This window comes from Furipterus horrens, unplaced genomic scaffold (genome assembly GCF_987537825.1).
Source record: "Furipterus horrens unplaced genomic scaffold, mFurHor1.1.pri manual_scaffold_4, whole genome shotgun sequence".
In the NCBI taxonomy this organism is placed as follows: Eukaryota; Metazoa; Chordata; class Mammalia; order Chiroptera; family Furipteridae; genus Furipterus; species Furipterus horrens.
This window is the reverse complement of record NW_028327174.1, coordinates 191,653,715-191,725,803: the sequence shown is the minus strand read 5'-3', so window position 1 is coordinate 191,725,803 and position 72,089 is coordinate 191,653,715.

Genomic DNA, 72,089 nt, shown 5'->3' with positions numbered 1-72,089 from the left:
GGAATCTCAAAACAAAACTAAACAAAAACGAACTCATAAAACTTATCAATATAGATTGGTGGTTGCCAGAGGTAGGAGTTGGGTGCCAAATGGGTAAAGGTGGTCAAAAGGTACAAACTTCCAGTTATAAAATAAATAAATCCTGTGATGTTATATACAGCATGGGGACTAAAGTTAACAATACTGTATTGTATATTTGAAAGTTGCTAAGTGAGCTCTTAAAAGTTCTCATCATAAGAAAAAAATTGTACCTCTGTATGGTGATGGGTGTTAACTAGACTTACTGTGGTGGTCATTTCACAATATATACATGTATCTAGTCACATTGTACACCCAGAGCTAATATAATGTTATATGTCCATTATATTTTAATAAAAAAGTGACAGTCTTGAAGAAGAAATAGTTAAAATCTAAATTAAGAGAAAATTAGAGACAGCTTGTAGTTCTATCATCCAACTGTGGCAGGAAAGAATGATAAAAATTTCTCCTTGAGGTATTGTTAGGTTTGAGGCAAGGAAGCAAAGTCAATAGAAAGAGGTTACCAAAGAATATGCCAAGGAACACATTAGTTCAAGTGCAAATCAATAGGTGTTTGATTACAGTAGTTGTAGATCAACTGCTAACTCTTGTTACTTAATGACTTGGGAATAAATGACTTCAATAAGTTAAAATCAAATTTGAAAGTATTCTGTAACTATTTTAATGTAATGAGTTTTCTTTGTAATTTTATACGTTGATTTCATGCATTTAAAAGAGTTATTCTGAGGAGTTGTTCTGGTTAGCTACTGCTGGGTAACAAATTACATGGAGATGTACTAAGTTATAATAACCATTTTATTTTCTCGTGATTTTTGTGATTCGAGAATTTAAGAAGGGTCCAGATATGCTGTTGTCATATGTGATCTCTCATGAGGTTTCAGTTCATTGTTATCTGGGGTTGCAGTCATCAGGCCTGGCTGCAACTTGGGTCTACATCCGAGATGGCTGGGAGGTCAGATGCAGCTGTTGACCCACTGACCTCACCTTATATTGATAACATGGGCTTTTCACATCATAGTGGCAAGCACTAAGAGCAAGCATCTGAAGAAAGAGTCTTCAAAAAGAGAGTGTTTCAAGAGATTAAGACAGAAGAAACAACTTCCTCTGACTCTCTTTACATGTCATGCAGCATTACATATAAATAACAAAATTTGAGGGAAGGCAAACTATTTCCCTAGCTTTGTTGAAAGAAGTGTCCAACACTGTGGCCATCTTTAACCTGCTGCAGGGCTCCATAGGGTACAATAGAAGGCCAATGCTGTTCATGGCATTGAAAGCATTAAGAACACCAGCTCTAGAATACACGCTTAAGTTAAGTGTGTATTCAATAAAAGACGAGGGTTCCTAAATATACTAACATTAGAGGGTATCCAAGATCGCTGGTGGCCAGCTACTGAGCTATTATGTATAAATTTTCCAAGTCGTATCACTCCATTGTCTGTTGGAAAGAAGAAAAAGAAAGAAAGAAAAATATTTTCTTTAACCTTGATGGGTCAAAAATGACAGAACTGAGCTTTGCCCCCAAACCAGAAGAGCAAGCAAACAGTTTCATAATTGTGAAAGCATCTTGCTTATGGGGAGGTAACTTTTGTCTTTGACTGTTAAATGTAATTAAAAGAGATGGGAAAGAAACTTGAAGAGGCCCTGTATCTCCCCTCAAACATGCTGCAGTGATGGATCAAAGAGATGAGAACTGACACCTTCCATCTCTCGGACATCCAGAGTAGAAATACAGTCAATAAGACAACATGTTCATTGATGTGCAAGGTGTCTTCTCGTATCAGAGGGGAAAAGATGAAATCTGACAGCACTCCTCTCACTAATTCCTCACCTCTTTCCCCCACTGGCTGCAGGTTAAAGAAGCCTTTGGGTAAGTAAGACTTGCCGTTTGTACTTTTAGGATGTTTGGGTGGGATTTTTCTCTAGGTCTTTAAGCCAAGGGCTTTCACATATTCATTCATAGCCTCTAGGTGAAAGATAGCTAGGGAAGTTATTAGTACATGAAAGAAGCAGAACTCCTTTGGTTAAGAGACTTGCAGGCATAAGAATCTGATATATCTTAACTGTTTCATTTAGGGGATGTCTCCTTAATGGATCAGTCTACTGGGGGTTGGGAGAACACATGGTTTGGGATTTTACATGTGCTCTGGAGATACTGAGCCTTTTAGGTTCTCAATTATAACTGCAAGCCCCCTAAAGGCAAAGATAATTCTGCTTCCCTGATATCTATCAATGTCTAGTAGCTAGCAGGCCTTAAATGAATGATTAATAAATGAATACATGATGGTTGAATGAAATGATACAGAACTCTAAAAATCCCTACCTAGACTCCTAAAGAATAAAATACGAGCTACTTAGCTTGTTGATAATGCCCTAGATTATCTGGCCTCCTGACTAGTTGTCCAATCCCATCTTATATTACTGGTCCCTCCCCCCTTGCTCACCAAAGTAAGAAATGGTAAAGAAACACGTCTATCTTAGCATCTCTATGCATGCTGCTCCAGCTCCCGGGAGGCAGATATGATCATTCGCGTTCAGTGGTCAGAGAAATTTCTCTGGGAGAAAGCAGTACTTGAGCAGAAATCCCAAAGGACAAGACAGAGCCAGCCACATGCAGATCTAGAAGTGGGGGTAGGAAGTGGAGTCCAGATTGAGAGGAAAGCAAGAATAAGGCCCTGAAGCAGGAGTGAGCTTGAGTTATAATAAACAAACAAACAAACAAACAAACAGACAAACCACAGAAAGACAGCTGGTGTGGCTGAAGGACAGTGAATGAAGAGGCAGAGCAATAAAGACAAGGTTGGAGGTGAGAGCATTTGGCAGGAGCCAGGTCACCTTGAACTTTGAAGTCTGTTAGGTTGTACTCTAAGAGGAATACGAAGTCTGACTGCATTAGCAGGGGTGGGCACTATTTAATTTGTCTTTGCATGAAGACAAGTGTGGGTGTAGGAAGTCTAACTAGAAGGTGATTTCACCAGTATACATGAATCAGGGGTTCAGATTAGGGTGCTGTCACTGAAACAGGAAAGAAGTGGAGAGATTTAGTACATATTATGGAATCAGAGCCAACGAGATTATCTGATGAGATGGAAGAATAAAATCTAAATGATCAATTAATGAGATAAGTATTTACATTTAGTAGTAAGCAAATAAACAGAAAATATAAATAAAACAACACTAAAATGGCATTTTTTCTCCTGTTAAATTGCCATGTTGTTTTTAAAAAATGGTAAAATCCTAAAATTGCATGAGTTTTAAAAACCAACTTAATTTTCCAGGAATCGAGGATCAGTTAAATAAATTATAGGGCATACATATGTTTAAATGCTCCATGGCCATTAAAAATGATGTTGTGGAAGAACATTTAATGACATGGAAAATGTTCACAGAAAGTTTTATCTGTTCAACAACCAGCTGTCAGGGGCGATGCTTCTTGTTAAATACCAAATGGATTTGTAGTGAAGGGAAATCTGTAAAATTTGCTGCAGAATTTTCCTTAGGGAGGGGACTTTTTTCTTTTAAAGAAATATGCCTGGCAAATTCTTGGGGTGAAAGCGAGGCCCTAAAGTCATGTACCTTCAAAATGAAAGGGTAACACAAAAGATGACTAAACTCTTCTGTAGTAGAAATTGAAATGTTCAAAAGACAAATCCTTGGGCCACTGGCCTTTGGTTGGGGAGTTTGGAAAAAGGCTGCTGTCTAATTTTCGGTCTGCAGGAAGAATCGGAATCCCAAATGCAGAATGGCAAGGCAAGCCATAAACTTAATCAGGATATTCTCACACTCCTGAGAACAAAGCTCTTCCCTTTCTCATATTCACCCTCCTTAGGAAGTTGCAGAAAACCTGGCAAGGATTTTAGATTTCCATGGTATATGACATGGTAATATGGTGTTTTGAACAAATTTTTTGAAAGGCAAAGGCATCTCAACTCAGTCATTAAAAAAATAGAATCCCTGATTATAAAATTTAACTACAGTATTCTCTCACTTATCATGGGTATTACATTCTAGATCCCCCTGTGATAGGTGAAAATTCGCGAAGTAGGAACCTTACGTTTATTTTAGCATTTATATATATATATTTTAAGGCTTTATAAACCATTCTCACCCACTTATAAACCATTCCCAGTCCCTTATTAACCTTTCCCACTCCCTTATTAACCTTTTCCATACTTTTATAAACACTACTTATGTTCTTAAACATATTCTACACTCTTAAACCTATGTAACTTTAACAACATATGTATACAGTACCGCAAAATCCTGCGATACAGCACAAAATTCATGATAAATCATTAAATATAATATTTTTAAAAATCCTGCAATACAGTGAGGCCACGATAAGTGAACGGTGATATAGAGAGGGACGACTGTATATTATAAGGATAGACTTAGAATGCAGCTAACAACAGAAGGAAGGGTCTTTAAAGAACACGTAATCCAATCTTATGGCTAGTGAAGGAGAAACTAAGGTTCACATAAAGATATAATGCAAAAAGACATTCGCAGACATGTGTCCACAGGTTAACTTTACAGGTGAACAGTATAAAAGTTGGCCCTAAATTCAAATTAAAGTTGATTTCAAAGTGAAATGCAATGTCTTCCCCTCAGTGTTCAGTCTCGTCCTTATTAACTAACACACCATAGAAAACTTATTATTCACTCCCCATGTGTAGATGATTTTTTTCAGAATTATAGAAAGAGCCCTGGACTTTGTTTTGAATGTGTTGTTTTCCTTCTCTGCATGGCCTGCGGTTCCGGGCAGCCCTGAAACGGAAAGCCCGTGGCTCAGTGAATATTTCATTTTGGAGATACCATCATGTGCCATCTCTGGGAGATTAATATCACTGCTGGCTGTCATTTCTAGTTAGCGTGCTTGGGGGAGGCAGTGCAGGGTGAGGAAACACGCTGGCAGCCAAAAGTGTGGTTCCGTCACTTCTGAGTCTGGTGAAGTTGGGCAAAAGTCTTCAAAATCACAGGCCTTTGTTTCTTCATCTGAAAATGGGGACAATACACTTGTTCAACTTGTGAGTATTTGGTAAGCAATTAAAGAGTAAAAAATTATTTTGAACTTTAACTACTTATTCATATATATGAAAAAAAAATGTTCATAAGCCTAAAAGGCTCTGTCCTTTAAACTATCTGTCTTTGTCATGAAAATTTCTCTCACACATTCCTGTTGCTGGTCACTGCAATGCTAACTCCCTTTATTCTGCATCTTTCAATATAACGTCTATTTCTCCTGCCTTCCTCCACTGGGCCTATCATATTCTGCTCACCCCTATTAATCCTTGAAGTGGGAAGTTATTGTTTGCCTCTGATTTCCTAAACCACATTATTGGACTGTCTTCATGAAATTACCATTTTCCAACAAGTGTCATAGTAATGTGTTGTAACTATAGCTGTGCTGAGTTTCACATGCAGCATCTCATTTAATCCTTATCCATCTTAGAAGGCAGATGTCACAAGCTTTATGTCTCTTGCAAAACTAGTCCTATGAATATGAGGTATGTGTACAATGCATTTTTATATCTTCAACATGACCAAAATGGAACTCAATAAATATATTATTACTAGAATTATTATCACTGTTGTTACTAGTCCTTATTTATAACTAATCATTAATATATAATTATATTATTGATAATTACTATTTAGTAGGTTCTTGTAACATTAACATATTGACTTATGCTAAACAATTTTATGCATTATCTCAATTAGACTTGATTACCCCCTTTTTTTACATGAGGAATCTGGGACTCAAAGGGGACAGCTACTTTTATAAAGTCATTAGTGATCAAATCAGGATTTAGATCCAAGTCTGTCTGACTTCAAAATCAGAGTTTTCAATTGTCACTCTTCACTGACTCCTTTGAGAGGATCTGGGTAGACTCTTGGACCATTGTTGTCTAATGGAATGATCTTGGTCCAAATTTATACATCAGGGAGTCTTATTAAGGCATCCTATGCTGCACTATGCTGTCTGCCTTGTGACACCTCCAAATCACGTTTGCTCTTTGCACTCCACGAGGTGATTCCCAAACCACTATCATCTGCCATATGTCCTCTCTGAAGATTTATTATTAGGGAAGAAATGCAAAAAGCAAATGTATCACTTCTGCTATAGAGAAGTTCACAGATCAAAATTTGTATTCATCTGCCAAGCCCCATTTCTGGTGCTATTTCAAATACACTAAAAATAATGCAACTCATAAGTATCATGGTTGTTCCAGAAAAATGGTATCTCTTCTGATCATTGGCTTTGAAGAGAATGGTCAGTGCAGAAGAACACACTCCAATGAAGGCTGAAGCTTTCTGGTTCTAATGTTGATTTAGAATAAAAGTGCTACTCAGTGTCAGCCTGGCTGACACATTCTCATGGCCATTAAACACTTCAGGGAGAAAAAAGAATGTGCTATACCCTTCAAAGGAGCCCAGGAACCCTGGTGAGGAAAACAGCTTTCATTGCTGCAAAAACCAGAAAAATGTTTCACCAGGAACACAGGAAAAAGAAAACCAGGACAGATGTATTAAATTGTCTGGGAGAAATGATTTTCTGAGCCTCATATTAGCATATGTGGTAGAAAATTAAACTAATTTAGAACAGTGATTGTTTTTTCATCTATAAGGAGCTGTTAAATATGTTGATCAAAATTCTGCATTTTGCATAGATAAGAGTGATAACTTTTTGGTAGAACCCAACAAGAGACAGAAGAATCATAGGCTTGTTCACTCAATCATTAATTCATTGACTTACTGAATTATTCATTCGTGTGTTCCTTCATTGTACCACTTATTTCTAAAAAGAATTGGGGTAACTTGCAATAGAAACCTACACTTAATTAAATCATATTTAAACAAATACAAGAGCCAGTAAATGCATTTTGTGGGCCCAGAAATTTTGTGCAAATCTTGCCAAGTTCTTGACCAAGAGCCAGGAAGGAAATGGAACTGGCATACTACAATCAACTGGGAAGTAATTTTCTAAAGATGCATTCCCCTCTGTCAGGAAAAGAACATTCCTTTGCTGAGAATTATAACAATATCACTGGAGAAGAGAATAACTTAGAAAATCCAGAATAATTCCAACATGTCCCCATGAAGAACAGTGGACTAAGGAGAGGTACTGAAATGAAACATAATGCCTTTGAGCTTCCGAGGGGAAACAGTATGAAAGAGAAATCCCATATGACATATAATAATGGGCATTGAATTTATTTAATAATTCTGCTTTGAACTTAGGAAGAAATTGATTACCCAAGCATTTATCTAAGCATTTAAAAGATATAATTAGTAGCACAGAATCCTAGAGAGAAGATACCTTTTAAAAAAAATTGTTTCAAGTTTTATTTATTTATTTATTTTGCTTTCATTATTTCCCCCACTAAAAATTTTTGTTTGTTTGTTTTTCTATTACAGTTGTCCCACTTTTTCCCCTCTTGCTTCCTCACACCCTGCCCACCCCTTCTCCCACAGTCAGTCCCCACCCAGTTGTACATGTCCATGGGTCATTTATACATGTTCTGACCTATAAAAAACCAGAGCAGAAAGTACAACCAGCATTTATATAACCATCACCCAGATTTGATCATTAATATCTTGTCCTACTTAATTTTTCTACTTTTTAATTAAATGTTCAAGTATAATAAATATATGTCGTGTTGGCAGCCGTCCGTCTCGAGAGACGATGGTGTAGCTTCTTAAGAGTCTATCTGCACCGCCGAGAATGGCTGTGCAGTCCGACTCGGGAGTGACATGGTATCTGTCTCCTCCCGTGTTGAATCGACATCTTGCGATGAAGCTACAAAGCCTGGGCAGGGTGATATGGAGGGTCTGCTGTTGCCCATGCAGCAGACCCCCCTCTCTTCGCAGCTGAAGGGTCCAAGGGAAAGACGGAGTCAATACAGCTTGGCTTCAGGTGCGCCGCAGGAGTTGCCGGTGTTGACTACAACGTCAAACCGCCTTAGGGACTCCGGCTCCGGATTTTCTGTCGGGGTTTACTCCCTTAGCCTTTCCCCTGAAGAGGTATGCCGCAAGGCAGCGGAGGTTTTTTGGAGTCAGAGTTTTCCTTCTCTGATATAATAAATATAACATTGTGCTATTTTAACATAAAATTTTAGAATACATTTCTTTGAAAAGAACATTTTTGTACAAAAACTGAACACCATTATCATATCCAATAATTTTTAAAAAATCCTAATTATTATCAACTATAATGCCTATATTCAGATTCATTGTTCCCCCAAAATGATATAGCTGGTATATTCAAATGTATCCAGAACCACATTGAGTATCATACCTGAGTCTGAATTCATAATATTTGGTTTACTGAAATAGCAGGTTTTTGAGAAACAGGACTGATTCTCCTGGGTGGAAATCTCCTAACCTGATAAACATGGCAGGGATTATTAGACCTCTTTTAAAAGAAGTTGTCAAAAAGGCTTCTGTGAAATATAATCTCGGCTCTTTCTTTTTTCTTAAAATGCATAAGTAAGGCAATTTTTGTCAGTTTTACAATGGGTGGAAATTCTACATAAAATGAACAAATGATTCAATGAGTTTTGACAAAAATATCCTCCCTTCTTACAACCACCCCAAAAGTTCTCTGTATTCCTTTTCAGTCATTCTCCACCTGATACCTGACACACAAACTGATTTAATCACTGTAGAAAAGTTTGCCTCTTCTTTAACTTCATACCACATATGAATCACACAGCATGCATTTTTTGTATCAGACTATTTTTTAATTCAACATAATGCTTTTGAGATTTCCCCCTTTTCTGTGAAGCATCAGTAGTTTGATCTCTTTTACTGCTGTGTACTATATATTTCATTGTCTGAATATATCACTATTTATGATTCTTGTTGATAGGCATCTGGGTTGTTCTGAGTCTTTTGCTCTTATAAATGAAGCTTCTATGAATATTCTTATATAGTTCTGTAGATGTATATTTTCATATACCTTTGTTAAGAGCCAAGAAATGAAACCACTAGCTAAGTGTATGTTTAAGTTTATAATGAACTGAAAAATTATTTTCTCAAGTGGTTGAAATCATTGTACAGTCTACCTATGATGCATTAGAAGTCCAGTAATTGCACATTGCTGTCCACATTTTGTTGTTCCAGTCATTTTGATTATATCCACTTAAGTGGGTGTATAGCACTATCTCAGTGGTGTGGTTGAACATGCTTTTCACTTACGTTTTTAAAGGATAAAGTCCTGGGCCCATTGAATTTGGTTACTTCTATTTTATTATATTATTGAGCTAAAGGAGTTCTTTATATATTCTAAATTTAACTACTTTAAACATTTTTCTCACCATTTGTAGCTTGTACTTTCAGTTTTAAAAATGTTTTGACACTAAAGGGTTTTTAATTTAATAAAATTTAATCTGTATTTTTAAATAATTAATGTTTTTGATATTCATGACATATTCAATATTTGCCAACCCAAGAATGTGAAGATACGCTCCTTTTATAGCTTTCATTTTTATATTTATGTTTCTGACATCTCTAAATTTTTGAGTGTGGTATGAGGTAGGAGTAAAGGTTCATTTCTTTCCAAATTGTTCCAGTATCATTTTTTTAAAGAAACCATGTTTTCTTATTGAAATACCTAAGTGACTCTGATACACTGTCTTTCAAAAAAAATCAATTTACCATGCATGTGCAGATTTTTGTCCGAATTCTTTTCTCTATCAATTTATCTTTTTCTAATAAAATAGCATCTTTATTCTTTAAATTTATACTAAATTATAAAATCAGTCATAATAAAACCTCCAAATCTGTTCTTTAAGATTCTGTTGGCTATTTTAGGATGTCTTTCTAAATGTTAAAATAATCTTGTAAATTTCTATAATAAACAGCTACTAAAAATGTGACTGACACAGCATTGAATCTACAGATCCTCTTAAGGAGAATGTATGCTTAAAACCATTAAACCATTAAATTTTGGGTCCTAGTATATCTCTTCATTTATTAGGTTGTTCATAATTTCTCTCTGCAATGTGTTTTGATTTTCAGTGTAGAAGTCTTCCACAGTTTTCAATACATTTATTTCCAATTATTTTATATTTTGATGTTAATTATAAGTAACATTTTAAAGTTTACTTCCAAAATTGTTGCTAGAATTTAAAAATACATTTATTTATATATTAAACTTGTATCCTATAAAATTCCCTAACTCGTATATTATTTCTCATAGCTTATTCATAAATTCCCTAAATTTTTCTATGTTAATATTATATCCTCAGTGAACAAAATAGTTTTGTAATTTAATGCTTTTAAATAGTATTTAAAAGTATAAATATCTTTTAAATGGTTGCATTAGCTGTATCCTACAATTTTTTATATATTGCATTTTTGTCAATATTTGGCTGAAAATAATTTCTTTTTGCTTTGCAATGAGTTGCCTACTATGAAAATATTTGCAAATTTTCTAGATATCTTATTGTTTTTTACTTATGATTTAATTCTATTATGGTCAAGAAAGTCTGTATTGCTTCAGTCATCAAAAATTAACAGATTTTTGTTTTTGATGGTTTGATATGGAGTTTATCAAAGAGACTATTTCCAAGGTACTTGAGAAAAATGCGTGTCCTGCAGTTACCAATAGATTTAGTTTCAATGTTAATCATTGTCAGATTTATTCAAAATGTTCTTCAAATCACCCCTAGTTTTTACTGAACTGGTTAATTTTCCTATTAATAACTGAAAGAAAAGTATTTAAATCTTCAACTATAAGTAAGTTGTAGAGTATTTCCCATATTCTTCAATTAAAATTAAGTTTTAGTGTATTTTTTCATATTTCTGTCAAATTTTTTCATTATGTACTTTGAATATCTGTTCATAACTGCATACGTATTTAAGATTTACAATTTAGGATTAATTAACACCTCACATTCTGAAGTGGCCTGCGTACTCTATCTCTAGAAAATCTTTTTGTCTTAAATTTTATTTTGTTCTGATAAGAATATAGCCACATCAGCTTCTATGTGCGTATTTTTAAATCATTTCAATGAATTGACTTTCAACCTATCTGTGTCATAAGTTAAATGTGTCTTGTTAACAGCATAGCACCATCTGCATTCTTACATTTGCTGCCTTTTTTGGGGGAATATTTAGATCTTTTATTATATTTAATATAAGATTAAATCACAGTGTTTAAATCTACTATCTTTCTGTTTATATTCTATTTTACCCTGTTTTTGTTTTTCCATATTCCTATAGACCCTATAATTTTTAAATGTACTGTCCAATGAGGAAAAGTACACTCAACATTGCTGTGCAGCCATGATCACCATCCATTTCTATTTATCTATCTATCATCTATCTATCTATCGTCTATCGAGAGTTGACCCTTGAACAACCGCAGAGGTTTGGGGCACAGACCCACTGGGCACTGAAATATCCACATGTAACTTAAGCCACCCCTCTGATGTGCAGATCCCCAACTGCAAATCAAAAACACAGTTGACTCTTGAACAACATGCATTTGAACTGCCCAGGTCCTCTTATACACATAGCTTTATATCAAAATAACTTCTATTGATTTATCTTAATATTGTAATATGATTTTTCAATCTTAGCCATTTAACTTGAACTAATAATACATTTTACACATAATAGCCTTATAAAAGTATACTTTCATTTGTGACTTCTATTTGTTATTATTGCCATACGTTATCTTCACTTTATTCAACTGAGTTTAAAAGAAATTAAAGAACACTTTTATCTTGACTTATATACTTATTATTTCTAGTGCTCTTCATTTTAGATCCAATTTACCATATTGCACGATATGCCTTAAATTAAGAATTTCAGCATTTCATGTAGTGTATCTGCTACAAGAATGCTTTTATTGTTTATCTGAAAATGTCCTTATTTTGTCTTCATTTTGACACAGTTTTTTATGTTTTGTTTTTTCTCTCAGACTTTTTAAGACATCATTCTATTATCTTTTAGCCTCCTTTTTGTATGGAAATACCAGCCTTCATTGTTACTATTGTTCTCTTGCATATAATGCCTTACTTTTCCCTGGCTTTTAAGATCTCTCTTTCTTCCATTTTTTCTTTCTTTCCTCTCTCTCGCTCTTTCTTATCTTCCTTCCTTCCTTCCTTCCTTCCTTCCTTCCTTCCTTCCTTCCTTCCTTCCTTCCTTCCTTCCTTTTTTCTTTCTTCCTTTCTTTCTTCTTCTTTCTTTTCTTACTCCTTCCTTCCTTCTTTCTGATGTAAATACTCTGTATTACCTAAATCACAGTACACATTAGGATCTGCTCTTGTAATTTTTAGTATCCTTTCTTTTTCTATATTCTTATACTAAAATATTATTTTACTTACTATATATCTAAAATATTTTAATATTTATGTGATATACATTTTTTCTAATTTTTCTTTTAAGGAATAAAAGAATTAGTATTGCATAATTAATCTCCCAGGTGAGTTTAAAAATACCTTTTAAGAAGTTTTTTTAAAAGATTTTATTTATTTATTTTTAGAGAGAAGGATGGGAGAGAGAAAAAGAGGGAGAGAAGCACCATGTGTGAGAGAGACATTGATCACACTCTCCCAACCTGAAACTGGCCCACAGCCCAGGCATGTGCCCTGACCAGGAATTGGAGTGATAATCCTCTGGTTTGCAGGCAGCACTCAACTGCCGAGCTACACCAGCTAGGGCTAAAAATAATTTTATTAAGGTCTTCTCAAATTTCCTTTAGAATTGATAGTAGAAATGTCTGTTCTTAAAATTAAAGAAAGACTTCACAGCTTTAAAACAGTTACGATTTAAGAAAAAATATATATATATAGTTTTTCCTTAGCTACTAGTATTATTTTAGAATTTCTTCTTCTTTTCTGGTTATTTAATTTCTATATTTTTCAATGCTTATAATTATCAATATTATCCTTTCTTCAGTTAATATTTCTCTTTATTACTTTCACATATGACAGTGACTGATTTTATCTATTAATTTTAATTTCTTTGCTTTATTAGTTGGTGAAGATTTGTTAATAAATTAATGGATGAATCTAAATTAAGTAATAAAAGAATCATCTAGAAATCTATTTAAGAAATTGAATGATAATCTATCCAAATACCAACAGTGTGTTTTGGCACCTCTCAGGACAACAATTTCTGGTTGGCATGACTTTTTTAATGGAATACATTCACATCATTAACCCTATTCAATCTTTGATTTCATTCCAGAGGTAAGAAATCTGGGACGCAGAGAGGTGACAGAACTTACCCAGGTCCCACAGTGACAGAAAGACTAAACTTGGATTCATATCAAGGTTTCTTAACTCCAGGCTCAGTCCCTCTTTTAACACACTCCACTGTTTCTCATCAGATGTCTGCCTCCTTTGAAGATGCATCCCAGCATTAAACAATTAGAAATTGTAATAATGCATTTGAGTTCTCTTTGAGATTATGCCAATGATTTTTTTCAGAGGTGGGGCAAAAACAGTCCTGAAAGTGCTGGCTGAGTTGATATTCATCCTCTAGAGAAAGCAAAGGAAGGACCTGGGATTATAGTGTGATGGATTATGACAGACCCACATAAACAGGTGGAGATGAGATGCATCTCATGTGTCCAGGTGTATTGAAGGACCTGTCACTCACACTTTGATTTATAAGGTAGAGGTAAGTTAATTCAAGTTAATATGCAGAAATGTTCCTAAAAACAACCTGTCAAGAGTGTAGAGGGACATATCAAGAGAGAGAAATGAGAAGAGAAAAGAAATACTAAAAAAGAACTGAGAAATTAGCCAAGGGAACAGAACAATTCTCTATTATAATCAGAAGAAAAGTGACTAGAATTACCCTTTCACTAGCAATTCATCTTAGAGTTAATAATTTTCTGTATTTAAGAATATGAACTATAAAATGACCAATAACAGAGTTCAGAGCCCAGTTAAACTAGTTAGCATTTCTAAGTATTATTTTATTTTAAGATAAGTATAAAAATAATATCTGTTAGACATTCTTTAAGAAAGTGAAATGATATATGGTCTCTATGCAAACTGTCTATAATAATTAAAGATTCAATGAAACTATAAATAAGATATAGTGTTCTTAAAATTAAATAAAGAAAAAACATGGCAACAAAGGATAATGACTTAAAGTATATGAGGACTTGATTCATTCACTCAACAAATATTCTTTGGTTACCTATTCTGTGCTATTCACTTTGAGGATATTCTAGAAAAAAATTTAATATTTGACACAAGTAACTAATAATCTTAAAAGTATAACAGTTGAAGTAAAGTTGAAAGAAGTGGAAATTAAGCCTAGGTACAAGACGTCTCAAAGGGAGCAAGTGGCAGGCTTTAGATAATTTAAGAAAGGACAGTGCTGTGTTCTAATGTCCCACAGGCATAGAAGCCTAAATTTATATATTTTTGAGTTAGAGCTGTTCAAAAATGAAAAAAAAATAATACTATTGTATGCTATAATTTACTACATACCAAGATCTCTGCTAGACTAGAGTTGGTATTATCTCATTAGATTCTCAAAATAACCCTGTAAGATAGGTATCATTTTTCTCACTAAAATGGACAATGGAACTGAGATGCAGAGATGCTACGGAGCTTACTCAATGACTCAAAGCTAATTGTAAATGAGCCAGTATTCATACTTATCTAGACCAGAGATCAAGCTCTTAATTTCTAATTTGCTCATTCTCACTTGGGAAGGTGAGCATTATGTCACTTAGGTTTTCAGGTATGGTTTTGAAAGACCTCTTGACCACCTGGGAAGATATGAATGACTGATATTGAGTTAAGGAAAATAAACGTTAAGGCACCTTTCAAACTTAAAATCATAAGATGCTATGCCTAAAGTATATAACTTACTATCATTTAATTGCTCTGTGGTCTTAGGAAAGTAACTTTATCTTCCACAGACTGACCATTTATCTGTAAAATGGGAAGACTATTTGTAACGGACTCTAGGAATGTTTCAATAATTGGGACAATAACTATTAAGTATTGATGTGTATTTATATCATAAGCTTGTGTTGGAGGGATCCTTGGTTCACCGTGAATGCCATGTGTTTGCACACCATGGATGCTCAGTAAATATTAGTGTTTGTCACTTTTTTATTATTAGGAAATTCATACCATAAGAATAGGAAAGTATAAAGTAAATCTATTAAAATGTATAGAAAAAGGTTGACAGGAAGAAACCCAAAGCAATGTTTCCATCTCTTTCAATAAGCCAGTCAGAGAAAGACAAATACCATATGGTCTCACTTATAGCTGGAATCTAACAAAATAAACTAATGAACAAAATAGAAACAGAGGCCTGGAAAAAGAAAAAAAAAAGATTCACGGACACAGACAACAGCATGATAGCTGGGAGGAGGGGCATAAGGGGACTGAATGGTAATGGGAAAAATACAATAAAGATTTTAAATTAAAATAAAGAAATAATGAAAGAACAGAGGCATGGATACATGAAACAGACTAACAGCTGGGGTGGGGGTGGAATGGGGAGAGGGCTGAAGGAAAGTAGGAGAAGGGATTGGCCAAAGAACAGACAACACTGTGGTGATGGCCAGAGGGAAGGAGGTGGGGACTGGGTGGAGGTGGGCAAAGCAAGGAAAATGGGGACATCTGTAATAATGTTAATGAGGAAAATTAAAAAAAAAAGTTTCCATACAGAAAAATAATTGGGTTTTAACGCATATCATAAATTGGAGAAAAACATCTTATTAGGATGATTAATCATTTCAGGATTAAAAACAGGACCCTAACATAAGAGAAAAACTAATGAAGTTGATGTTATAAATTAATCAATTATGTTATTTGGGAAGAATACAGTAAATGACTGTTTTGCTCAGAAGTATATGGTTGTTTGATTTAAAAAAAATATGGCACACTAAAATTTAGTTTGGAAAATGTGATCTTTTCAAAAGGTGGCCAATGAATAATTAGATGTCTAAAAAGAAATAAATGAATCTTGACCACTACTTTATATAATGTATAAAAATTAATTTGAGATATGTCATAGACCTAAATGTGAAAGGTATAAGCTCCTAGAAGATGTAAAATGTATATATGTATATATGGGTATATATATATATACATATATATATGTATATATATATATATTTAAATCAATAGAGTAGATAAAAATATCACAAACAGGACTCAAAAAGCACCGATTATAAAATGAAAAAAGGCCCTTCTCAAGATTAAAATCTCTGCTTCTCAATATCATTGAGAAAGTAAAAAAAAAAAAAAAAAAATCACAGACCAGAAGCAAATACATATTCCTGAAAAAAGATTTATATCTGGGTTATACAACAAACTTCTTCTATTCAAAAATAAAACTACAAATCTAATTTAAAAAATAAACAAATGACTCAAATAAGCACTACACAAAAGAAATTACATGAAAGGCAATAAACATGAGAAGGCACTTATGATTGTGAGCTCTCAGGAAAATGCAAATTAAATCATAATGAGATGCTTCTTTACAATCAGAAAGATACCTCTTATCAAGTGTAATTACTACTTTGAAAAAGATGGGCAATATGAACTGTGGGCTAGGATGATGAGGAATAACTGGAATCCTCTTATATTGGGAGAGTAAAATGGTAAAACCACTTTGGAAAACTAAATGTTTTTTAAAGTTAAACAAAAATGTCTACCTTATACCTAAGGACCCCCACTCTTTGGTATATACACTATCAAAATGAGTGCAGATGTACAAACAACATTGTGCAAAAACATTTGTAGATTTAGTCATAATAGACAAACTCTCCAAATAACCAAAATCCTCTTGAAAGCACAATAGATAAATGAAGTGTGATATACTGATGTAAAGAAATATTATAGAGCAATAAAACACATTGTTGATAGTAGAGATAAAACCCAAAAATATGTTGACTGAAAGCAGACAAAGGAATATAGCACATAATGTAGATTTCATATGCCTTAAAAGAAAAATAAATCAAATTGAAGACAGAACTCATTTATAAACCTAGAGGTAAAAATATTGGCTGCATCCTACGGTAGGCAGAATAATGACCCCCCCAATGGTATTCAGATACCAATCCCAGAACCTTTGAATAGGTCAGGTAATATCACAAATGGGAATTAAAGTTGCAGGTGAAATTAGGTTGCTAATCAACTGACCCTAAAGATAGGGAAATTACCATGGATTATTGAGGTGGGTCCAAGGTAATCACAAGAGTTTTTATAAGTGGAAGAGGGAGGCAGAAGAGAGTCAGAAAAGGAGATGTGACAGTGGATACAGTGTCAGTGAGATCAGATGTCACTGGCTTTAAGGATGGAAGAAGAAGGTCATGCCCAAGGAACATGGCAGCCTCAAGAATATGGGAAAAACAAGGAAACCACATCTCCACTAAGTCCTCCAGAAAGAAAAGACATTCTGCCAACACCTTGATCTTCATCTGGTGAAACCAGTGTGAAATTTCTGACAATAAAGTAATAAATTTGAATTCCTCAGTCACTAAGTTTGATTTAATTTGTTATAGCAGCACTAAAACACCCAAGCAACTAGACAGGGTCTCAGGGAAACTTGCTGGGTTATTGCAAATGCCATTCTGATCTATGAGGGTTGTATAGGTAGACATCAATGCAAAGAATCCTTAAGCTCTACAAGTACAATGAGTAAGTTTTATTCCTGTACTGTATACCTGTCAACCCTCAATTAAAAAAAAAAAATCAGTCATCAATCAGGCAATTTTTATTCAAACTAACATTAACTTACGTTGTCAGACATTTAGGGGAATGGTCATTTTAATTCATTACCGAATAGATTGTGAATTTGTTTTGTCATATAGCGGGCAGTTGTGTAGTAAAGTTGAAGATGCATTTCTGCCTAGCAGTTCTATTTTTAGGTGTCATTGCTGAGAGAAGTTATTTTGTTTTCCTCAGAAAGACATATAAGCAAGAGTGTTCACTGCAACATGGTTTGTAAAGGTGAAATAAAATAAGGAAAATAAATTAAAGACTTAGCAAGAGGGAAATGAGTTAGTAGATTTTGGTATTTTCAAATGAATAAAACCGATCTGCATGTGTCATGAGAAAAAGGGAACGCAGCACATAATGTTGAATGAAAAAGTGAGCATTTTCCAGTTTGATATACATGATATATCATGCAGTGTTATATGTATATATAATATATGAGCAAAGCATATTATGCATTGTTTTACATACATGATATAGAAGCATGTACGAGAATAAAACATGCACATTCAAGATAAGATTGAACTCTGAAGAAGAAAAGAAGATGGAGAAAGGTAACTTAAAAAGAACCTCAAGTGAAAGTAGTATATTTTAAAAAACATATTCTTAAATATTTTTTTATTTTTATTGTTTATGCTGTTACAGTTGCTGCTTTTTCTCCCCCCCCCCACCACAAAGCCCTACCCTCTCCCCACACCAATCCAATTCCCATATTGCTGTCCATGTCGGTGGGTTGTGCATAAATGTTCTCTGGTTAATCCCTTCTTTTATCCCATCACCCCTCCTTTCAGACAGCTGTCAGTCTGTTTTATGTGCCGAAGCTTCTACTACTATTTTGTTCGCTCTTTTATTGTGTTCATTAGATTTCATGTATAAGTGAGATCATGTGGTATTTTTCTTTCACTGACTGGCTTAATTCACTTAGCATAATTTTCTCCAAGTCCCTCCATGCTGTTGCAAAATAGTAGAGTTTCTTCTTTTTTACTGCTGCATAGTATTCCCACCGACAGCACACTAGGGTTCCCTTTTCTTCACAACCTAGTCAATACTTGTTTGTTGATTTATTGATGTAGCCATTCTGACAGGTGTAAGGTGATATGTCATTGAAGTTTTAATTTGCATTGCTCTGATAATTAGCGATGTTGGGCATTTTTTCATGTGTCTACGGGCGCCTCTATATCCTCTTTGGAGAAATGTTTATAAAATGTATGGCGAAAACAGGTAGAAGGAAGAGAAAGGAGTAAGAGTTTTGGAAAAGGAAGCAGTCTTTTCTTGCCATAGGACACAATAATTCTGAGGGTCTCTGTAGGAGTGGTTCTCAAACAGGAGCAATTTTGCCCACCAGGGTACATTTAGTAATATCTGAAGAAGTTTTGCATTGTCCCAACTGAAGAAAGGTGTTGTCACCTGATTGAGAGAGGCCAGGGATGCTGACAAACATCTTACAGTGCAAAGAACAACTCCACTCAGAAAAGAACTGGCTAGCCCAAATTAGTCCCAAGGTTTACAAATCTCTGCCCTAATTTTTCCCTAGGGTTAACCATCACGAATGAGACAACATCTAGAAGGGGATTCTGGCCTTTTTATTGTGAGTCTAATTTTTGTTCTTAACATTTTGGACTGGGGTTGCTGAAATGGACAGGATAAGAGGGTTTGGTGGCTGCAGAGCAGAGAAACCTTTGGAAGTAAGTGCTAGCAGAAAATGAACCACAAGGAGATGAAGTAACAAACATTGGGCCCAGTCAGCTCTGTCTTGACATCTGAGTCAGCCTGATTGTGTAAATTTGAGATTAATTAACCATGCAGAGTGTACAATCAATGCTGAAGATCAGCACACCTGAGCAGAATTAGTGTTGCCTTCAAGTACTCAAATGCTCTATGGAATGAAGTTCAGAAGAGTAGGTAGACGGGTAATCACTCATTTGGGAGCATGAATACTTAGATTCTAGTCCTGGTATATCCAAGAGTTCTGTTTGTTGATAGACAGGTCCATTTATAGCTGAACCTTCATTTTCATACTTTATAAAACAAGTGGTGAATTGGATGATTGGATGGGTGCTGCAGAGAGCTGTCCAGATCCCTCCCCTTTTAGGAATGAAGAACTTAATCTCTCAGCTTTTGGAGAACACAAAACAGCTCTCAGCCACCTTCAGAAATTGCCTCAGCTGAAGAAAGCTTCCTTCCTAAAGCCTACACTCCCTTTCTAGAATGGCCTATATCCAATGACTGATTAACTTATGGGACTACAAAGGCCAGGCTCTCCTGCATCAGCTCAGGAGAGATCTGGAGATCATACTCATTGTCGGCAGCCGTCCGTCTCGAGAGACGATGGTGTAGCTTCTTAAGAGTCTATCTGCACCGCCGAGAATGGCTGTGCAGTCCAACTCGGGAGTGACACAGTATCTGTCTCCTCCCGTGTTGAATCGACATCTTGTGATGACGCTGGAGTGTCCTCTCCAGTGAAGCTGAAGCTACAGAGCCTGGGCAGGGTGATATGGAGGGTCCGCTGTTGCCCATGCAGCAGACCCCCCCTCTCTTCGCAGCTGAAGGGTCCAAGGGAAAGACGGAGTCAATACAGCTTGGCTTCAGGTGCGCCGCAGGAGTTGCCGGTGTTGACTACAACGTCAAACTGCCTTAGGGACTCCGGCTCCGGATTTTCTGTCGGGGTTTACTCCCTTAGCCTTTCCCCTGAAGAGGTATGCCGCAAGGCAGCGGAGGTTTTTTGGAGTCAGAGTTTTCCTTCTCTGATGTGCCCTGACTGGAAGATCGAACCAGCGACACTTAGCTCGCAGGCCGACGCTCAATCCACTGAGCCAAACCAGCCAGGGGTGGAGATCATACTATCTTCAGAATATCCCATAAAGTTGGCTAGGGTTTTCCACTGAGACCGAACCACACATGGACTTTTCCCTCTGCCCCATTCCAATCCTATTTCCTTTCCTTCTCTTCCAGAGTTGCTGAAACCAAGAGCACTTTCTAATCAGCATTGTTCATGGTAATTTCCATCTCAGAATCTGCATTCTGGAAAACCCACCCTATAAGAGATGACCTCAAGCTTCCCCTCCATCTATCCTGTTTCATAATTATACACCAATATGTGTTCATGTAAAATCTACAATAGTAGGTATGTATTTCTGTGTGTGTTTGCATGAATAATCATGAGAGATAATCCTCCTTGTCCTTACTGTCTTTTGCAAATAAGAGTAACAATTTTAATCCAAATATATGTTTGTTGTACTCTTTGGTGAAAGACCATTCATACTACTTAAAAATACTAAGCAGCCATACTTGACCACCAGCATAGTAATAATATTTTTTCTTAGTTTAGTACTTTGATGTCATTAACTCACTGCAAGTAAAATTGACACAATAGATCATTTAATTCTCCACATCTTACAGATGGAGAAACTGCAGTTCAAATATCTTGAATGGCTACTAATATATATTTTTTTATTTTAGAGAGAATGGAGAGAGGAAGGAGGGAGCGAGTGAGGGGAAGAGAGAGAAAGAGAGAGAGGGAGAGAGAGAGAGAGAGAGAGAGAGAGAGAGAGGAGAATGCTTTGTTGTTCCACTTATTTATGCATTCATTGGTTGGTACTTGCATGTTCCCTGCCCATGGATTGAACTCACGACCTTGGCATATTGGGATGATGCTCTAACCAACTGAGCTACCTTGCCAGGACAAATAGCTACTGATTTTGCACAGCAAATAATTTAAAGGTCTGGGACTAGTAGTCAGTTGTTCTGGTTTTAAGTCCACAGTTCCTCTACCACATGGTGCACAAATATGTTCAAAACTATTTAAATAAATACATAGATGATAGAATCATAATCATTTTCAGCTTGACTTGAAGATGAACAACCATATCCTTTGTACACACAATTCTATTCCTCTTAAGATACAAGAAACTTTCATCTCAACTCAGAAGGTGCACACAGGCTCTTTCTCACATTACTGAACTCTACCATAAGTGCGGCTGCAACATCACGTGGAGGAGGACATTGATGTCACATCTGTCTCAGTGGAAAGAAGTGTGGTGGTTGCCTAGTGATGTTTGCCACGAGCACAGGAATCAGCCCTGGAGGCTTCAATGCCATGGGTCTGTAATCCTTGGCCCTTTTATTCTATGAATAGGGAATCTTAGCCTCAGACAGAGAAGACATTGCAGGAAAAGTGTTTTGTATATATATTAATATACACGGAGGTAGGGTCAAGACTAGAATCTAGTCACCTGACCCTGAGAACACTGTCTCTTCTTGCTACCTGTGCTGTTCAATACAATGTCCACTTGCCACATGTAGCTATTCAAATTTAATTTAAGTTAATAAAAATATAAAATTCAGCCATACAGTCTACATTCACTATGGAAGAGCACAGAGAACATTCCCATCATCAGAAAAATTTCTACTGGGCAGCATTACCTTGGCAACTATTCTTATGTTCATATATTCTCACTAACTTAGTGAATACTCAACAAAAATTAATTGAGGGTGATAATTGATGTTAAGAGAAATCTAAAAGTTATTTAGCTTATGGCAAGGCTACATCAAAATTATATGTCCCCTGCAACAATTTATGTCCAAGGTTAACATTTTACCCTTTGAAAGCACATAGGGATAAAAGCTAAGTTTCAGCTTTCTGTCTACTATGTGCTTTGTGCCTTTTATTTTAGACTCATAATGATACAGTCTCAGGTGACACTTACATGGGAACTTCTCCACAGTATAAGGACAATACCAACTAGTATGTTACTTGGGGCAGAAGAACAACATATACTTATTGTATTGATTTGTACTTATTGATTTCAACATGGATCATAGCCATCAGTACAGTAAACATTTCTGTAAGTATATAAGGACATATACATAAGAATTCCTGAGTAAGTTCAAATCTACAATGTAAAAACACTTTCCATTGGTAAAGCTACCATTTAGTAAGTAAACACTGATACTTTCAATTACCCGATTAATCCTCACAATGACCCTGAGATGTAGTATTGTTTTTCTTTCACATATGAGAAAATTGAAATGAAAAGGTAATTTTTACCAAGATACTCTGTGGTAAATGTCACAGAATATGATCTCATGTTTGTGTATCTGTCTTCAAAGCTCATGATATATGACATGAGCCTATATTTATGATGTCTTGTCAGATAGGATACCCTATAGACCAACATGTTTGACCAATTATTGGTCTTCAAATAATATCGGAGAAAACTTCCTTTGAGAATCATGGCTGGAGATTCTAGCTCTGTGATTTGCATGTATTATTGAAATTATAACTGACTCATCTTCTAATATATCCATTAAATTTGTCCATATTGTCACCAAATACCATGTAATAGATGAATTACATAATTAGGAGGACACTCAGATAAAGATGTAAATAAGACTGGACTGAGTATCCCAGAATTTGACTCAAACCCAGGTTCTTTCCATATTAGCTATGCATTGTTAGGTATATCACTTACTTACCCTAAACCTCAATTACCCTCACACAAGCAAGACTATATCATTGAGCTGCCTTGAGGGTAAAGATTCTGTACTAAAGCACAAAACAGAATGTATAGCACGTTGTTGGTGCTTAGCATATGTGTAATTTCATTTGCTGACCTTGAGACAGAAAATATTTTGTTCTTGTCCTAACTTAGGAACTTATTTGACTCTAAACACCACTAAATTGTGGTTTCCTCTTGTGCAGCCTAGTGATAATTGCTACTTTACATTGGAAAGTGTTCTGAGGATTAAATCAGGTGGAATCAAAGAACGGACTGACAGTGACCAGAGGGAGAGGGAAGGGAGATAATGGAGGGAAGAAGGGGAAGGGTCAAGTCAAGGAACATGTATAAATGACCCATGAACATGGACAACAGGGTGGAATTGCCTGGGGTGGAGTAGGGCAGGGGAAAACAATAGAGGGGAAATTGGGACGACTGTAAAATAACAATAATAAATATGGCAAAAAAATAAATAAATCACATGACATATCAGTAAGTGAATTCTGTAAATAATATATAGCATTAAAGGTTGGCAGTCACAACTAACTTCATAAAAGATTAATGTTGTCAGGCCCCGTGTTAATCATTTTATGAGCATCATCTTGTTAAAAATCATCCCACGGATTCTATCAAATAGGCACTATGCTATCTCCAATGAAACAACTGAGTTACAGTGTTAGAGCAGCAAAGACAAGATTTAAAACCTGGGTGAGTGCATCACCAGCACCCTTAACCATTGTATTGTCCAGCCTCCATTGCATGGGGTGGTGTGCATGGAGAGAAGTAGAACAAAAGAGCCTCAACTTTCTGATGAATATTTTTAGGTACTTTCCAGAAACAGTGGGTCAGGGAGCTATGCTCTCACTTCCGTACCAACCTCATCCCCCTCTCATCATACAGAAACTTGATTTCCTCATCCATCATTTCCTTTTTCAAAACATCCTCCCATTCATCTGCCCTTCCTTCTTCACACCTCCTGGCATGTTGACAGTGTCTGGAGTTTCCCATTAAAGCAGTCATTCTTGTAGAAAAGGGAGCTGACATGATTAATGTCAGTCAGTGACTAAAGGCAACCTCATGCATTTCTACACTCAGGTAATGGGAAGAATAGCATGTCCCCAATACATCTGGAATACTGTCCTGTTCCGGGGGTTTCACACACATTATTGTCCAGGAAATCTAGAATCAGGGAATGTTAAAATTGACCGTGTCTGTTTTAATATGCAGGGAAAAGTGCCATAGAGGGGGGCAGGTAACTTGCCTAAGGTCTCTCAGGTATTTCAGAGCCACGGGCAGGATAAGATCCTGTGTCTCATGACTTCAGCATTGACTCCAAGATTTTCATTAGAAATCCTCTCTATCTGCCTCCACGGGGAATAGTAATGGAGCTGAATTGACTTCCATAAGTGAATTCTCCATCTTCCCCTGGAGAGAAGCTCCTTAGGTATTTAGCTGATAGAATTTTTTTTAAGTATCTTTCTTTTTAAAAAGGCCTGCTTCTTTCCTGCTCGTCCCCCGTGAACAGATCATTCCAACTGGCTTGAGTCTCTCTGTGGCTTGCTGCTCCACTGCGTTCTTTAACTTGATCTTTTCAAAGGTACAAGGCAGTGTTATGCCTGATTATAGAACAGAAAGTGAGAACTAGCTGGATGAAATAACAAGGAAGAAAAAAAGAAAGGTACTTCTGCCATGCATGACTTTTCAGATACAAAATGAAAAATTATCCTTGCATTTCCTGAAATGAAATTCACAAAATAGAGTTCTTTAGGGTTTCTCCCATCCTGTCCCTCCTATATACAAACTACAAATACTTTTAAATGGAGTGCCATTACATAAAATCGAAGTTAAAAACAAACAGGACTCCAAGTTTGACAGACATATTTGCATTTGCACCTGTTAGATTGTGTCTTTTCATGTGAGCTAGCCGTTTGACCTTGGGCAAATCACTTTATCTCCCTAGACTTTAGAATCTTCATCCATACAATGTGGAGGGATTTACCTGATATTCCCTTATGTTGTAATAATTTATGATGGCATGTGCTAAGGAGCCAAGTGCTTAAAGGAGGAACAGGAGAAGAAAGAAATGTAGGGGGTGGTGATGAAGGAGAGACAAGGAGAAAACACATAATTCTGACAGACAGTTCCACATTAAAAGGTTAAAAGGGCAGTAAAGTAGAAGAGTAGGCCTTTGTGCCTTATGCATTCTTTCATCACTGAAAAATGGATTTAGTCTTCTTTTATATAGTCCCAAGGGATTGAACTAGATTCAAGGTAAGTTGGTTCAAAATGACATATTTTAGATTAATATATGCATGACTTTTCTAGCTTTCACAGCTATCCAGAAATTGGAAGCCGTAGGAGGCAAGGCACTCTTGGTCAAGGAAATAATCAAGAAGAAACAAGGTGTTTTTTTTTTTTTTTTTATCAGATGTATTCAGCAGGAACTGGGTGATTTCAAGAGCTGATTCTTAGTGTTATAGAGTGAAGGTGTAACTTAACAGCTCATGAGTCTGTGAGACTTTCATTCCAAGATATACATGATTCCCTAATTCCATGATCCTCTAACTCAAATCAGTTCTATGTGCTGGTATCCATCAGCGTGTATATCCAGGTCAATCCAATTTTCATTGTGCCATGTTTCGTTTTGTTTTCCCCGACCCTTGACTAAGGAACACTAAAGTAGATTTTCTTAGTCACTGCCTAAATCCTGTATGCTTGGTGATGATTTCACTTTTGAAAATAGAATAATGGTGATAATAAAAGTTAACCTTTATTAAATTATTACTATGTACTCAATACATGACAATGACTTATTTATACATTAGGCAATTGATTAAAATAACCCCTTGAATTTAATACTATGTTATTATTACCCTCATTTTATAGATGAGATCTCTAACCATTATATAGGTCAGAGTTCAATGGAGATGAAAAAAGTGATAAAGGAGAACTCTATAACATTAAGTTTTTTACCACAGTCTTATCAAATTATATTCACAATACCATTTATGAAAAGAATTGTGGCGCGCGCGCACGCGCGCACACACACACACACATACACAAGCCATGAATTTAAGTTTTGGTTCTGCCTCTGAGTATCAACACTGATATTTACTTTATTTGTCCTAGCCTATTTCCCCATCTATGAAATGGGGATAATCATAACTTCTTATTTATAATTGTTATAATAATTCATCAAGATAATGAAAGTGAAAATCAATGGAAAGCTTTAGTCTGTTATGTAAAACTAATTGTTGCTGTTATATTATTGTCATATTTATGACTTAAAATGCCTTCTTCCATTTAATTTGACTCAAGTGTTCTCTGCTCACACTGCTAAATCTCTTAAAATTTTAGAGTTTTTGAAATGTGGTCAACATGATATTTTTGAATGCACATTTTGGGGTCAGACTTCCCAGGTTCAAATCTCTACTCCAAAACTTGTTCACTCTAACTTAGTCAAATGACTTAAAAATATCTAAAGTTTTAAATTTTATTAATGTCTTTAAAAGAATAATAGTGAAATCTCTATTTAGAATTCAAATAAAAATAAAATCATGAAATATAAGTCCGTCGGCAGCCGTCCGTCTCGAGAGACGATGGTGTAGCTTCTTAAGAGTCTATCTGCACCGCCGAGAATGGCTGTGCAGTCCGACTCGGGAGTGACACGGTATCTGTCTCCTCCCGTGTTGAATCGACATCTTGCGATGACGCTGGAGTGTCCTCTCCAGTGAAGCTGAAGCTACAGAGCCTGGGCAGGGTGATATGGAGGGTCTGCTGTTGCCCATGCAGCAGACCCCCCCTCTCTTCGCAGCTGAAGGATCCAAGGGAAAGACGGAGTCGATACAGCTTGGCTTCAGGTGCGCCGCAGGAGTTGCCGGTGTTGACTACAACGTCAAACCGCCTTAGGGACTCCGGCTCCGGATTTTCTGTCGGGGTTTACTCCCTTAGCCTTTCCCCTAAAGAGGTATGCCGCAAGGCAGCGGAGGTTTTTTGGAGTCAGAGTTTTCCTTCTCTGATGTGCCCTGACTGGAAGATCGAACCAGCGACACTTAGCTCGCAGGCCGACGCTCAATCCACTGAGCTAAACCAGCTATATGGAAAAGGATACATGTTTAATCATGCTTGTCACCATCATTGTAATCATCAACAGCATTTGTCATGCCTATGTTTTAAAAGTAGTTTTGGCTTAATAATACACTGTCTACATTTTATGTCTTTGTCTCACATAAGACATGGCTCTTACAAGTGTGATCAATATAATTTTGCTTAAAGCTTTTAAAAGTATGCCAATAAATTCTGTATCTTAGAATCATAAACCCTCAGAATTTGAAAAAATATTGGTCACTGTTTTTGTCTGATTTTCAATCTGGCACTTGAATTTCTTAACAGAACTATTATGTACAACTTTCTCCATTAAAATGATTTTTGAGGACCTATAGGTCCAGGAAATCCCAAACAAACTATTTGTTTAACCTGTATACTCTTAAGCTGAGTAAATGAAAATTTTTCATTACTATTGTTTGTTTATGTGCATGTGCTTGAGTGTTGAAAATAGCTCCAGAAACTCCAATTATAATATTTTATAAAACACTGCAGTTTCAATGAGCTCAGGATGGTAAATTTCTTCTCTACAGTATCTTTAACAATTAGTTGTCACATTGATACTTGAATACCTTCAGTGACTGGAGGTTTATAACCCTTCAAAGGATGTACCCATTCTCCATTAGTCAAAAATTCTTAATTTGAGTACCATAGCTCCCTACACCTTTTAATGAAACATTACATATTACACACTACATCATATATATTAATCTGTATGATGTGTACATATATGTATGTGTGTAGGATAAATAGAAAGATCTAAATAGATATATACATAAAGCTATTGAATGTGTGTGTGTTTAATCTACTGTGACTCCTCAGACACATCTGGACACTAGAATTTATTTCTGTACATCATATTTGAGAAATAAACACTAATTAAAACATTTTCCCCTCTTTCTGATAATGTAATGTATTGTATTGATTTATTTTCTTACATGGAACCACTTTTGCATTCCTGGAATAAATCCAACTTGGTCATGGTGGATAATCTTTTTAATAAGTTGTGGATTTCTTTTTCTAGTATTTTGCTGGGAAACATACATTAATATTAATAAGATATATCGGTCTGTACTTTCCTTACCTTTGACATCTTTATTTAGATTTGGTATCAAAGTAATTCTGGAATTATAATAGAGTTAGAAAATGTTCCCTCTTTTTCTATTTTAACTTTTGGAAGACTTTGTGAAGGGTGGCTGTTAATTATTTAAATATTTGGCAGAATTCTTCATTGAAACTAGCTGATTCTTGAATTTTTCTTTATTTCGAGGCTTTGAATACCAATTCAATCTCTTTAGTTGTTATAAGTGTTGAAATTTTGTATTTCTTCTTGAGTCATTTAGGTCATCTGCATATTTGTAGGAATTTGTCCATTTCATCTATGGCATCTGATATGTAGGCATACAACTGCTTTTACTATTTTCTATCCTTTGCATTTATGTATAATATTCTTTTATGTCTGATTTTAGTTACTTGCTTTTCTTTTTTGTCAGTCTAGCTAAAAATTTGCCAATTTGTTTGATCTTTTCAAAACACAAATTTTGATTTTATTAATTCTCTTTATTGTTTTGTTTATCTTTCTACTCTTTATTTTATCTTTACTTTAATATTTAGTATCTTCTTCCTTCTGCTAGATTCGAGCTTAGTTGGCTCTTGTCTTTCTGAGTTCCTCAAGATGTAAATTTAGATTACTGATTTTGAGATATTTCCTCTTTTTTAACATAGGCATTTATAGGTATATATTTTTTCTCTGAGCACTGCCTTTGCTATACCATGTAGGTTGATAATCCTTTATTAATATTTTTAGTTTTTATACATAATTTTCCCGATTTTTTTAGTTCTTTGTCTATGTTTCCCTTCAGAGCTTCAAGCATAATTATGAAACTTGTTTCCTTACCTAGTAAGTTGTATATCTGGCTTTCTCAGCAATGATTTCAGTCAGTCTATTTTGTTCCTTTCACTGGGTCATAGTTTCCATTTCTGAATGCCTTGTAATTCTTGTTTTGAAAGCTAAATATTTAATGTACTTACTCTGGAAATCAGATACTCTTTCCCCAAGTTCTCTGTTTTTCTTTCTCATTTTGATTGTGAAAGGCTATAGCAATCCATTACTTGGTGAGTTTTCCAAACTATTTTTGCCAAGACTGTATTCCTTGTCATGTATGGTCATTGAAACTTCTGTTCCTTTAGTTCATGTTCAGCTAATAATTTGACATAAATTATCTGGAAAATTAGGAGCTTTAAAAAATCAAAAACAAAAAGGAAGCATATACACAATCTAAAGAAAACCAAATACCTTTCTGAGTCTCTGCTGATTGGCTCTGCTGAGGGACTCTAACACTTAGCATGGGGCTTCTACTTAGCCTAAGGATCTATCCAAGGTGAAACCTTAGAGTCTTAGGTCTTTGAGCAAGGATGTTGCCATGGATACAATGCAGCTTTCTATATATAGGTAAAGATGGGTATTATTGAATGTCCTAATTTCCTAAAGAATATCTTCAAGCATTTCTTCTGGGCTTTGGGCAATCTATCCTATGTATTTACCATGACCTTTTGCCCGAGGCATCTGTGCGTTGTTAGTTGATCTCCAGCATTTTCTGGCAATGCTTACATTTCTTTCCTAGGTTCCAAGTTAGACAAGACAAAGATGAGCACCTAGTGTCAGTCCTTCAGTAGCCCCCAGAAATTCATTTTAACCCAATTCCCATTTCTGTTTACAGTCTTAGTGTTTTGAATGCTGCATTCAGATATTTTTAATGTTTGACAGGTGTTTTACCAGAGCATAGGTGGGGAAATTGGATAAAACTCTGTTGTTGAATTGAAGGTAGTACTGAGCTCATCAGTTGATCACACAATCATTTTAGCATTCTGAGCTCATTCTTGGTAATACAAGAAAATTCTATCAGTCAATACTTATGAAGAATATTTTTGGGAAACTATTTCCTTAATAACATGGCCAACTAATATTGAGAGCAATGCCTACCTTTATCCTAAGAACCCCTGTGGGTAGATATATAATAAAAGTAGTACTTTACAAATGCATTTACTTGCCAAATATTACCTCTTTCTTCTCACACCTCAAGGAATTCCTAATTTAGAATTCATTGGAACAAAGTAGGGTCATTCAGCAATAATACAATTCCATTGTTTTAAGATGATGTTCTTCTAGAGTAATTCAGTTCCTACTCAGCAAAAAGAAAAAAATAAATAAATACCAATTCAAATACTCTACTCTCTCATTGCTTGTCTAGGTCCTTCTCAAAGATCGGTTTTATATGATTTGGCCAAGAAGTTAAGTTTTATTATAGCTACTGTGCACTAATACTGACATCTGGTGGTTTCCTGATCTAAGTTGCAATCTGACTCAGCTAAGCTCCCACTGGGATATGTTGGGCATGAAGGTGGACTGGTGATGAATTGGGTTGCCTAGAGGCTGGGCTTATGGAATACATTCTCCTGGTATTTTCCCAGTTCAGGCTGTGGATGCGATGGCAGAAGAGCCATTTTTTAGGTTCTCCATTCTTACCTGCTTGTTCACTCTGTGATCTCACCCTTGTCACCCCTGGGATAAGTTATCCAGGCTAACTAATTTCACAGACAATCAATCACAGACATAGCTGAAGAATATCCATCTCATGAGGGAAGGTTAATTTAAGTAGATGATCAACAACAACACAACAAAAATACAGGAGAAAAATTGAGCTTGAATAGAAGTTTTCTGTACGTCTAGTGCACACAATCAATTCACAACCTCAACATCTGCCATTACCAGAGAAAACACTTAGGACCAAAAAAAAAGAGAAAGAAAAGAACATTGAGTCATTGCGATTTCCTCTAATGAATGCTGAATTTCCAATTATCATTTTAATTACTCAAACCAGGCCCTTGAAGATAACAACAAAACTCAATAGTAAGTTTTAATATTAATTCTGAAAAGGAAAATTGGCCCCAGAAGCACAGTCACTCAAGTTTAGTCCATCTCCCTCCCTTATAAGCCAGCTGATCAAGTGCTCAATGAAAGCTTTCATAGTTATCATAGTTATATTAACTTGCTGGTAACACTATTTTGAATACATGTTCCAGGAAACACAATCTTCCCTCTTCCTTGCCATATGCCACTGGGAAAGATTCTGTAAACATTTGTGCCTACAGCTAATCATATAAAATAATAAAAAACTGTTGGGTATGGTGGTATCGAATGCCTTCTGGTCAAATTCCATGGAGTTTCCACAGTATTTTAGTTTTTCCTTTACTTCAGAGCATTGATTTTTTAATAAGTGAGAACATTCAATGTTCTTTGTTCCACCTTACTGCTTTTATATGTCTGAACAATTTACAAAAAGATGAGATTTTATGCATTCTCTGAAGGTCTCATGAAACAAAAATTCCACACACATCCATACTACTGGTTTAAGTTCCATTCATTTGTTCATCTCTCTAAACATTCAGTGGTGGACTGTATCGGGAGAAGGAAGGTGTCTAAATCGCTTGACAGGATAACATCACCATATTCAGTGATGGTCATGCCAAACATGAAGACTTGTGTTCAGTTCATTAACTCATTACAGTGATCTGGGGAAAGGTATATGGGTTGGTGAAGGTTATTTCTAACTCCTCAGGAAAAAAAGATAGATTTAGGGACATTTAGCTTGGGCAAGGCTTGATTGAGATGGGAGAAAGCAGGAATGATCGCTGAGTTTAATAATATAGACATATATTTTAGTATGTGAAAGATACAGAGAGGGGAAGTTTGGCTTAATTCCCTTACCATTAGAACTATCATCTTTGAATGGCAATATGCCACAAAATTTGCATGACTTTCAGCCATAGCAATTATATACTGTGTTTCTATACTGGACAGGAGGTTGGAATGGACAGCCTCTGACATTTTTTTCCTTTCTAAAATATTGTGACTTCTAATTATGCTGCAATTAAAAATGATGATGCAAATCTATATTTATTGACATGGAAAGATGCCCATGACATATGGCTGAGTGAAAAATAAAACAGATTTTTGAACAGTATGTTCGATATTATTCCATTTATATAAAATTTTGTGCATATTTCTGTATCTATCCAAAGTTAAGTGTTTAATGGAATGCTCACTCAAACATTAACTGGTTATTTCTGGATAGTGGATTTCAGATGATGTTATTTTTTTTCCCTCTTTATATTCAAGCAGTTTTGATTCCTTATAATAATCATATGTTAATTATTTTTAAAATAATAAATTAATTTCAATTTTTAAGAAATATATTTGATAATAGCACAATTTCTTAAGAATATATCTGGACTAGCACGAGCTGCCAAAAACTGAAATTGACTTGAAATCTGGGTAATCTGATTGTCCATCATTTACACACTGTGTACCTTTTAAAAAATAATTTTCCCTCTGTGAGTTTTAGTATTCTTCCCTGTAAAAAAAGGATTAAACACTACCACATAACCTTACGGTGAGGACTGATTAAGATAAGATATAATGTGACCTTAATTAGTCTGAGTGTACCCAACTACTTAAATCTCAAGTGCTTGACATTGATAAGTGCCCTACTGCTTCCTAAATGTTAGCTATTTTTAAAATTAAATTAACAATAAAATTATTATTTAATTCATTAAAAAGTATTCATTAAGCAACTGAAATGATTTGCAGTTGGCAGTGATGAGGAAGTCTGTTTTGGGTTCTATGGAAGATTTTTTTTTTCAGCTGCCAAGAGACTTCCTTTGACATATTCTTGCAAGTAAGTACTTGGTTCATCAGCCCACGGACAAACTCGCCCAATATTAATTTTCTTTCTTTAAAACCCCAAACTGGGAGACTCCTATTCTCCATTGTTAACATGCGATTTTCGATGGGGATGTAGAGGCAGAATCGGAGGCATAATTATCTCCCTGGCACTCCCTTCAGGCCTCAGACGGGGGCCTCTGTCACTTGCAGGTTTGCATGTGCATATGACAAACAAAACATTAGCCATGATGAAGTGACAGCCTGAAGGCATAAATTGCGGCTGGAGAAATACAGGGCCTGCCAGGTTTCCGCATCAACTCTCAGGAGTCTCCTCTCTCATTTCTCACCAGCTTGAACTTGGTGTCCTCTCTTCCACTCTGCTCTTTTAAATTTCATCATCACTTCTGCTCATGGTAAGATTTTGGTAGGATTGATCAATAATCAGCAAGAGGAGCCCTTCACTTCTACTTTCCTATCAAGGCTGGGGCATAGTAGGTTTTATTACACCATAAATTAGAGCAGGGAAAGCTAATATAATTTATACATTTGTCAAGAAAAAAAAAAAAAAAGGCAGCAGCTCTTTACACTGAAGTTCCCTGTAGCAAATCTTTCATCTCGGTGAGTGGGTTTTGAAATATCAAAAGTATTTACTGTCAGCTGCAACCCTGGGATGGAACAGCAAAGTGCAGGTCATGTCGGAGGCCTGCGTCGGCACAGTGAGTTCTCAGAGCAGATGGCACCAGGCTTCTGAGGACGCCACCCAGGTGCAGAGGGAAAATCTCCAAGGGGACTGAGTGTGGTGAAGGTGGGGGCATCAGAGCCACGTCCCTGAGTGTGTTCTAATATTTCCTAGTCCCTGCCACAGAGCACTGTCCCCTTCAAGGGAGACCTGGAAACCCTAGGCTCAACTATCTCAGTGACTCTACTTGGCAGAGAGCAGCAACATGAAGCCCCAAGTTTATGTGTTGTTGTTTGTCTCTTTTTTTCCCACCCAACCTAAGGTTCAAGGAAATCTTCTGATGTAGTTTCATGTATACCACGTGAATTTTCAGGATTTATTCCATTTATACATCAATATGCCCTCAGTGTGAGTCCGTGTGCTTGGGCCTGACTCATGGTCTGGAAATTCAGAGACAAGTAAGATAAAGTTCCTGCCTTCATGTAAGCTCATATCCTTATCTGGGGGAACAGGTATTCCCTCAGGGTGCAATATGGCCGTTACTATTGTTGCTTCTGTGTAGGATGAAACAGAAAACTAGGTGTAAGCATTCTGAATTCCACTTGGGAAAACTGGAGAAACTAACAGAAAGATGTATTACTTAAGTTGAAATTTGGAGGAGTACAAAAATTTTCCCGAGGACATTTCATAGAGAACAAATAGGATTTGCCCAAGACCAGAGATGGAATAAAATTTGGAAAATTATATAGTCGATTCGGCATTGTTATAATATAAAAATAGGAAAGAAATAACTTGGAAAGGGTAGAGTAACATTATCTTGTCACGCCAATCGATCTGTTTCTTAAAACGGGCCCTGAGAGATGACTAGGCTTGGACGAAGATTTCTGTAACATGGGATAAGCAATGTAACCTCCTGAATCTCAGTTTCCTTGCCTAGGAAGTGGGGATTACAACACCCCTTTGTGGGGACTAAATGAGGTAGTGTGTGGACATATCTCGCCCAGTTCTACAGTCAAGCAGGTGTGCAGCACAAATCTGGATCTTAAATTCAAGCCCTTTCCTCCTCTGCAGCTGCCAACAAACTTTATGTACCTGGTGCTCCAACTTTTGTTTGTTTGTTTGTTTTGACAAAGAGCCTAAAAGCAAATCAAGGCTGGTACTGTAATCTTTCAGATTTCTGTACTTAAAAACTAGCACAGATAGATATACATCTTCTCACTCGTCGTCGTCAGCAGCCGTCTGTCTCGAGAGACGATGGTGTAGCTTCTTAAGAGTCTATCTGCACCGCCGAGAATGGCTGTGCAGTCCGACTCGGGAGTGACACGGTATCTGTCTCCTCCCGTGTTGAATCGACATCTTGCGATGACGCTGGAGTGTCCTCTCCAGTGAAGCTGAAGCTACAGAGCCTGGACAGGGTGATATGGAGGGTCTGCTGTTGCCCATGCAGCAGACCCCCCCTCTCTTCGCAGCTGAAGGGTCCAAGGGAAAGACGGAGTCAATACAGCTTGGCTTCAGGTGCGCCGCAGGAGTTGCCGGTGTTGACTGCAATGTCAAACCGCCTTAGGGACTCCGGCTCCGGATTTTCTGTCGGGGTTTACTCCCTTAGCCTTTCCCCTGAAGAGGTATGCCGCAAGGCAGCGGAGGTTTTTTGGAGTCAGAGTTTTCCTTCTCTGATGTGCCCTGACTGGAAGATCGAACCAGCGACACTTAGCTCGCAGGCCGACGCTCAATCCACTGAGCCAAACCAGCATCTTCTCACTGAATCTCCATAATCCTGGGTAGGAAGTGCTACTAATTCTGCCCTTTGATGTGTTCCATAAAAAATGTGGTTATCTTTGACCCTTCTCTTTCTAACTCACATCAAGTGGAACAGAAAATCCATTGAATGCTGTTCTCAAAATTACCCAGAGTCTTCTCCCTTCTCATGACATACACTCTTGCCCACGTGGATCAAGTCACTATCACCTCTCTTTAAGATAATAGAAGGTCTCTCTGTTCCCTGCTTGCCTTTCTTCAGTCTATTTTTCATAAAACGACTGGAGTAATTCTATAAAAATATAAGTCAGATCATGTCACTTGTGGATTCTTTCTTCATACACTTTTGGCTCTTCCAGACCTTTATTTTTTTTCTTTTAAACACATCGTCAATTTATGTTGTAAAATATATGTTATATATGCAACAGTGTAAAATATATATATATGTGGTCAAATAAATGTAATAAATTAGCACCTTATACTCACAATAATTTAAGAAATAGACAACTACCGTTTATTGAGAAGCTTTCTGTTTTCTTCCCCTAGTTGAGCTTTCTGTCCTGTCCCCAGCACAAGTAGCCAGTATACAGCACTAAGTTTTGGGTTAATTGGCCGCTTGCTTATTTTTCATAGTTTTAGTGTGATTGCTGGAATATTAGGCTGTATATTTGTTTGATTTTACTGGGTAAAGCCCAGCTGCTTTTCACACAGGAGGATGAATTTACACACCCACTGGTGGTGAATTAGACCTCTGTTGGTTCTGCATACTTGCTGATATTTGGTATTGGTAGGCTTCTTGGATTTTATTAATCTTCTGGGTATAAAAAGGCAGTTCATTGTACATGTACCCTATTCCTGATCCAGCAAGTATCTTTTCAAATATCACGGACCAGCTACATTTCCTTTGTAGTGAAAGGCAGGGTCATGTGTTTCCCCATTTTTTCCCCTTTTTAATTCATGGTTAGTCTTTTCCTTATTGATTTGTTAAAGATATTTATACACTCTTCAAGGTAAACCTCCATCATGTATGTGGTTACAAATGTCCTCTCCCTGTGTGTGGCTTGTCTTTTCACTTCGTTTATGAGATTTTACAATGAAGAATGTCCTTAATATTTAAAAAGTCAAATTTATTATTTTATTTATGTTCTGTTCTTTCAGGTTTTGTTTAAGAAGGGTTTTCCTACTCTGAAGACATAAAAATATTATCCATTTTGGGGAAAAGCTTTATTGATTCAGTTATCATACTTAAGCCTTTAAATTATCTGGAAATAATTTTGTTTATTCTGGAGAATGAGCTGGGCATGCCTTTTCATTTTCTTTTTCCCATGTGGAGAACTCTTTTTCACAATAGCACTGCTTCTTAAACAGGTTATAATTTTCCTACTAATCCGTTTTGCCAAGTTTTTTGTTTGTTTGTTTTTTTAAATGTAGTAGGTTTCCTGGTATGTGTAAGTCTCTTTCTATTCTGTTCCTCTGGTAGATTTTTTTAAATTTTATTTTTATTGTTGACACTATTAGAGATGTCTCCCTCACCCCCACTTTGCCCACATCCACCAGCCCCCCCTTTCTCCTGCCCACCACCACACTATTGTCTCTGTCTACGGATCTCTGGTGGGTTTTTAAAAACTCTCATTCATCTAGTCAAGGAAGTTCTATTTTAGTCATAGTTCAGAAAGAGTTTTCATTATGAACAATTGCCAAGTTTTATGGAAATATTTTATTGCATCCACTGAGATGTATTTATTATTATGTCAGTGAAAATGATAAAATAAATCTAAAGGTTTTTCTATTATTAATCATCCTTAGAACAATCTCATATTAATCATGATGCATTTAAAAAAATTCATTGTTGAATACAGTTCGCTGTAGTTTTGCATGTCCCTGAGTGGTAGTGGTGGTCTGTTGAGTTCCTATCATATACTTTTTCTGTGTGGTTTTGGTTGTAAAGTTATATCCTCAAAAAAAAAAAAAAAAAAAAGTGGAGAAGTGATGCCCCCTCTATTTTATTCTCTGAAAGGCATTTTGTAAGATTAGAATTTTTTGTCATTTAGATGGTTTATAAAATTCACCTGTAAAATCAACGAGACCAGTTGTTTAGTTTGTGAGAATAGATTAAAACATTGTTCAATATAATTCATGTTATTAAATATCATTCAAATTTTCTTCCTATTTTCTACTTTGTATTCAGTCAGGTTTAGTAAGCTATATTTTTGAGGATTTAATTCATATAAATGTTTTTTCCATTTATTTCAATATGCTTATTATCTGTATTGCTTCTTATTGCTATTAATCATTGTTGAACTATAGTTGTCTCTACTCCTTTCTAAATATTGTTATCTCTGTCTTCTCTCTCCTTTTGTCTCTCTGTTTCTCCCTTTCTCCTTTCCTTCCTCTCTCTCACACACACATATAAGGGGATACCTTTGTCTTTATTGTTTAATCTTTATTTCTTCAGATTTTTCATGCCATTATTTTAATGATTTTTTAAAAGTTAATTAACTTTTGATCCTTTTACTTTTTAATGTAAAGATTTTGAAACTATAAACTTCTTTCAGGTGTCATTTTAGCTATAACATAAAGTTTTGATAGAATTTCCATAGTTATTCAGATCTAAATATTTTTAAATGTCCATTACAATTTCTTACTTGACCCAAGAACAATTTAGAATGTCATTTTATTTAAATGTCTGTGTTATGTGATTTTTTCTGATGTGTGTGTTCGATAAGTACACATCCACACATATTCATTTATTTATATTTACTTTTGTTTTCTTTTTATATATCAGCATATAGCAATTTCATTTTGGCCTGAAAATTTTGTGATATAATATCAATTTTGTAAAACTTATTAAGAAATTTTTTTGATATAGAAAATGATTAATTATAGAGAACTTACAAAACTCAACAGCAAAAAACCAAACAACCCAATTAAAAAATGGACAAAGGACCTGAATAGACACTTTTCCAAAGAGGACATACAGATGCCCAATAGACATATGAAAGGATGCTCATTATCACTAAGCATCAGAGAAACAGAAATTAAAACCACAGTGAGATACCATCTCACATCAGTCAGAATGGCCATCATTAATAAACCAACAAACAAGTGCTGGCGAGGATGTGGAGAAAGAGGAGCCCTTTTGTACTGTTGGTGGAAATGCAGACTGGGGCAGCCACTGTGGAAAGCAGTATGGAGATACCTTAAAAAAATTAAAAGTGTACCTGCTTTTTGACCCAGCGATCCCTATTTGTCATTGTTCACGCATGTGCATTCCAGTCCACTCTCCTTGGCTGCCAGGTTACATCGACACTGTGCTAACTGTTCTTATTATATCAACAATGACTGGACTTTTTCTGGACAGACCTTGACTGTCTCGTGTTTTTGAAACTCTGTGGGTATCTGCCCCTCTCCCCCACCCCTGCCCCTAGTTCATCCAGTGGTAGTGCTGCGCTTTGGGGTTCTGACTTAATATAGATAATCTATCTGACCTCATATTATAGCCCCCAGGCTCTCTGCTTTCCTTAGTTCTGTTAAAACTGTGGATTTAGGCCCCTGGCACACACCCATGCTCTCAGCAGAAAATTGTCTAGAACGCCCTCATTTGTCGCTTTGTGCTCATATTTTCATAGAGTCTCTGGCCTCTGACTTCTTTCTCCGATGTATTTTAAGGTGCATTAAAACTAAAAAGAGTTAAGGTTTATTTATTTTAACTCAGAATACTAAATTTTTGCGTGCTGACTATAAGATCATTGTATCCAATTCCAAAATAAAGCAAAAGATAATTAAACAAAAGAAAATCAGTGAACTCTTCAGATTGTAACTGATGGTCAATAAATATACTACGAAGTTTGAACTGAAGTGGCAAATTTATAATATTGTTTTCCCAGTTTTCTGATTCCATGTCCAGAACCGAGACAAGGTTACAACTGGTTGAATACCAAGCTACTAGGATATGTAGATTAGTAAGTACCTTAATGAATTCATCTACGATACATGACGTCCCTGAACTCTGAAGTTCTTTTCCTGGCTGGAAAATACAGGAGCCTTTACAAATAAGCACAAGCAAATGAAATTAGACTTTCAATCAGTGGTCAGATAATTAAGCATTAAGCTCTTTGGTTTTTGTCCTCCTGTTTATCCAATGTTCTTCATTAACTAGATGTGGAATTGAAGGGACCCATCACTGTCAACTGGTGTTATTTCCTGGGCAGCCTTAGAAGCCTTTGCTCCTGGTGTGAACAATTTCATTGGGGAGATAGACCTTGGAAGGTTCTTGTCTTGGGTCTCCAAGACTTAGAAACCATACCAAGCACTATTCTCCTGGTAAATCTCTTTCTACAGCAGTAGGTTTAGCGAACCTTGAGTTTTAGTCCCAGCTCTGGCATCTTAAAGCATGTGATCATGGATGGTTCTTTTCTCCTGCATGCATCTGTTTTTCCTTCTCCTTAGGTGAAGGATTTAAATCTTAGTCCTTTTTAATTTAGAGCTTTTAGGAGTCTGAGAAATTCAAATGACTGTGGTCCCTGTCTTGTTATGTACCTCATTTTGTTTTCTATCCATGAGCAAGAGAGTGACTAGAAGGTCATGCTTTAGCAAAGGGAAGTCATTCAATTCATAAATACACATGATAAGGAGGTCCAGCCTCATATGTATGTGCCCAGGAACTCCTTGCCCAGATTCTTTGAGGTTCTCACCTTGTCACAAAATACCTTTCATGAGCCTGAGAAGGAAAACCAAATGTATTGTGTGTCGTATTCCAGCAGATGAAGTACCAGATTACATTCTTGCCCAAATCCTGTGAGATAGGCATTCTCATCCTTATTTTGCTGATGAGAAAAACCAGGGCTCAGAGAAGCTAAACCGCCCAAACCTTGAGAAATAACCAGCACTATATAACACTGCCAGAGGTAGAAGGGCACACTGACCTCTACTGTCACTTCATGCCTGTCCCCATTCACTGTGGATGAACTTGAGTTCTGCTCCTTCATCTCTTCTTGCAAAGTACTGGATATGGGGAAGGACCATGACTGTATCTTGTCTTCAGTTCTCCCCAAATAAAAAAAAAAAAAAAAATGAATAATAGTATTATTTTCTCCCACATCATTGCTTTTTTGTGATGATTAGAAAACATTATGGACACACTCTTTTAAAGGTTTAAATGCATAATAACTAAGGTTAGTCCTTGGGAGGTGGGTCCTAGGATCACAGCACTATGATGCTGTAGAGATTAGGAGCCCACGCTCTGGAGCTAGATGACCTCAGTTAGAACCTTGCTCACTCCCTTACTCTCCCATCTTCAAAATGAGGCTACCAAGAGCAAGTGCATGACAGGGTTGTGGTGAAGCTTGGGAGAGTGAATTCATGTAAAGTGCAGGTCCTTGGCCTGGCACACAGTAAATGTTTAGTAAAGTTAACTGTTACGAGTCCCATTATGTGTCTAGCTCCAGGGAGTATTTTAATAACGTTCTGCTCTTGCTTTCTCATATATAAAACTAGTTCCATGTGGCTGTGAGCACTTGAATCATATAAGAATTTTGCACTTTTCTTTTTCTTTTTGCAAAGCTAAATGGCCCATAATTCTTCCTTTTTATCCTCCTCGCTTCCTTTATTCATACACTTATTTATTGCATCTTTCAACAAACAGTATCATGTGCCTGCCTAGGGTGTGCAGGAATCTCACAAGATATTCTGGGAACGTGAGGAGGAGGAGGGGTCAGGGATGGGAGGGTGGAGAAGGAGAACAGCTTCCGCAAGTAGGATATTGGAGTCTTTCCACACAAGGCAATGCCTTAGGGTGGAGGCAGGGTATGAGCTATAAAGGATTTTGTTCATGGCGGGAGCAAAAAGCCTCAGGGGATTCCAGCAAAGCTTCTCTTTCCCTTTTAGTGGAGTTCTGTGATGGAGCTATAAACCCTCCAAATGAGTTGAGGTCATTAGGGAAGCTCCACTGATCACTGGTGAAAAAATATAACAATTAAAACCCGAAGCCTCAGAGTGGGAAGCCTGGGGAGGGGAACAGGGGAGGAAAAATAGGCAGGGATGGCTTTTAATACTTAATAACAAATACTAATAATGGCAGTGAGTCGGAGACTAATTAAAAGTTTCTAAAAAGAGCGATTGAAAGAGATAGAAAAAGGAATTCATCCATAAAATTTTGTCTGCTGGGAATAAGGAAGTATTGTGGCCTTGGGAAGAGAGGGAAAAATAAGGAGTCTGGCTTTTGGGTTCAAGGTCTGGTCTCGAGTGACTTGAGCAACCTTAGCAAGCAACCTCCTTCTCTCTGAACCTTACTGTTCTCCTCTGCAAAATGATGCCTGGAGTTTCATCTCACTGGGTTTAGCAACAAATGTGAACTGTATTATGCTACATGCAAGAACAAACTTCCGTTTATCCTCCAGGGAGAAACATTGCCTAAGAGTTGTTATCAATGACCTCTAAGTCCTCGGCAACTTGACAATTTTATGTTTCCACCAAAATAGATAAGCAAATAAAGAAGTCATATCTGAACTGGTATTTCAGATAGATAGAGAAAGTAATGGAACTTGGAATTTAAATGATATTCTTGAAGGACTTTTGCCCCAAATAGTTCTATTACCCATCTATAATAGTCTCTGACTTTATTTCCATTAGACATTCATTCCTTTGGTGTAATCTTGCATGTCTTCATCTTTCTCTGATGAAAGTGCAAGGGGATGATAAGTCATCACCTACCACTAGCAATGAACTTCACATTAATAGGCAAATTCTTTCCTAAGGAGACAGTTTTACGGTCTGAAGAAAAGGAAATAGTTGACAAACTGGAAATTTGTAATGGCTGGTATAATGCAAGGTTGGGGAGGAAGAAAGTTGGCAGTCGATTCTATATCTCAAAAATGTTACTGGCCTTGAAACATCACAGACAAAAATAAATAAATAAATAAACAAACAAACAAACAAATAATGACTATTGAATACCTACTGTGTGTCACCTGCTTTAGATGCGTAAGTCACTTACATTGCATAAAAATCTATGAGGCAAACATCTTATAGACAGAGAATTTAAAATGGAAAAGAATACATAATACGCCAGAAGTCAAAGGACAAATAAGAGAGGCAGGAGTTGCCCGTAGAGCCCGATTCTTTGTATCCCGCCTTGAGGACCTCTGTCTGGGTTCCATGCTCTCAGGCCCCGAGAGGCCATTAGGGTGGAGAGTGAACCACAGCCCTGCAAATGAATCTAGACACAGGCTATTTCCAGAATCACCTGATTTTCCAATTTGTATTGTGGCAGTTGTTCCATTTCTTTGTGAATCCACACTCAATATATTTTGGTCTCCTATCTCCTTTTAAATTCTCTAATAACCTTGGTTGGTGGGTGCCTCTTCTTCACAGGAGATTTTTGGTGGCAACATAAGGCGTTCAGTTTTGTCCGTCAAAAAATGGCCTGATCGTGTTGTTAAAGATTCTGAGGCCCTACCTCAGAGACTCTGATTCAATGATTACAAGGATGGCCTGAAATCTGGGTGTTTTTTTTAAGAACAGCGTGGCCCCAACTAAACTTCCCTAGGTAATTCTGATGCAGTTAATTCAGGGGCTACTTTTGGAGTGCAGCATACATGAGGTCTGACTTCAAATCCTGCTCCTGCCACTCACTAGTTCTGTGAATTGAATACCCCTTTTTCAAACTGCTTCTGAGGCTGAACTGTATCATCTATCAAACTATTGGAAGAATATCTATCTCACGGTGTAACCTTGAGAATGAAATGAGGCAGTGTATTAACTCTGGGCTGAGAGTAAGTGGTCTGTAGCAGTGCGGTAGAAAGGCAGAGAAGTATAAGAATGCTGGAGTAAGACTGCCTGGGTTCAAATCTCGGTTGGTCCATTTGCTGACTCTTTAATGTTGAAGGAATGCCTTAACGTCTCTCTGCCTTAGTTTCCTCATCTTCAAAATGGGAACAGCATAATGGAAAATGGGAACATAATGATACAAATGAGAACATCACGGTGCCTTTCTTCTCAGGTCATTGTGAACATTAAATACAGTTATACCTACAAAAAGCTTAGAACCCTGATTGACACTGACTTTTATTACTGATACTTAATAAACAAGTCTTCTCAGGGTAGAAAATCCATCTGGTTCTCTGTGGCATGAAGCCCAGTGCTGTGAGCAAAGAAGGCAATACTACCAAACACTGGTAAATAAGAAGCGGGAGCCAATGTTGGGAGGATGGAGGAGGTAGCCCCACAGTGAGAAAGATTCTTAGATGGTGTCCAACGTTCCCAAAATTAAGCTCATGCCTGGCAGAGACTTTCTCTAGCAACTTCTACCCTGTCCTCTAAAAACAAAGCACGTTCTCAGGAGAAGTCCACCCACACGCTTCTCATTCATTCATGCCTCCTAAATCATCCAAATATTGTTGGACGAAGCCATTTGATGCTCAAAGAGTAATTTGAAAGAATCACAACATCATTTCTTCAGAAGCTTTTTACTGCCAGATAAGAAATAGCATGTTGGTAAACAAACTTGTCAACCAAAATGAAGTGACAGATATTATCAACTTGATTTCTTCCCACCACCCTAGCGTCTTAATGAGCATCTCAATCACTTTACTCTGTTTTCCTTTTCCCATCCTATCATCTATGTGTTTCATTTTTTCACTCCTATTTCGACAGCATCTTAAGGGAAGGTAGAGTTCGCTCTCCACTTGTGCAGCAAAGAAAACAGGTCTGACACTTGTTTCTACACATATTTATATAGAAGAGAAAAATGCCAAGAGAGGTTCTTGTGTTCACAGGCAGATAATTGCATATGTCAAAGATCTGAATAACAGATCGAATCTTCCCAGTTTTATTAGGGAGGTTTTAGCAGAAATGTGGTAGGAAAGGAAACTCCTTTGAAAGACCTACGCATTTCTCTGCACGTGTGACTGTCCCCTAAGTCAGATGGCAACTAACTTTTTACTATAAGGCAGAAGATGCTGACAGTGTAAAGGAAGGATAGTTAGTCTAGAGACAAGCAGAAGAGGAGGGAATTAGTTTGGATGCATTTGTTCATTAAACATTTTAAGTGAAAGCCAAATGTGAGAGGTATTACAAAGGATGGATAGGATTTCAACACGCGAAATGTGAGTGAGCGGTGCACAGGCTGAACCGCGAGAATAAAGACCCAGGAGCACAGAATGCTAAACAATATTCAGGAGATAACTCATTCTATTGGGCCACAACAAACTTTGTGTAACAAACCTCTGAATCAAAATTGGGTTTTAAGGGTTATAAAAGTCACCCAGGCCAAAAAAAAATGTGGCATGTGAGTCCTTGCCCACAGTGTCTCCAGACAAATGGACTTCCAAAAATTCAAAATCTGGCATGTTTGCCACCAGTGATCAGAAACTCACCATCTGCCCCGATAGTCCATGGCACACCTGGAAATTTATGGAATAAATTTTCACCTGTAGTTCATACTTCTGTGAATTAATTAGATTACATACACAAAGAAAATATAAATGGTCTTTCCTTACAATACTGAAAATAGTTAAGGAAAATAACAATTTATTTATTTATTCATAAACTCATTTATTCCATACTAATTACTGGGTGGTCCATGGTGATCAAACTGATTCAAAACTAGCCCTCATGTAACAAGTAATGAAAACGTACTGGGATGGGTGCATGATGAGAGAGTTTCAGGTACTGAGGAATTACATCAGGGAAGCTTATATTCCTGCTTTTAGTGAAAGTGGCATAATCCTGGTCTCCAAAAATTATGTTGTCTCTTGTTGGGACTAAATCTCAATCCCTTCAATTCTCTCTCATTATCTCGTTCATTCTTCTGTGAACATGTTCTAATCTGCCTTCTCTTTTTCAAAATTGTAAATAGCATCATGAGCTCCAACAGAATTGGAGGTATTTATCATCTGACTCTTTTAATATGCTAGATTTCTATTTATGAAGTTTCAATTTGTAGCAAACATTTATGTTGGGTAGCCATCTTTCATTTTTTTTATTATTTTGATTTTTTAATTGAGGAATAATTGATATATACTACATTAATTTTAGATATACTGAACATAATGATTTGATATTTATATCTATTACAAAATGATCACCATAATTGGTCTAGCTATGATTTTTATTTTACTATCCACTAAAACCTCCAAAGGTCACCCAGGCTTATATACATACAACGCACACACAAATACACACTTACACACATTTTTGTAATTATAAATTTTTACAATTGGTGTGGTTTCTATTTCCAGAACTTTCCTTTTATATTATTATATTCCCCCATTTTAGATACTTTCATTTCTCCAGGCTGCTCTGATCACTTTGAATTCTGATTCTGTCATCCAGTATATTCATACTATCATGTCACCTACATATTTGATGATCATGACCCCTCACTCTTCATCCAAGACATTGACAGAAATGTTGAACAGAGCAGAACAAAGGACAGAGCCTGTGGGCTTCCACCAGTCCCTGTCCTCAAGATTGGTATCGATCCATTAATTAGCACTCAAGGGGACCATCTTTCAACCAGTTACAAAACTAGTCCATCAAAGCCCCATTCCTCACTCTTTTCTACAAAGGCATCAGAGGAGACTTTGTGAAAAGACTCGTGACAAGCTAGAGATGCCATGTCAACCTCCTTCCCTGATCCACCATCCGAGGCTATAAATACTCAGCGGTTAAATGAGGTCAGTTTGATTTTACTCTGGGAGAGCTCGCGCCATGCCCACAGTGAAAGTGGTACTCTTTGAGCATGATTAGAACTTCAGAAGGTGGGAGCTGTAAAGGATTGCAGAGATGATCCCATCCAGCCTCATCATTCCACAAGCGAGTCTCGAGCTTGAAATAACTCTGCCTGTGGTCACACAGCCAATCAGAGCTTGAAATGTAGTTATAACTTATATTCCCTTTTTCACACTTAGGAGGAGTGGAATTGACTTTAGAAAAGCATTTCTCAAAATATAGTCTGTGGAGTATTACTTCTAGACTAAAAAAAAAAAAAAAGTTCCCATGTTCAAATGCATCTGAAAAAAAATCTCATGCATTGCTGTGTTTGTAATTCACAATTTATTCAGTCATTAAAGAATATTTACTAATTTTGTCCTATGCATCAGACAGTGTTTCAGGCAGAGGTATAGGATAGCAAGTAAGATCTATTACAAATTTGTTTCTAGGGAGAGAAACAAAATTAAATCACTAATTACTCAAATATAATAGATATATTACTATGAATTATAACTTGCTCTGAAAGAAATTCATAGGGTGTTCTAAGAGATGGGAAGAATGTAAGATACGGCTTATCTGAGAAAATGATATTTAAATATGTAAGAAAGCTCAGATAAGAAATATCTTGTCATGTTCATCCGAATGGGAGAATAAGGGGAGGTTGTCAGCTTCGATCCTGTGAAGAACACGTACGAGCTCAAGAAGGGATTTGTTGGCAATGTTAGAGGAAAACATATAAATATGAATATAAAGTACATTGATGCATTTTGAGCAAGCGAATGACCCAATCTCATTATTACCATTTTGAAAATATTCCACTTTCTGCTCTGTGGGGACAGTATCATGGGGGGTAAGAGGACAAACACAGGAAACTGTTAAAAAATTTTTGGCAAAGTTCTGGAATAAAAAAAAAGAAAAAGAGCCTCTCCAGTATTGACCCATTATAGAAAAGAATGTAATAAATAAACTTTTAGCCTCTACCATTGTTTCCCGACATTATCTGAAGTCATTTGACCACAGAACCATTATTTAATACCCATTTCACTCCATGAAATTCCAAAGAATACATTCAAGAGATATTGCTTTGGGATCTTTCAGGTTAAAGTCACATTCTAGGCCCTTCTAAAATGACAAGAGATTTTGGTACAGGCTTGATTTGGAGTTTTACTTGTTTCTTTCTTTCTTTTTTCTTTTTTTCTGGTACATGATTCACATGTTTATGAGAGTCACCCTGGTGCTGGCTAGTTTACTTTCATTCAAATTGACATGTGTCAGGCTTAGAAAACTACAGACCCACGAAGTAACCCCAATATATAATCATGTTTGTTTGTGTCTCCTTTCACTCCTCACCTCCCTCAACTCACAATGTTGTCTGTTCCCAGAATAGAATCTAATTGCTCATTAATATGTAGGAAAACTAACTCCTACGTAAAAAATTACCTTCCAGACTAATCAACCCGTAATGAATTTCATATTTGGATATGTTTCCATGTGCTGATGGAATCTTATTTTTAAATAAGGAATAAGGAATAAGGGGACTAGAGGGAGGCACCAAGGTATCAATATAAAATAATCAAATTCATCATGGACAGTGTGATCCCTGTACAGTGGCTCTGTAAGGCAGGGCTTCTGATACTTTAATATGCACATGGGTTCCCTAGGGGCCTGGTTGAATGCAGATCTTAATTCAGTAGATCTGAGTGGGGCCTGAAAGTCTGCTCCCCAGTGATGCTTCTAGACCTTGCCCCACACTTTGAATAGCAAGGATGTGAAGCACCATTTCAATTTTGGATTTCAGGGAATCAGCATATCCCTTGTTTCAGCAACCAGTAATAGAAAACTCTAGTATGGCGATTACCAGAGTGACAGGGAGGTTGGGGAGGTTGGAGAGGGTAAGGGGGAGGGGGAGGCAAATGGCGATGGAAGGAAACTTGATTTTGGGTGGTGAACACACAATACAATATATAGATGATGTACTATGGAATTGTATCCCTGAAACCTATATGACTTTATTAACCAATATCACCCCAATAAATTCAATTAGAAGAAAAGAAAACCACAATTCTGACAGTTTTAAACAATGGCACCATGTGTTGTCTTGCACACACTATGTCCAGTAATAGGGAGCTCCAGCCATGGTATGTCAGCACCTCAGTAATTCCATCAAAGACACACTCCACTTCAGTCTCCCTATTCAGCTCCCCTCAGCAGCCCCCCCCATTCTAAAGCTGCTTCTCCTGTTCATGACATGGATAGCGCAATTCCATTGTACTGTTCAGACAGGACACCATCCGAAGGGAAATATTTCTCTTCCACAGTTTTCTTAAGAATAAAGAGATCTTGACAAGGGTCCCCAATAGCTGCTCTCTCTCACATTTACTGGCCAGATCTGCATCAAGTATTCATCACTGGTGGACACTATGGGAACTCCACCTTCTGCCCTCAGCCCATGTCCAGATCACCTGCAATTTACTGGGCAAACCCCATATATGCCTTGATTTCTTCCGGAGAAAACTGCACCTTTGAGGCAGAAGACCACCTCTGGGGTGTGCTCAGCCTGTGCATAGGCCAAGCTGGAAATGCAAAGGTTCAGGTGCGAAGGAGCAATCTTAAACAAGGGAGGACTAGAATCAAAACCATGGCCTCTTCATTCCTTGGGGATACATCCTGAATCCTACATTAACATTAGGTCTGCAGTGGCAGTAACTCGCAGGGACCCTCAGAGGAGACTCACCCAACCGTTCATTCTTGGTGCCTTTCCTTGTTTCCTGTCCTCAGTTCATGACTCCTTCACACTGGTTCCTAGGATCATGTACCAATAACTATTTGAGACTATAAGCTGCGCTGGCCTCTGTTTGGGGGGAATGAGTTAAAACAAGTTAAAATATCACAACCAGACCAACTGGGGGATGGAAATAACCCAATTGACTTAGATGGGTGATTTGAAAAATGGGAGTCCCAGACCAGCAATGTTAGCCTCACCTGGGAACTCATTAGAAATGTAAATTCAAACCTCCCTCCATAAGCCTATGGGGCCACATTCTGAAGTTGGAGCCCAGATATCTGCATTTCAATAACCCACCCAGATGACTTTGGTGCTTATGAATTTTATTGGTTGTGATTAGTCAGAATATATACCCGGTTCTGGGGAAGAACCTCCTCCCATGAATCATCTGATCTTGAGAAGGATGGATACATGTCTGAAGAAAATCATGGTTCTATTAAGGAGAGAAAGATGAAATGGGATGGGGCCATAGAGGCTTCAAAACCACCATCTCTGCTTTCCTATGGGGAAGTCCAGAGAGTAAAAGCAAGTTGTCCCAAACCTCAGAATTAGAAAACAAGCGATGTGATTTTTAACCCTGGCTTATGACAATGGGCACAATGCTCCTTACCCAGTTGCTCTAGCTTTGGTCAGAGGTGGATTAAGCCCCCAAGTGCAGAAGAAATTATTGGGCCCCTTAAAAAAAAGAGAGACAAGGAAAATAAAAATATATGTTAACCGTATTTTATGCAGCATAATAATGAAACCAAACTTGGTGTCATTAGAAAAAAGTATAAAGTTGGGGTTTTGTGGAGCCCTTCAGAAGTCGGGGCCCAGGGCACGTGCCCAGTGTGCCCGCTGTTAAATCTGCTTCTGTCTGTGGTCACTGAGGGATTTAGGGGAGGGTCAGAGAGGGAAGGCCACTGAGGACAAGATTTCCCTTGCCAGAAGTCCTAGCATGTGTTCCTTCAGTGACAATAAATCCCATGAAAATGCAGATAGATCCAGAGTTCTGACATTGAAATCTAGCATAAAATACACAAATGCAAGAGGAGAGGAGAACAGTGCAACATCAAGCTTTTATTAATGGTAGACTAACTCTGTAGGGAAAATAGTTCATTTCATTGCTTTAATGTCAGGCATTCTCCTTTCCTCCAGTGGCATTATATTACTGGGGCTGCCTCTGATTTCCAATCAGTAAATGAGAAAGCAGCTATTGAGTGTCCCGAGTGTGTCTAGAAGGACCATATGAGCCATGAAGATGTATGCAGTGTACACACAGGTGTGTACAAGACATGGACCATTCCAGGATCTCAGGATTTAATTGGGAAAGCTACACGAATAGATATATTAAGCTTTAACATTTATTGAGTGATTGAAATGTTCCAGAAGCTATCCTGAGTAATTTTACACATACTATTTCATTTAGAAACATGCACAAAATCCACAGTGCTGTATACATGAAACTACTATGAAATAGTATTGAATGTCAACTATAGTTGGAAAATAAAAATAAATTTAAAAAAACCACATGCAAAGTAATAAAGGACAAAACAATAATAGAATAAATCCAGATAGCAAATTGTTCAAAATGAACCTGAAAACAGAGAAACTATTGGGAGAGAAAAAAATCTATCAGGAGAAAAACTATCATTAATTTACTACATGATCTTGGCTAAAATGAAGGCATTGGATCCTGTCTAAAATGAGGGCATTGGATCCCATGAGCATATCCCAAAATCGCATCCTGTGGGAAACTCCTCTTTAGACTAACAGCTACGCAGCAATAACAACAGAAAGGCTGGGGGCAAGTGGCACCAGGCAAAAGCACTTAGGGAACGTTTAGAATCGCGGTCAACAACACTGAGAAGGTGTTGAAAATGTTTATGCGTTTTGTGAATTCATAAGAGGGAAATCTTATTTGTAGCATTTTGTAAAATTATTTTATTACAAAGTCTGCTGTTATATGGCACTCAACTCCCTCTCATGTTTTAGAACCAGTGTGGAAAATGCCGGAAGTCACATCCAAGGGTCCTTGCAGCTACATGGTTCTGAGAGATGGCAGCTCAGGTCAGTTCAGTTGGACTATCTCTTAAAGACAATTCAAGTTCAATTCAGAAAACGGCAAGGACATTTGCAGTAAGGATAACAGCATAAGGAAAATCTGTGGAATAATGTTTTTCTTCACTACGAGTATAGACAGTTTCATACCTTACATTTGTCCAATAAATTTACGACGTGTTTTTGGCTACATCTGAATACATCTGAAACTCCCTGGCAACACAGATTTATCTTTTTGTTCTCCATTTTTATTTTTTTCATTGGGAAAACTGAAGCTTGTAATGGTAGCATCTGAGTTTCTCAATGTACTTCCTCTGCCCTCTTTCCCTGATTCCTTCATTTTTACTGAGCTGATTTGCTTATTAAGATTTCTGCATTTCAGAGTGTACTGGGTTTTTGCTTTTTGTTTTCCACAACATGATACTATGTATTCTAGAGTCCAGCCCTGGTAATGATTTTAACCTATACTGGGAATTAAAGTGATCCCACAAACAAGGAAGAGGCTCGTAAGGAAAACTGACGGGGCTGTGTATGCCACGTGGGTCTGGCCCTCGTGAACCCCCTGGCCAGCCACTACCCCTCAGTTGGTGTCTGTAATTCTATGTCCCCAATGTTACATGAGTTTATTAGTTGCATGCTTATAAAGGTCCTTGAGAAATCAAAATTCTGCCTTGCAGGGGGCGGCATCCTGAAGGCAGATATCTAATGAGAGAAGCAGGAAGTTCAGGGCTGGGAAACCAGCTGTCTGGGGTCAGTCCCAGACCCTCTTCCTGGATGATGTTGGGCAAGTCATGCCTCTTCCTCCAGCCCTTTATCTCTTAGTATTTTTTTTTAAAGGGGTGTGGGGAGCTTTCTAAGGCTCCCTCCAGAGCTCACATACATTTATTTTTTAATGTGAATTGACCAAGTCAAACTTAGCAATCAATGAGGTGACCAGTGTCACTTCAGAGAGCCCTCATGGCGATTATTTGCATCGGGGCACTTGAAACCCTCCCAACCCCCTGCTCATGCCAGAGAAGATGAAAGTGTCATTTCTGACCTCAGCACAGGCCTTTGCCTTGAACTTTGCAGTGTCTTTCGCATTACCATTTCCAGCTGGTACGTTGGCCCCCGGCGAGACCAGACTTTTCTGAAACAGTGTAAACGTCTCTGAATGATATTTGAAAATAAAATATAATTGATTTCACAGCTCCTTGAACCTCTCCTATCAAGAATTGATTTTTTCCCTCTTCTGTTTTACACACTTGAAAATGATTTGAGTGATGACAGGAGAAACTCCAATACATATTCTTCATCCTTTGTCCCTTTCTATTTAAATTTGTCCCCGAGAAAAGTGTGTGTGTACAAGCATGTGTCTGTGCAAGTGTCCTCTCACATATATGCATATCTGTGTTTCCCTGTGTTTACATGAGCTCACCAATCTGCATGCATCGTATACACTGTATATGTGCTTTCGTATTTCAATGTCTGTGTGCACTGCGTGTACAGTAAAGATTGGTTTATGCATGCATATTTTTTGTATGTGCGCATCCTAAGGCAAGCTTGCGTATGTGTACTTATAATCATGCATATTTTAGCATATGAGTGTTTTGTATACATCAATATGCCTGTTTGTATGCTTGTGATCTGTGCATAAATTAGCTCAGATATGTCTGGGTGCCGAGCGAGTATGTTTATCCATATGCACAGGTCTGTGTAAGTACCTATGTAGTTAGACTGGCATTTCAAAACACGCTGAGATTTATAATTCCCCTTTCTCCTTAAAGAAAGAATAAACAAAAGTCAACTTTTCTTGGATGCTCCAGACAGCTCCTGCGGATTTGGACAGTCATTATGAACCGTGGAGTTTTCTCCTCTGCCAACCTAGTATTAGCTGTTACTTCCTTGGGCAGGATAAAGTCACTCAACTGGACTGTATCCTAATTGTCTGGCAAGAGAAGGAGGTGTGGCAGCTGCTGCCAATGGGCCTGGTAACCTCGCTCTCCGCAGCAGCCCGAGACCGTGGCTGGTCCCCCGGAAGTCACCCTTGGTGTACTGCCCTGGTGCTGGGCCCACGGCACTGCACTGTTTTTGAGTGAGACAAGGGCTGGCTGACCGTGGTGCTGATGGAAATGCTGGTGTGGCAGAAGCTGTCGGTGCCAGGCAGGCCCAGCGCACCTATTTTCTATCCCTTGCTTGCCTAGATTTGTGTGAGCGGCAGATCTGTGCCTCTTGTCAGTCCACCTGTCCACTCGTGGCTGGAAACACTGCCAGAATGGCCAGGTTGTGACAGTGATGGTTGGTACGGGAGGAATTGGGCTCATGTTTAAAAAGACCTTCGGCTTTTTTTAGCAGAGAGAAGGAGCCCCCACGTGGGGCTCGTATCGTTACCTGAGGAGGAAAATGTGGCACTTGTCAGCGAAAGGTAAAGACACAGAGACTCACCACAGACACTGAGGAGAAGGTGGGCTCGCACAACCTGGGGAGGAGAGGCTGTGAAGGTGAGGGCGTTAAAAAAGAGCCTAGTAGATGGTCAGAATGGAGACCTAGGCTTGGGTCTCCCTTCAGCTCTTCATTCTTCCACTAGTGGGCTGCAAGACGTGGTTCAAGTCCCTTTAGATAAACCTCAGAACAAGGTTGCCATTGACAATCTCTGAGCAAACCACAAATCCTACGGACTCACCTCCTGGATATCACTTTATTCTATCTTCACTGCCACCACCTGAGTCCAGCCTGACTAGCTCTCCTTTTTCCTGGGTTTTGCAATGACTTCCTTAATGGTCTCTGCTTCCGCTTTGCCTCTTTCAAATCCATTCTCCACGCCGAAGCCAGAGCCATCACTGAGAAACCACAACATTGGTCAGGTATTGCCCTCACTTAAAGCCCTTTATGATGTCTTCATCATCTTTAGGATAATTGCCAAGTCCATTAGCATGACCTGTGGATTTCTCCATGATCAGATCTATGTCCACAGCCCCATTTTTTTTCACAATCTGCTCCTCATGGTAAATTCTAGCCGTTATGAATGTCTTTCCTGCACTAGCGTAAGTTACGTTCCTGCGCAGCTCTTGGCCCCTTTTGTGCCGCCTCTCTACCTGAAGTACGGTTTTCTACTTTGTCCATCTAACAGCTCCTACACGCCTGTCCAGCTTAGGCTGAAACATACTTCTTTTGACAGGACTTTTATGTATCCCAAGAGAGATGAAACACCCTTGCATCCTGTACTGAGTTCTACTTTATTTGCATAAAACTGATCACAGAGTCCTAGAACTCTATTGCCTACTCCAGTGCTTAGCAGATAGAACATGCCCCATAAATGTGAGCAAAGTAAACGAATGAGTACCAATCAATAATCCATTACATGTGACAATGTTAAATTATGATAGGCGAAGAACTTCCTAAACGTAATACACACTTTAAATGCATGTGACTGGAAGTAGGGATTTGTTTCGCATACCACTGTACTTCTCTCCGCTGCAGTGAAAATGTGTGGTACAGATTAAGCTCTCTATTAATATTAAATAAGTTAATATATTTTTTAAAATAATGATTTCATGTCATGTTATACACATACTTGGAATATATCAACTCTCTTAACTTTTCTCACCTGGATACCTGTAACATCAAGTAAAGTGACTCTAGAAGACCTGGAGATGTAAGCCAAGCTGGCACGCTATAAGAAAGACAAGACATCTCTTTCAAGCTTCGAGCTAGAGCTCAAAACTCATGCAAATTCTCCAGTCCATACCACATTCTGTCTCTCTTTGTTTTATTATAAAAATAGGTTTACCTTAGTTGCCATGAGCAAAACTATTAATTGAAAGATATATGCCATCGGTATCATGTGGCTTTGCATACTTCCTGGCATATGGCCACGTACTACTGCCAATGGGCTTATTCTATTTGGAGAATGAATGAAACCCCAATGGCTAACTCATGAGCCAGGTTGTGGCCAGAGATATGATGTGAAGCTGGTGTTCTGCCAAATATCAAAAACTCATTTGTGGATGAGGTTTTGGGGTGTCTCTGTAGAATGTTATACATGGGAGGTCTCCTATAAACCAGTCCAGGAGCTAACCTGGACAGGAGTAATTGTGCACCGGTATCACACAGCTATTAGAGTCGGTCTTTTTTTCCTCTGATAAATGTCTTCTCATTGCTATCCAAGGGCTCTTCCCTCCAGGAGCCTGCCTTCTGCCTCTTCTCCTTTCTGCCAGTTGTAATTGCACACACTGACTTATGCCCTTCCATTCTCTCATGCATAGACTGCAAAGCTTTTGAAGCCTCTTACATTATTATCTTATCCTCATATACCTTCGCAATTGAATACATTCTGCAAATTTAATTAGCCGACAATTTATTCCCTCTGCCTAATCATTAGTAAAGTTGAATAACTTGATGAACAGGAAAAAGAAGTAACTTTCTTTAGTACTGTGTAAAGAATAAAGAACTTTGGCCTTTTTTAACCTCTCCAGCTCACTCTGACAGAGGACCCAGGTGATAGGAGCCCAAGCTAATCAGAAGTCAGATATAAAAATACAATGGGATTCAATGGGAATTTGTTAAGTAGTTCTAAATAAAGAATACTAAGGAGCTTATCTAGAACAATGCAGTTGTTTGTGGCACAAAGCTGTTACATTTATTTCCGAATAATGTTTTCTCCTCTAAATACTAGGTAAGCAATTTTCAAAACTATTTAGCTATTTCTGTGGCGTCTGCTTGTATAGTATTGTTATTCTTTTGGGAGTCTTCCCTGAAGAATCTGGATTCCTACTTTGATTGTCCTGGCCTCAAAATCACTTCTCTTTCACTGATTTCAGTGTCTTGTTTCTTTTCTTTTCTTTCTTCCCTTCTGAAGCAGCAGAGCAATTAGGTAACCTTGTCCTCTTTGCTGTGACTCCCTGGGAAATTTCTTATGACCTTTGGGAACAATCTAGTCCACGGCCCTAGAGAGAATGTTACTCTCATGTTGTTTTCAGAGATTGCTCCAGACAACAAAGACAGCTACATAAAACGCTGGCCACCTGACCTAGAGAAAGCAACATCCATGAGGAAATCAAGTCCATTTTTAAATGCAGTGTTATCTCCCCTTCCACTACCTATCTTCACCTAAGTGTTATTCTAAACTATAAATAGATGTATGTGAATTATTTGAATATTGTCACTAAAATATACAGTGATACAAAGCAGTAAATAGCCTGCTAGCTGTAAGGTTAGAACAAGCAATCTCTCCTATTTAATGAACTATATAGTTTCTACTCAATAATTCCCCTCTCTGAGCCTTGCTTTCTTTCGTAAATGAAATAACATGAACTGTATATTTCACCAAACTAGACTTTGAGCTGGGTCAGGATAAAGACTATAGTTTACTGATTACTGATTTGTGTCCACACAATACCTAGTACAATATAAATAGTTGAGGACAAATTAGTGTTTATTGAATAGAATTGACCGAGTTGTTGCAAGGCTGACTCGAAAAAAAGGTATGAGTGCAAATTATAAGTAATCATTTTTATCACCATTATTATTAACTGCTACAGTTGTGGAATTGACTTTTACTGTTAACTGAGAGGAATCTAGAATACCTAAAAAACTGAAATTCATGAAACATTTCTAAAATAAGTGCCAACTCTAGTGTTCTGTTAGTTTATTCTGGTTGGTGCAAAATGAATCGTTATTTCTGATGGTAAGCAGGTGACCAAAACTAATAATCATAGTTAAGAACATTTATAACTTTTTTACAACAGTGCAGATGATCATTGCTGAGTCCTAAATCATGGCCTTGTGCAAATACGTCATTACTCAAAGAGAATCAGATGTGCGGCATCACTGAGGGTGAAACAGCATAGTGGAAGATAATATAAAAATGAAGCCAGAAGAGATGAAGTACAGCCCTTGTGCTACCAACATGCACTGTGTTACCTTGTGTGGAAGGCAGAATTCCAAGCTGGCTCTTGAGATTTCCACCTCATGGTATACGCACTCTATATAATCCACTCCCTTCCCATATAATGAGATATCGTTCCCATGATTAGGTCCTGTTATATGGGAAAGGTGAAGGGATTTTCAAATGCAGTAAAAACCCCCTAAGCTGTTGACTTTAAGTTAACCGAAAGAGAGATAATTCTGAGTGGGCCTGACTTAATCAGATGAGTGCTGTAAAAGAAGGGCTAGAAGTTAGAGAGATTCAAAGCAGCATAAATGCTTTCCTGCTGGTCTTGATGTAGCCAAGTGCCCTGTTCTGGAGAGGGCCACACGGCAGGGAGTCATGGAAAGGTGAAGGGCCTCAGTCCTGCGATCACAAGCAACTGAATTCTGCCAACCAACAAATGTGGAAGAGGATCATGAGCTTCAGAGATCAAGCCCTGACTCAAGCCTGGTGGACGCTAAGCAGACAACTGACTCACCTTGACCTAGACTCTTGACTGACAGAAGATGTGAGATAATTATATGTAGTTATAAGCTCCTAAATTTCTGGTAATTTATTATGCAGAAATAGAAAATTCATGCATTTTATATAATTTGTCATCCTTGTAACCTCACTATTAAAAGAGCCAATGATACAACCTTTTCTAAGGTTTTGAAAGGTGTAAGAACTAACCCAATGCAAAATGTATTCATCATTTATAGTCCTCAAAATTTTCCTTCAATTCCATTTTTTTCCTAGATCAGCTTAATATGCACCCAATTAAACTTTCCAGCTGTTTTCTCCTTCTATTGCTTTCTAAACAGATCTACTCCATATGGTTCATATCCTGGTCAATAGCTTCACCAGCTATCCAGTGCCCAAAGCTAGAAACTTTGTGGTCATCCTCTATTCCTTCCTCTCCTGATTCTTCATATAGGATCAATTGTCATCTCATCCAAGAAATTTCCCTTAGCTCTGGCCTCTCTTGTGCTTACTTGCTATTTATCTGGACAACTGCTATGGCCTTCACACAAGACTGTCACTTCCCATTTGGCCCATTTTTTTCTCATTACTGTAAGTTATTTTTATAAAGAGAAAGCTGCTCTATTCACTCTCCTGCTGAAACGTGCCTAAGGGTTCCTGCACATGGCATACTGTGTTCTTCATAATCTGGCTCCCGCTCTCTTGTCTCCTTTCCAGATATGTTTCCTATATGCCACCCTTGACTTTTCATGAAGGTAATGGGCTCAGTCATGGTCAGCTGAAGTCCTGATCCCTGGCATCTATGAATATGACCTTAGAAATACAGTATTTTCAGATATAAATAATCAGGTTAATTTGAGGTAATTAGCATTAGCCTTAATCCCCTAGTACTGGTGTCCTTATAAGAGGAAAATTTGTACAGAGACACACAGAGAGGGGAGAAAGCCATGGGAAGAGAGAGACACATAGAGAGAAGACCGCTGTGTGAAGACGGAGGTAAGGACTGGAGTTACGCTGCCACAAACCAAGGACTGGGTGTAGCTTCCAGAAGTTGGGAGAGCGGAGGAAGGGTCCTATCCTAGAGATTTTGGAGGGAGCTTGTCCCTGACAACACCTTACTTTAGTACTTCCAACCTCCAGAACTATGATACAAGAAATTTCTGCTGTTTTAAGTCACCAGTTTGTGATACTATGCTATGGAAGCTCTAGGAAATTAATACCGTGGACATACCAACCCCTTTGGCTGACTTAAATAAAGCTTTATTTAAGTCAGCCATTATTTACCAGACATATTTTCATTTGGAAAAGAATCAGTAAGCTCTCATTTTACATAAGTGGAACTGAGGTCCCAAGCCAAGTGACTTGTTAGACACTACTCAGCTGGCAAGAACAAATGAAGACTTCTAATTTTAATCTTAAATGTTATCATGAGTGTCCCTGGCTGGTTTAGCTCAGTGGATTGAGCGTCGGCCTGCGAGCTAAGTGTCGCTGGTTCGATCTTCCAGTCAGGGCACATCAGAGAAGGAAAACTCTGACTCCAAAAAACCTCCGCTGCCTTGCGGCATACCTCTTCAGGGGAAAGGCTAAGGGAGTAAACCCCGACAGAAAATCCGGAGCCGGAGTCCCTAAGGCGGTTTGACGTTGTAGTCAACACCGGCAACTCCTGCGGCGCACCTGAAGCCAAGCTGTATCGACTCCGTCTTTCCCTTGGACCCTTCAGCTGCGAAGAGAGGGGGGGTCTGCTGCATGGGCAACAGCAGACCCTCCATGTTGCCCTGCCCAGGCTCTGTAGCTTCAGCCTCATCTCAGGATGTCGGTTCAACACGGGAGGGGACAGATGCCGTGTCACTCCCGAGTCGGACTGCACAGCCATTCTCGGCGGTGCAGATGGACTCTTAAGAAGCTACACCATCGTCTCTCGAGACGGACGGCTGCCGACGACGACGACCAACCCCTTTCAATGATCTGTGACTTTGGACAAACTTCCCCTTTTGCAGAAATTCTCTGAACTTATTTCAGGATCTAGTAAGTAAACCACAGCTTCAGGGAAACCTTCCAGGGGATGCTTCTACCGGGTTTGTTCTCTTTTCTTGATTTTCTCAAAGCAGGTTTTCTGATGTCTGCTACAAGACTTCCTACACTGAATTGCACAGTCATGATGTTTTTATCAGCCTCCTGTATGGACCAGAACTCTTGGAGAGCAGGAAGTATAGCCTTTAGTTCTTCAATATATGCTTCTTGAATAAAAATAAATAAGTAAGTACAAGAAGAATGACAGCCTCATGTATCTAATGAGAATGAACTTTGAAAACATAATATTCTTTTCTTTTTTTTAATGAATTTGTCCTTTAGACAGCTTGTAAGGTAGGATTGTTATTCCCAATTTAGAGATGAATAAACTAAGGCTCCACACATGTTGGTTCCATTTACCCCTTTTCTTCCAATAGATAAACAAGCCTGAGCGGCCAGAGGCTGGCTACCAAATCTTGCCCAGATTGTACTATAACGCACTAATTTGGGGAGCTGAGTAATTTTTTTCATGATCATGAGGCTGATTAGTGGATGGGATTTATAATGAAAATTTAAAAAATAAAAATTATTTTAAAAGGCTTGAGGTGAAATATGTGATATGATCTTTCTAAACCCAGCATTCATCGTAATTTCATTGACATGGTGAATAAATTATATATATAGCAGTATAATGATATAACATCTCACAGTCTTCTGGCTTGTGGAATTGAATGGTCTGTCTGGGTGCTGTTTATGGAAGAAAAAGAGAAACAAGAATGAATGCTGAGTCATTTGGCATATGTTTAGGGTTTTCACCAACTATATTTTCCTTGTATTATTGCCATTGTTCAATAATGAACTCTGATCAACATACATTCAGTTAGATAATGAAGAAACACTTAATGCAAAATAAACTCACTTTTTAAAAATTACGGGTATTTATTTTCCTCCCCAACTCATTCTCTCTGTCTCTATATCTCTTCATCTCTTAACATGTTGGCCTTTGCCAATCACCCCATCCAATCCAATCGAGTCCAACTTCTCAACTTGCGTATTTGTGGTTAGAGGCCATAAACTTATGGACAAAACACCAGCAGTGTGTTGACATGGGGAAATATGGTCTTTGTTCGGTTTCCTCTCCTATGTGAATGACTTCACGTTCCAAGGAACTGAAGTAGAAGAATTAACCCGAACGTGGCTTGGCCAATATTAGTCTTCTGAGTACAAGCCTGGTGTACAACGGACATCTAACAAATGTTGCATGAATTTAGTTCTCAGTTTCATTTCTTCCCTGGTACACAGAGAATGGTGGGAAATAATTTTATGTGCTAAATAAAATTCTGCTTTGACATCTGATGTCATCATGACCATCTGCATATAATAATCAAAGCATCAACAATAATGGCAATAACAGAATTATAATTGCAACAAAAATAGTAGCTAACAATTACTGAACACGTTATTTATGGGTACATTTTTTTTTTTGCATAAGAGTAATATCCTAATTCTAAATATGAAATGAGAGTAGGTTCTTTCCGTCTAATCCAGGAGACTGTTACACTGAATGCCCAAATCTGGTCCTTCCCACAGGTATGTTACACTAAAGCATGCTCTATTGTCATCTCCCATGGCTTCACTAGGGAGAAAGAGGAGGGCCCCATGTCGAAGGTAGAATAGGGACTAATTATTACCATTCTAAGTTTGTCAATATTGATGAGGAAAGCAAATAATGTTCATGTTCCAGACAGTATGCGTTCCCCGTAAGTGTTGAGCATGTTGTGGTCAGTCGGTCAGTAGAGGCACAATGCCAAGAGGCACAGCAGTGACCGAGCACAGACTCTTGCTGTTTTATTAGTCAGATTGATCTAGATGAGGTTGCAGTAACCAATGACCCCAAAAGTTCAGTGGTTTGAAATAACAAAGCTTATTCTTCCCTTACGCCATACAAACATCACACATTTGTGGAAGATTTCCGTTCATATTTGGCCAAGGGTAATAAAATTCCTCATTGAACGTTGCTGGAAGCAGCAAGAAAAAAGAGAGAGACAGACAATCACATACTGGATTTTAATGCCTCTGCTTGGAATTGATACCTGTCACTTGGGACAATTCACTTGCCAGAGGAAGACAAATGGGCCATACACGATTTCAAGACAGAGAGGAGACGTGGTCCACTTGGGTGCTTGAAGTGGGACTTCATCAGAATTACTGGGGAGTAGCACTGATGTGCACCATAACTGAGACATCAGGCTTTCGAGGAAATGGGGCCAGGGGGAGCTCTATGATCAGGGTCTCCGATTACCTACACTGCTCTCAGGGGTGCCCATTCTGTCCCGGCCATCACTTACACCGCCAGCAAAACTGCTCTCGTCAAAGCCGCCGGCGACTTCTTCATCCCTAAACCCAATGCTCAGTCCTGCAAGCATGACATACCCTATTTCTCCACCCCCACCCCCCCTTATTTATTTTAATTCTAGGTGAGCACACTCTCCTGGTTTTTCTCTTATATACTATGGGCTTTTTCTTCTCAGTTTCACTTGTAAATTCTTCCTTATCTCCTTGACTTCTTCATCTTCCAGTGCCCCAGGGCAGTATCCATGGCTTTTTTTCTCCTCTCTAGCTAAACTCATTTGGGGACTATACTCAGTATCTTAGCTTTGATTCCAACTGCAGGCTGGATAGTCTCAAATACGTGTTGAAAGCCTTTACCTTTTTCCTGAAATCAAGCTTTCTATAGTTTTCTCTATATTTGATATCTCGAATTTATCTTGTCTAAACCAAAACTTCTAATTTTCATTTTCCCAACATGATGCTTTACTCTTTTCAGTGAACTTTGTTTTCTGAATCTTCCAAATGCATCCAGACTGAGTTTTACCGTATTCACTAGTAGCAGCCTGGCCCAAGGCACCATATTTGCATTATCATATTATCTTCCCAAATGGCCTTCCCATTTCCATCTTAGATTGAACCAGAGTTAAAACTCAGAGTCCTACAATGCCTTCCTGTTTTTAATCTTTGTCATTCCAAAGACAATAGCCTGAAAATCATGCATAATTTGGTCTCTTATTCTCTCTCTGACTTTATTTCCTACTAATCTACTCTCTGTTCACTGAACTCCAATCCTGGCAGCCTCTGACTGTTCCTTTAAAACTCCAGACCTGCTCTTGACCTAGTCCTTGAGCTGGTGTTGTTCCCTCCTCCTGGAATGGTCTTTCCTGCATAGAGGCACGTCTCCTTCCTTTCCTTCTCAAGGCTTTGTTCAGATGCTTTATTCTCAGTATGGTCTGGCCTGAGCATGCTTTAAAACTTTAAACCTCCTTTTCTGCCTCTGATAATCCATACACCTCTTTCTTGTTTTATTATTTCCCCCCCTCTGGAGCGTATGGCTTTTCAAGTACTATATTATTTAGATTTTAATTTTGTTTATTACCGGTCTCTCCCACTGGAATTTAAGAGTCTTGTCTGTTTTGTTGACTTGTGTATTTCTAGTTCTTAGAAAAATGCTGGATACCAGCTGAGAGACATTTTTTTTTTTTTAATTGAACAAATGGATGGAGGATAAACAAATAAATAAAGGAATGCATGAACAAATGAATGAGGTTAATTCGATGTGGTTTGGGCTTCTTGCAGGAACAACCTGGGATTAAAGGACTAGTCTGCCCATGCACAAAAACACCCATCAATCTTTTTAAGTAGCATCACTAAAAACCAATTCCTCTCTTACTATTCAAGCGTGGCCTATGCAGGGAGAGCCATACTAGAGCGCTACAGCAAAACCACATCATATTGTGTGTAATCTACCATCTCCAGGCTAAAGACATTTTAGGGAATGGTCTAATGGCCACAGGGAGAAAGTCTCATTTCAAGGTATCATTTGATTGGAGGCTCCAAACCACAGAAGGTATTTTACTATGACTAATTTACTCCTTAACCCCAAACATAGGGTTCTGGGGGGATTTTAGTTAAATCCACTTTATGTCTCTCCTAAAAGAGTTCACTGATATTTCTCATACTATTAAAGCTGGTTTCCTCGCTTTGGAGGAAAAAAAATGAGATAAAATGAGCAAAGTGTACTTGTTAAGAAGAAAGCAGAAAGATTGGTGTTGCATTATTAAAAAAATAAATTGCATGTTCTTTTTTTATAAAAGAATATGAAATGCTTACCATGTTCCTGTGAGAACTCTCTCTAGAAATTGTACTTAGTATGTGCTGATGATAAGGCTATTAAAATGTAGATAAGGACTTGCTCAATGAACCTGCTGCTACCGAAGGAACAAGTTGAAGTTTTCCGGGATCCCATAAGTAACATCCCATTATATTCTTGAGTATTGCTACATTAAGAAATAGACAAAGAAAAAAAAAAGAGAGAGGGAAATAGACAAAGAAATAAAACAGACATCAAAGTATCAGTATTATTAGAAATGAAGTTGTCTTAGAATAGGGAAACGCATCTGCAACCACATTTGGGTATTCTGAAAATTTATTCTCTAAAATGCACACCAGCCCTTTGGAAGTTCGGGGTCTACTCTATTATTCAACCTCCTATAATTTAGCACACAAATGAACACAGAAGGCTATTTCTTGATACTCTGAGTGAGAGGAGATCCACAGAGGGTCCTGAGATGATCGTGTTGAATTCCTTCTCTTGATTCTACCAGTTTGGAAATTTACTTCTCCCTTAATAATGAGAGGAGAAAGGTCCAGAGAAATCAGAAACAGTTCTCAATTTTGTTCCCTAGGAAAAGAAAGTTTGATCTTATATGACAATGTGAAGAATGGGAGATTTGTACTCTCCCTTAGAAAAATTAGCCCTAATCAGAACTCTCTGTTCATTGTCTAGAGAAGAGATAATAAAATAGAAAGAAAAGAATAAAAAACAACCCTCAACTTTCAAGTAATTATCTTGCAGCAGAACCCTTTGTGACTCACCACTTAACACTTAAAAAAAATGTTTGTATGGATAGTGAGAATGACTTAAAGGCTTGGGTTTTTTAATAGAAAAGGAAATTTTGGTAGCAAGATGAAACCATTTAAATTGGATGAAGCCTGTGTGATATCTAGATGTTATCAGAAAGCTTGGAGTAGAGAATGATCGCAAAATATGTTGTCAGTCAATATGGGTCACTCGATGCCCTTGAAAGTATGTTTCTTTATTATGAAAAATCTAATTTAAGCTAAGCCCAGGTAGACTGCCCGATCTTATTTTGGCAAAGAGATAAGACAAGTAGATTCAACTGTTACCCTATTTAACATGTCAGGAGGCTGGAGCTGAGATTCACAGATGTACAGAAGGGCTCTCAGTGGTCTGGCACCTAAATTTCAACCTTTACACCCAATCCCAATTTTCTAACCAAATTTTTTTTTTTTTTTTTTTGGCCTGCCTTTCTTGCTCATAGCCTTTCCTGTTGGTATTTAAGTGTACAGGATGAATCAATTTTCCTTGCCAGCAGAAAAGCAGAAAAAGACATAATGAGTTTCAATTTCATGTATATAAAACTGAAGGCAGTTAATTACTTCTCCACTGAGTCACCAAAGGCAACGAACTATATGGTAAATTTCTCAAGGATAGGGACTGAATTCACAGTATTGCTTAGATAATAGATCCTTAACAAGTACTTTTGTAATGAATGAATGAAAGTTCTGTCTTGGATGTGACTGCGGTTTATGATGGGCTGTGAGAAATTATTGTGTAAAGTTTTGAGGGATTGTTGCCATATCATCTTCATTCATTTCATCTCTTAGTAGAACCTTTCTCTTTGCTAAATTCTCATGTGTCTTTATGATGGAGGACTTAAAATATGTGGACAAGTTTTGAAGTCTAATTATTACTTACCCTCTGCCACTGAAATTTGACAATTATTTACTGCTCCCATATTCAAACTTTGTTCTCATTTTGGAAAAAAAAAAATAGGGAGACCCTCCCACCCCAGGGTGGGTAAGTTTTGCTGGGAGCTAAGAGTGTGGGTGCAGGTACTTGGCTTAGGATAGATAACCAGATGGCCCCACCCATGACCCTGACTCCTGAACTGATTCAGGGACTCACACCTGCAGGGGTGGTAAGGGTTCCGTGGCAAATGGCAACATCCAGAGTCCCTCCACTGGCTGCATCCCTGCATTTGCCTCGTGTGCAGCCCAAAGATGCTTGGCTTGCCGTCTAGCCTCCCTTGATTTCTGCATATCTTAGGGTCCAGGTTGATTTGACTACTGTTGAGTCTGTAAGCTACCCAACATTATTTCAAAAACTGCTTTTATCAACAAAGCACCCATTTGCTTTCTGTTGTTTGCAACAAAAAACCATGGCTGATGCAGAAATTAGTACCAGGGAGTGGGTTACAGGCAACGGTCCCTAAGAAGAAAGGAGGAGTTTGTGATAGATTACCTGACCTAGTTGGAGCGGAAGGCAGTAGTGATTCTGTTAGAACTCAGGAAAGGGGATTTGAATGTCCCTGGCAGGAAGCAGTGTTACAGCTAATTAGAGTATCACCTGTGTGTATCTAGAGGAAAGTCCTCATTAAAATCAAAACTTTGAGAACTGTGTTGTCACAACCACAAAACAGTCTGAAGGACAGGAGCAGCAGGGTGAAGTGCCTACTCCTAGTGACACTTTAAAACCATAAAGATGTAACCCCAATATATTTCATAAAAATAAAACCATAAGGAAAAATAACAAAGATCATAGATCCTTACATTCTTAGCTCAAAACAGGGACTAAAATCCAGGCACTTTTTGTGAATTAAGAAATTAAAGAAAAAAAGCAAAACAGAACAAAGGAGGATTTTGTCTTCTGCAGTCTCAAAATGAAAGTCAATGATAACCAAAACCAATGTTATAAGATGTCAAATTATAACACTGGTGGAATTAACACATTTATACCTCTTTTATGTAAAAACTAGGCATTGATATGCTTTAAATGGTCTCCATTTATATTTGCTCTCTTACCTTGGGCAAGTCAGGTGGTCTAGGGGCTGAGAGTATAGGCTTTGGAGCCAGACCACCTGCCTTCATATCTCAATTCTACCGTTGTGAATTTCAGTGAGTCACATAGCATCCTCTTTCCTCAATTTTCTCATCTAGAAAGTGGGAGTGCTCAGTAGTATCTATCTCATGAAGTTACTGTGAATTTCTAATTAGTTACTATATGCAAGATTATCAGAAGATTGCCTACAGTGTAGTAATCATGCAATAGATAGCAGGTAGGGCTACAATGGCCATTGCTACTGTTATCACATTGATGACATTATGCCAATATAATTTGCAGAAGAGGAGGTAGCATGTATGACTTTGTCATGGTAAGAGACACGCCTGTCAGAGGGTGCACCATAAATGCTAAGAAATACACAGATCTCAGCGTAGTTTCTAAAGTTCTGGGGACATCTCCAACAGAGTCAAGATCTGGTTAGAGTTCCTTGTGCTTTATAGCATCAAAAAGGGCAGGATGCTTCATCAACCTCTCGGGACTTGAAGCAAAAGAATAGACTCCTTTTCCGTATGTTTCTGTGAATCATTTACTGTGTGAATAAGGCTCACTTTGTGCAGCCTCTGGAAAAAGAGAAGTATAATTGGGGCCTATATGAGAACAGCAACCTAATCGGTCGGTATCTAGGACCTAGCAGAATCAGTGTTGCTACAGGTAGCATTGTGTTTCCAGTTAGAACGGTTTCTTGTTAGGATCCCGACTGTCACAAAACGAAGATATCATGTAACTGTGAGCAAAGGCTTATTCAACCATGTTACAGAATTTTGCTCGAGTAAAAAGGTAAAATTCTTATGTTTTAATGATTTAACTTGGCCCTGGCTGGTTTAGCTCAGTGGATTGAGCGTCGGCCTGCGAGCTAAGTGTCGCTGGTTCGATCTTCCAGTCAGGGCACATCAGAGAAGGAAAACTCTGACTCCAAAAAACCTCCGCTGCCTTGCGGCATACCTCTTCAGGGGAAAGGCTAAGGGAGTAAACCCCGACAGAAAATCCGGAGCCGGAGTCCCTAAGGCGGTTTGACGTTGTAGTCAACACCGGCAACTCCTGCGGCGCACCTGAAGCCAAGCTGTATCGACTCCGTCTTTCCCTTGGACCCTTCAGCTGCAAAGAGAGGGGGGGTCTGCTGCATGGGCAACAGCAGACCCTCCATATTACCCTGCCCAGGCTCTGTAGCTTCAGCTTCACTGGAGAGGACACTCCAGCGTCATCGCAAGATGTCGATTCAACACGGGAGGAGACAGATACCGTGTCACTCCCGAGTCGGACTGCACAGCCATTCTCGGCGGTGCAGATAGACTCTTAAGAAGCTACACCATCGTCTCTCGAGACGGACGGCTGCCGACGACGACGACGACGAATGATTTAACTCAAGACTTAGTCCAATCATATGAAAATGAATAGCTAAACACAGTCTGATGACGGGGGTAAGTGCTTTTAATAACTTTGAATTTCTGCTCGTTTTTCATTCCTCCACCCACATTTTCTCTGCTATGCAACTCATTTAACAACCCAAAGTTTGGCCACCAGCATTTTATTTTCTGGTGGAAGGATGGAAGTTGTTAAGGTCTCAGTTGGTTTTATTTTTGCTTTCTTTTTTCTTTTTTGGGAAATACAATGTATTAACAGAATGTATTTAAAACAAAAAAATACTCTGACCTAAAAAAGGAGAAATGAAAAGGTGATCCGCTACTTGGAAGAAAATAGCAAGTGACCTCAACTTTGAGGATGCACCATGAACTTGAGAATTTTGAAGTCGGTAATGTTTTTCTTCTTGAAGCAGGGAAATGTTTCAAAAGTGTTCTGAGGTACCAGTGACTTCCTAACTCTGGAGATGTAAAGGGGGATTACTAAAAACTTGCCATCGAACACCCTTCTTTTGGTACATGCAGTTTAAAGAGAGCCACTAAAGTTGGTGAGATGGACTCTGTCCAAGTTCCTTTGGCCCCCCAGGGGCGTTTGTTCAGCAGATCATGGCAATAGTGGGGAGAGCAAAATTCCGTAAGAAAGAGAAACCTGGAGAGAAGTTTCTATCAGTATCCCAGCAGCCTGGGCTATGTGATGTGCTTAATTTTCTGTGAAGTTTCTTTTTTTTTTTTTTTTTTTTCACTGTCTCAATGTTAATTGAAAGGCTGGAAGGGACTTCAAAAGTTATAAAATCCAAACTGTTTTAGAGAATTCCCCAAACCATGCAGGCTAATTATAAACGTTGATTTTACATTTTTATATAACACTGTTCTTTTTTAATGGATGAGAGTAATGTTTCTGCTATACATTAGCCATAGTAAGAGAATGATGATGATGCTAACAGAAATGTTTTGGGGTGTGGCCACGTCAGGCACTGTGCTAACGCTTCACATTTGTGAGCACATTACTTTAACATATGCGATTTTTGTCCCATTTTACAGATGAAGAGTCGTTCCCACCACCACCAAAAATGCCTCTTTTTCACAGAGTCATTTTAAAATCTTATGCTTACTTCACAGGTTAGTTTAAGTGCGCCCATTCACTTTCCTGGTTTATGCAACATCATTTTTTTTCCCAGCAAATATTTATCGAGCACTTTTTATATGTCAGGCACTATACAAGGCAAACTGTACACGTGTGGGTGAAAAAAAATGATATTTTTAACCACCTGGTGCTTATAATCTAATAGAGTAGGCAAAGAATAAAGTAAACAAGCAAATGAATATATGAAGAAAATTACAATATATACCATGAAGGGAATAAATTGTGTCCAGTGGCTGAAGGAGGAGGCTGAGGAAGTGAATGCCCTTTCCTCTTCTTATGCTTAGTTGGAAGGTTTGTGCAAAACAGAAAAGGCCATTCTTTGCTTACGGTCCATTACTGACAACTACCATCAAGTAATTAGGATAAATACACAAATCAATGAGGACTGTGACCAGCTCCCGCTAGCATTTGCAATATAGAACCTTCAAAATTGCATGGCCCTGAGGACATGACAAATGAAACAAGTTGTCAAAGATGCCATGTGTCAGCAGCTCAGGGAAGACAGGATACACAATGTTCCAGGTGGAGGAAGAAGCAGGTGTAGAGATTTTGAGATGGGGAGAACATATGGGTTTGAGAAATTCAAAACAGGTAAATGTCACGAAGGCATAATAAATTAGAAAGGAATGATACTGGGGACACAGGCTGGGGCTAAATACAAAACTGGGGTTTTATTTGAACTGCAAGCATGCTTCTCTGAGAGATTTTAAGCCAAGAAGTGACATCATCAGATTTGGGCTTTTACTTGGGGGAATAAGTTGGAGGCAGGTGAGAGGTGGGATACTAGCAGGATCCACCCTGCACAAATTTAATCAAGAGGCAACACCAGCCTGGACTTAGTAGTGGTTCAGCATAATGGTTTCTACTCATCCATCTCTACTACCAGGCTAGGATCTCTAATCTGCCAGGGACTGCAGTTTACTCAGTGGACTTGTACCAGTTTGGGGACACTGCAGGGGTGAAGTACACACGAGAACTGGGAAGAAAAGAATCTCACCCCACATTTCACCTCCTCACTGCTGCAGGTTCAGTTCTCCCGAAGCAGGTACTAAGATGGGGTTTGACCTGCAGGGGTTTGGTATTAGGCATCAATACCTATGAAAAGGAGGGGAGGAAGGCAGAATTGGGCAGAAGGAGGAGCTGCTGCCACTCAGACCTAGACCTAATAAAACCCCAGCCTGCCCCCTGGGGAGCCCTGCCCTTTAATTGTCTGAGGGGGTAGAGTAAACAAAGGCACAAAGTCCTGGAAGACATTTCGTGTTTGGGAAAGAGTCCTGTCTCTGGACCTTATAAGATGTGATCGTATCTCTGAGCACTTCGTGGAGGCATGGGCCCGGCAAAGGATGTGAGTCAAAAACCAGAATGATTATTGAAATGGTGCTTGGCAATAAAAACACTGCTCTTTCACCTGAAATTTATTAAATGAGTCCCATTCTCGGCTCCTCAGTTTCCCCGAGTGCACAATCAGAGACTTGAAACAGATGGCCTTCAATGCCCCTCCCTGTTCGGAAATTCTGTGATCCTGAGTAAGAAAACCCAGTTCAGGAAATCTATTACGCCATAGCTGTCCTGTTCCATTAGTCCAAATGCATCTACACTCATCAAAATGGGTTTTGACTCGCAGGGACCAAATGTCTTCATTTAGAAGAGACGGGAAAGGCAGCCTTGCAAATTACACCATTTCTCCCACCTCCATTATGCTCGGAGCATTCTGCCAGTGCTGTGACAACCCAACAACACGCAGCCAATTGGAGCAGAAAAGACAATAACCTTAATGGGGAGGAATTGGGAGCAGGGAGACGCCACAGATTGTATTAGCAGAAATGAAATAATATTTAATTTCCCTGGTCATAAATAATCTGTCTGCCCACATTATGAGCATATCAAAGATGACAGGAAAAATATTCACCAACATGGGAGAAAAGGTCATTATTTTTTCATTATTAGTGGGTAAAGAAGGTGGGGGGCATAGCAAATTTGCTTTTCTTTTTTTTTTTTTTCTCTGACAAATGAGAGCTCAGAGGAGCTGGTAATCCTCACAATTCATCATTAAGAGAACGACAATGATTGTGACAATTCCTCATTCCTATTGGTAAGGTTGTTTATAGGTTTCAGAACGTTCCTTGATTTGTTTGCTCAGAAGCACCTGCCTGTGTGAAGTGGGTTAGTCACTTTAGAGATATGGGCACTGAGGCTCAGTGATTGATTAAATATTTTGGCAAGTAACTCAAAAAGCAGAGAAGTGACTCCAAACTTGACTTTACCTTTTTGTTTTCGAATTCTGGCTACACCAGTAAACAACCTGTACTATTTATGTGCAATTTACTGGTTTTTTATTTAAATTTGCTTTTTTTACTTACATTTATTTTAAACAATACTTTAACTAGTACCATCATAAATGGAAGTTTCAAATCACTTGCCTACAATAGAAGTATATTTGATTTTCATTACTCTAGTAGATATGTACTATCAAGTCTCCACAAGCACAGAATTGGCAAATACTAAACCATTACAGCTACGGGAAATACAGGATTAGGTTCCCGCAAGCCTCAGGCCACACACGCTCATCGATATACATAACCTTTTTTAGTGCTATGTGTTTCTGTTTTAAGACACCTTATTTAATATAGACTATTGACTTAACATATATTGTTCATTTAATCTATATTGTTGATTCACTGACATTCGGTTCACTATGCCTCCTGCCTGAATGGAGCTTATCTAACACGTTTTACCTCTCAGGCACTTTCTTTTGCTTAGGAACACAAGAAAGCACTTTTAGCACTATGTTTAGGGGGCAAATTAGACAGACAAGTCACTAACAATAAAACCCCCATAAAAAATTGCAAAAAAACATGGCACTAAATGGACCAAGAAAAGCACACTTTTTCAGAATATTAGATCTGAAACAAGAAGGTAGAGTGTCACTGTGTTCAACCTCACTTGGGAACAGCTGAGTTGGGTGACTCAATTTTTTTTTCTCTCACCACTCTGCATATGTTCACAAATGACAGCAAAATGCTGCAAGGGTTGATTTTGGGGGATGGAAATAAATTTTAGCAAGTAGGTGAATTCTCAGATATGAAATCTGCAAATAATGAGTATGGATTACATCTTTAAAATTAAATCCAATAAAACAATTAAATTTTATTGAATCTTAGGTTGATATTCTTGCT